Source organism: Rhamphochromis sp. 'chilingali' (assembly GCF_963969265.1).
Source record: "Rhamphochromis sp. 'chilingali' genome assembly, chromosome: 20".
Classification (NCBI taxonomy): Eukaryota; Metazoa; Chordata; class Actinopteri; order Cichliformes; family Cichlidae; genus Rhamphochromis; species Rhamphochromis sp. 'chilingali'.
The window spans coordinates 26,316,611-26,383,875 of NC_137947.1; the positions used below are offsets into that span (position 1 = coordinate 26,316,611).

Genomic DNA, 67,265 nt, shown 5'->3' on the forward strand with positions numbered 1-67,265 from the left:
TGCTAGCTAATTTATGCAAAATGTGGCTTTTTGGTGTGCGTGCTGTGATGCACTGCTTGATAGCATAAAATAGAGTGATGGTTAGTCTGAGTACATAACTCACATATTAACTAAGTTGGTTGTTAGGTACTAAATCTACACATGTTTTTATGAACTAAGCCTAACAAGCAAGTAGAAGCGAAAGAAACACCAAGAGAGTAAAAAGAATCCAAGTGCAAAACACTAAGATGCCAACAGGAAGTAAACCAGATGTCCTGGGTAATGACCTTGGAAGTGTGCCATCGTTACCACACCTCCAGCCTCACAAAGACTTTGCATGTGTGTTAAACGTAGACATTATACAAGAGTATTCCAACAAAGAGTACAGACACAGTAAAGAGTTCCAGATCAGTGACTCAGATCAGACCGGATGACGTCCACTGACACTGGCTGTGTTGTAGAGTTGGTATGAAAAGAAAAACTATCCTCAGAGGCCAAGGCCAAAGCTAGTTCTTTTTTGTTTTGTTTTGGTAATAGTATGCAAATGTGCGTTTTTGGGCTATTTTAATTAGAGCTAGCACGATACCACTTTTTTATGTCCAATACCGATATCATAAATTTGGATATCTATCGATACCAATATGAATCCGATATAGTGTATTTTTTAATCAGTAAAACTTTTTTTTTAATATCTTGCTGCATTTTGTATAAGTTCATACTAAAGTTTAAAAACAAAACAAAACACTAAAGCTATTCTGTTATATTTGTATACAAAAAAATACACTGCACCCAAAATATTTCATAGTTCAGCAATACTGATCAATCTAATAAACTTAAACCTACACCATCCTCCCTATTTTGGTGTTTTAAAGAGTACTTAGCGGAAATATTAAGCAACCTAACTAATAGGGTTGTCAACTACCAGCAGAAAAAAATAGATAACCACCCCCCACCCTCTGCCTCGTGATGCTTAATCGAGGTAATCAACTTTAATTTAATGCACGTGTAAAAGAAATGCACAGAAATCAATTATTTTTCCATAATAATTAAATAGATTCAACATCTTTCTTCAACAGAATTGCAGACAGCACAGATGGTACCTTCCCCAAAGGAAAAAGTACTATAGCTTACTAGGGTACATTAGACGTAATAGTTACTATATACAGTAATGGACTTATATACATTTTACATCAGATTAAAACTTTGGGTGTAAGATTCAGATAATTATTTAATAAAAGCTACACATTTTAAATGAGAATAAGAAGGAAAAGTATTTCTTTGTATCCCCCCTTTTCCCTGTTAATGCCCTATCGGCCCCCCTTGCATAACTTTGCTAGATCCGCCCCTGCACAGTTACCAGCTGTCAGCTAAGTAGAAAAGGATCCTGGTGTAGAAAGTAATATTAAATACATTCTAACAACAGCTTATCAAGCTTAAACGTGCTGCTGTTGTTCAGCCGCTGGTTTCCTCTTTCTGGTGCAAAGTGGGCCAAAAACAAACAAGAGAGACCTGAGTCGACAGAAAAGCCGATCAGCTGATCATTGATCAGTTTCATGATTGAAGTAGCAGCAGGAGAGGGAGGGAGAGAGAAGAAGCAGTCGCTCCATATATGGGTTGTTAAGATTAACGTGGGAATGCTTTACAAACATTCAGAGATGAACTGAATGCTTTACTTCTCTCTGGAATAACTTTCTCAGAGAAGAAATGCCGGTTTGGTAGCGAAGCTCCAAATGCTCAACCAGACTGCCGACAGGTCTCGCTTGCCACAGCGCAAGGCAAGCATAGGCTACTGCTCCGACGTGCTAAGGTTATGAGCTGAGTTACGCCATGTCGCAAGTTTTGTGAGTTGCTTTCGTGATATTTAATGGATCGATTACATTTTTTATTTCTCTCCGATATCCGATCCAGTAATTTAGGTCAGTATCAGACCGATACCGATAGGTAATATCGGATCGGTCCCTCTCTAATTTTAATACTGGCGAATGTGGAGATTTACTGGCTTTTGGAGTGAGCCTTAAGTGGCATCCACAAGAACTGCAGTTTTTTGCGCTTTAATGTTGGATTAACTTTTAGCCTCTTGAATCATAATGACCTTAACTGAGTGTAACCTAAGTGACAGGAAAAACAAAGTCCACTTAACTGCCCTTGTGATTTTTGAAAAAATGTTACCCCCCCCCTCTTTTTTTGATCCAGCATCCCTCAGTCATCCATTCTCTTTTGCTTCTCCAGTTTTGAGCTGAGCCTGTCAATATCAATAAAATCAACAAGAAAACAGATACCAGAAATTTTTTATCCCCAGTCATTGTGTTCTGTACTCCTTACTGTATTTGGTGTACCGTGTTTAGAAGTTTTATCCCAGATGAATACAAATAAAGTACCTCTTGGTGGCTGACTCATAGCTTAATGAATCTGTCTTGTATCTGCTGTTGTATAGTGGAAGCTTTGAACAATAGGCAGATTTGCATATTTAATCACACTGACAAAAGGAAAAAGAGTCTGTATTTTTAGTGCTGAACTAGTCCCGCAGTTTTGAGACAACTGCCAGAAAAGCTTCGCTAAAACATGTGGATTAACCGGTCATAGTTTGCTATGGTTGTTGTTTGAGATCTGTCGTGCAGTTTTTACAAGATTTGTGAGGAAATTTGGAATTAATATTTCAGGACCCTGAAAGCCAGAGGGATAAGGCCTTGAAGAGGTCAGACCTTCTCTCTGATATTTTGTATTGTCTTGTTGCTCATTATATTGCTAACCCTAACCCTAGCCCATAACTCCCAACAGAGCATCTGTATACTCAAAAGTTCTTCCCAGCTGCTTTTCTGGTTCTTCAAGTGTCTCATTTGCATAATATGTAACGACACTATACCTCACCTCCAGCCAAATGTTAGCTATGATAGACTATAGCCACACAAGTGGTTATGGATAGATAGGCATCAATTATGCTACATAGTTGTATAATAAGCAGCCAAAATTATGTAGAACTTCAAACATTACACCCACACACTACTGCGTACCACATGGGAAAAGGAATTTTTATCTATTTTTTTAAATCTCAACTTGAAAAAATATTATACATCCCTTGTTTGTTCACATAAGATTTCAAGAGGAAAAAAGACTTTGTGACTTTTCACCTTATTTTAAACATTGTAGCCATTTATTTCTGAATCTCCCATTTAGACTGCAATCAGGCTCCCACTGCATGCATGGGCTTCACAGCACAGTGAGTTGTTTCAGGAAGTTAATGAGCAGGGCTTGTTGTTGAGAGGGTGGAGTGTTCCTCTCAAACACAAACAAGCCGTAAAGTGCTGCAGGGGAGAGGGAAGTGGGAGGTTAGCATAGCAGACAAGAGAAACACTCCAGTCCTGAGTGTCGCTCCACGTCAGTGTTTGTTCCCGTAGAGGACTTAAATTGCTCTGTCTGTACTCATGAGGATTTACGGTGTACTGGCATCACGAGTGAGTGTTTGCACCTCTGTAATCACATGTAAATTTTTGCTCCAGCTGTGAGGGGTTGGGGGACATATTTCAGGCAAGGGCGTGGATTTCTTTGGAAACACAAACCTCATTGAGATAGGTTGCGGTTGTGCTGCTTCTCTATGAAAGCTTTGGCTGGTGGTCTTTACCGTAAATGTGTGCACAGAAAAAAAGAAAAGGGAAACTCCCAAGAGGCCTTGTTTTGGATTTGGAAATGGTTCAGAAAGTATTTTTGAATGAAAATGGCTAGTGTGATCATAATTTTTTCTGTATTTGGGACTCAAGATTTATAAAACAAACAAGTAGGGCCTTATTTTTAAGCTTCAGTATCGTCAGAGGCATGATAGGTGCTGTAACTATGGCAGCTGTTTGAAAAAGGAAAATGAAAAGAACATCTAGATAATTCAGAAAACGTTGAAAAAGACTGGTAAACCCACACATACAAGGTTTACTTTTTCCTGCACAGAGGAATTTTGAACAGCTAAGAGGTTTATTCAGATCCAGAAGAAAATGACAAGCATTAGAATGATTTTTTAATGCATTTATGTTTACCAGAGTTTTGTTTATCAAATGCTTAACTTGTGACAGACTACAGACTGCACCAGAAGTGAAAGTGAAACTTTGTAAGAGGTAGTGATGAATGGCTTCAGAGCCAGTGGCACTGATAAAACGGCAGGAGGCCGAGCTCAAGATGTCCATATATTAATCGAGAGTGAGAGTGACCAGGATGAACAAGGTCAAAAATGAGTACATCAGAGGGATAGCTCAACTTGAGCAAGGGTCGAGGCTGCGATGGTTTGGACATGTGCACTTTATTAGATACACTTTGCTAGTAGCAGTTTGGACGTCTTTTTTGATCCATATTGACACGATAGCATCATGCAGCTGCTGCAGATTTGCTGGCTGCTAGATGCAGGGATGTTTTACCAATATTCTATTGTCCAGTTTTGGTGAACTGTAGCCTCAGTTTCCTGTTCTTAGTTGTCAAGAACAGCACTTCGAGTGATATTCTGCTTCAAGATTTGAAGTGTTGAGAATTCAGAGATGCTCTTCTACATATTTTGGTTGTAATAAACAGACCACCCAGACCAGCCCACCTGACACCAACAGTCATGTTTTGATCAAAGTCACTTAACTCACCTCTCTTATGTCTTCTCTTCTTTATGAGTTCAGTCACAAAGAAAAGAAAGCGTTAACTGTGTAAAAACATGGGTACAAATGGGGGTGGAGGGTTATAAGATTAAAAAAAATGCTGGTGTTGACAAAAAAAATAATCCAACATTTGCTAAAACCTTACACTAGCTATATTCATTTTACTAAAGTTTATTCTTTAGTGTGTTCTTGCAGACAAATTTGTGAAATTATGACAAAGAATCTTTTTTCAAAGAAGTCATAATGTGGTTAAACCTTTGCATCATTTCAGAAGTGCTACAAAATGTAATCCTGGGAGAACTGCCTGATGTCAGGTGTTTCAGTAAACCATGCAGAGTAGGATTGTGGCACAGCCACTCTGCTCTGTGTGACGGAGGAGAGAGCCAAGCTTGTGATGACTGTTTACTCAGCCCCACTCTGAGTGAACACTGCCACTATTCATCCCATGCCAGCACTGGAAAAATCAGACACACACATACATATACACACATCTACAGCAGGCGTACAAAAATGCTCCATTATGTGAGAAATCTGTGAATTTTCACAACTTTGTTACAGGAAAAACAGAAACTTATTTAAGTAATAAGGCGTAATATGGTTTTTTGTTAGTTCTGAATGCTTTAATGGATTAACTTTGCTTTTACACATCTGCTTAGGTCAGGTGAGCAGCAGCTTTTGGTGCTGGCATCTCATTGGAGATTTCAGGTTATCTCCAATTTAAAGCCCATCTTTCCTGGATGATATTAATCACACCTATTAATCTTCAGCGCTCTTTATTCTTTTTCTTTTTTAATGCTGTAACTTGTGTCTGACGTTGTGCAGCACACCGGTCAGTGTTTGTCATGCCAAAATCTGGTACACAAATAAACAGTCTTGATTATGTGCCACTGGCGCCGGTGAGGTCGGCTGCCGTCACGACTGCTCCGACCACTTTTTCTTTGTTTTTTAAGTTAGTTTTCAGCGTTTCTAAATCGGCAAAATCATCACCATTGGGTACATTAGGTATGACAGTGACACTCTTGTTTCTATTGGTACACAATGTACTCACAATTCGAAGTTTTTAACTCCGGATCCGAGCTGGCCGAGTGAGATCTCGAGGGAGAACAAAGGGAAGCGGCGGCGGCCTAGAGGGAAGCGAGCCGGCGTCAGGAACAGGCTGAGAGCTCGTGCACACCGCACACCTCTGCCTAGCATCCTGCTCGCCAACGTCCAGTCACTGGAGAACAAGCTTGACGACCTCAGGGCCAGGATAAAGTTCCAGAGAGACATTCGGGACTGCAATCTCCTCTGCTTCACCGAGACATGGCTGAACCCAGCGGTGCCGGACCACGCCATCCAGCCGGCCGAGTTCTTCTCGGTTCACCGCATGGACAGGACACGGGACTCGGGGAAGTCAAGGGGAGGCGGCGTGTGTTTAATGGTGAACAACAACTGGTGCAACAGTGCGAACGTTGTTCCTCTCACACGCTCCTGCACACCAAATCTGGAACTACTGTCCATCATGTGTCGTCCTTTTTATCTACCTCGGGAATTTACATCGGTCATTGTAAGTGCCGTTTATATTCCACCACAAGCGGACACGGTCACCGCCTTATGCGAGCTGCATGAGGCACTCACACAGCACCAGACACAACACCGGGACGCTGCGCTTATTGTGACGGGGGACTTTAATAGCGCCAACCTCAAACGCGCAGCGCCGAACTTTTATCAACACATCACCTGCCCCACCAGGGGTGAAAGGACACTGGACCACTGCTACACTACGGTCAAGGACGGCTACAAGGCACAATCCCGCCCTCCGTTTGGCAAATCTGATCACGCCGCCATCTTCCTCATGCCAAAATATAAACAAAGGCTGAAACAGGAAGTTCCGGTTCAGAGGAAGGTCGCGCGCTGGACGGATCAATCGGTGGCCGCGTTACAGGACGCACTCGATGACGCAGACTGGGGCATGTTCAGAAACAGCTCCGACGATGACGTCAACGTGTTTACGGAAGCGGTTGTGGGATTCATCGGGAAACTAGCGGATGATACCGTGGAGACAAAGACTATCACAACGTTTCCCAACCAGAAGCCGTGGGTGGATAAAACCATCCGCGACGCTCTGAGATCCCGCACCGCTGCCTACAACACGGGACTCATGACGGGGGACATGGACCCGTACAAAGCCGCGTCATATAACGTGCGGAGGGCGGTGAAAGAGGCGAAGCAGCGCTACGGGAGGAAACTAGAGTCACAACTCCAACAGAGTGACTCTAGGAGCCTGTGGCGGGGACTAAGGACAATAACGGACTATAAAGCACCAACAACCGGTATGACGAACGCGGCCGTGACTCTGGCAGACGAGCTGAACACTTTCTATGCTCGCTTCGAGGCAGCAGCTAAGGTCTCCAACAATGCTAGTGTTAGCGGCGCTAACGGCTGCAGACAGGAAGATACTGCCAGCACCGGAAACGTGCTCGTCATCTCCGAGCATGAAGTAAGGAGAGCCTTCAAGAGAGTGAACACCAGGAAAGCAGCAGGACCAGACGGCATCCCAGGTCGTATCCTAAGAGACTGCGCATACCAGCTAGCTCCTGTGTTCACTGAGATATTCAACATCTCTTTATCTCAGTCGGTGATCCCCACATGCTTCAAAGAGTCCATCATTGTTCCTGTCCCGAAGAAACCCCACCCTGCTTCTCTCAATGACTATCGCCCTGTAGCCCTCACCTCAGTAGTGATGAAGTGCTTTGAACGCCTGGTCAGAGACTTCATCATTTCTTCACTACCAGACACACTGGACCCACTACAGTTTGCTTACCGTCCAAATCGTTCCACAGACGATGCCATCTCTCATCTCCTCCACACATCACTCACTCACTTGGACACTAGAAGGGGGAATTATGTTAAAATGCTCTTCATAGACTACAGCTCTGCATTTAACACCATAATTCCCTCCACACTCACCACCAAGCTGGAGCATCTGGGACTCAGCTCATCTATGTGTCAGTGGATCTCCAACTTCCTAACTGGCAGACCACAGGCAGTAAGGATGGGCGGACATGTCTCAGCCTCCACCACTCTCAGCACTGGAGCCCCCCAGGGGTGTGTTCTGAGCCCCCTGCTGTACTCTTTGTACACATATGACTGTGTGGCCACTACCAGCTCCACCACCATCATCAAGTTTGCTGACGACACCGTCGTGGCGGGCCTGATCTCTGATAACAACGAGACGGCCTACCTGAAGGAGATTAGGAATCTGGAAAACTGGTGCCAGAGGAACAACCTCCTTCTAAACGTCAGTAAGACAAAGGAGCTGATAGTGGACTTCAGCACTAAGCAGGAGAGGAACTACCAGACCCCCGTCATCAACGAGTGCCCAGTGGAGAGAGTGGACAGCTTCAAATACCTCGGAGTTCACATCACGCAGGACCTGTCATGGTCCTGTCACATCAACACCGTGGTGAAAAAGGCCCGACAGCGTCTCTACCACCTCAGACGCTTGAGAGACTTCCAACTGCCCTCCAAGGTGCTCAGGAACTTTTACTCGTGCACCATAGAGAGCATCCTGGCGGGAAACATCTTAACCTGGTTCGGGAACAGCACCATGCAGGACAGACGAGCTCTACAGAGGGTTGTGCGGTCAGCTGAGCGCACCATCCGCTCCGAGCTCCCTGACCTGCACTCAATCTACAGCAGGCGGTGCCGGACCAAGGCCAGGAAGATCGTGAAGGACCTCAGCCATCCCAACAACAGACTGTTCTCTCTGTTGAGGTCAGGAAAGCGATTCCGCTCCCTGAAGACCAACACAGAGAGACTGAGGAGGAGCTTCTTCCCGCAGGCGATACGGTCTCTCAATCACACCACCACACAGTACTGACCCACACATACAGTTCTTACACACACACTGGACTTTCTGGACTTTGGTTTTGCACAACACTGGTCACTATATTCTTCATTTCCGGTTAATACTTGTACAGCTGCTGTTATTGTGTATATATTTATTTATATTTAGATTTCTTCATACATTCTTATATAGTTCTATATTGTGTATTGTGTATTTTGTTGTACAGTTATTTTATTTTCAACTTTAATTTATATATTTATCTTTATCTTATTCTTCCCAGTTAAATTTACCCTTCATTCTAATTTGTGTTGTACAGTTATTTCATTTTTAACCTTAATTTATATTCTATTCCTTCCTAGTTAAATTTACCCTTTTTAATTTTTCATATTTATTTCCTATCTTATTCATAGCCTTTTCCTTTTTTGTTTTCTTTAGGTCACGAGTAGTTGTCCAAGCATTTCACTACATATCGTACTGTGTATGACTGTGTACGTGACAAATAAAATTTGAATTTGAATTTGAATTTGACTCACCTTCCTCTCTCACACAAAGGACAGTTTGTACCTTGAGAGCATTCACAGGAAAACTCGTGGTACACCTTTGAGGGCAAACTTTTCCAAGAACTCCGCGAGGGAACAAAAAACAAAATGTAAGACTAGTAAGCACAATGTGAGGGTAAAATAAAAATAATGGAAAAAAAAGAAAATGGAAAAGTGGCAGTAAAAATACCAAATCACCACAAATATGTTCTGTATTTCAGTTCAAAAACATGTTTTTGTTTTAGTAAAAACGGCTCAGTTATAAAACGTCATTTCATGTCACGTGTACGACTATGGAAACAAAAGTAAAAAGTGCAACACCGCCACCTCGTGGACAAATGACATCAGTGCAGCTTCTTTGTCTTTGTCTCTCACAGACTTTGATGTAAGGCACAGGTGTTGAATTCCAGGCCTCGAGGGCCGGTGTCCTGCAGGTTTTAGATGTGTCCTTGATCCATCACAGCTGATTTAAAAGGCCAAATTACCTCCTCAACATGTCTTGAAGTTCTCCAGAGGCTGGTAATGAACTAATCACTTGATTCAGGTGTGTTGACCCAGGGTGATATCTAAAACTTGCCGGACACCGGCCCTCGAGGCCTGGAGTTTGGCACTTGTGATGTAAAGTTTCCTTTGCTTCTAAAATATTTACACTCAGTCCACTTTGTTAGGTACGTTCGTTCAACTCATTTCTAATGAGACACATGGCGGAAACTCCCCCTAATGGTGAGGAAAGGTGATTTAAGAGACTTTGAAGCAGTGAGAATAATCTGAAAAATAGAATAGAATAGAATTCAACTTTATTGTCATTGCACATGCACAGGTACAGGGCAACGAAATGCAGTTTGCATCCATCCAGAAGTGCTTTAGTGATATAGATATATTACAATAAATATTAGCAATAATATAGATATGTAAATATATTACAGAAATGGGTCTATTATGGAATGTTATAATGTACACGGTATGAAGTATGTTGTGAATATTCTATAACTATAGGTATGTACAGGCTGTAGTGAGTACAAGCTATGTACAGGATATGAACAGGATGTAAATATGAAAAACTATACAGAATATGAAATAAATAACTTTACAGAAATCTGAGATATACAGCTATACAGAAATGTGAACTGTGCAAGTTATAAACAGTTGTAGGATTAAAAATTATCGTATGTACAGAATGATTATTACAGAGCAGTAATACAGTAGTGCAGTTAAGATAAGTGAGATATGTGGATAATTCTACAGAGGCTATATAAAGTGCTAGTGGTTGTGAGTGGTGGTTCAGTCCATGTTATTATTGTGTGTTTGAGGGTACAGTTGTCCATTGTGGGTGTGTGTGTAGGTGGTTGTGGGTGTGTGTATGTTCAGTCCATGTTTTAACGTGGGTCAGATGTCAGGAGGCAGAGTTCAGAACATACCCAGTGAGCAGCAGAAAATGGCTTGTAGATGTCAGAGGTCAGATTGTTGGCTACATTGTTTCGATAGGAAGGCAACAGTAATGCAAATAACCACTTGTTATGACCAATGAATGCTGAAATGCATCTCTGAATGTACAATCCTTGAAGCAGAATATCTACAGCAACAGACCACACCAGCTGCCACTCCTGTCAGCTACAAACAGGAAACTGAGGCTGCAGTTCGCACAAAATTGGAAAACAGAATATTGGAAAATTGTTACCGGATGAGTCTTTATTTCTGCCACAATATCTAGATGGTAGGATCAGAATTTGGAATAAACAACATGGCCCAGTTCTCCTGGATCCATCCTGGGGAGCGTTATTGCAGCTACCCACCCTCGATTTCAAGTACATTTTTCTATCTCTCTCTCACTGACACACACACACACACACACACACACACACACACACACACACACACACACACACACACACACACACAACAAGAAGATTGTTGACTTATGTACCTTTGCATTTTTGAAATTTTGTGTTTCAGGTGCTGTATGTTTGATTTCTTACAGGCTTTGGAAATACACTGTGCATTTCTATATACATATACTCACCATTTGTAATATAATAACTGAAATAACACAAATTTATATGAAGAAATGAACAGATAAACTGTCACAATATGCACAACGCATGGAAAGAATGAGGTGGGCCCAAATGCAGACAACTGAGAGATGGAGGTAAAAGTTTAACAAAAAGCGAGCCTTTATTCTTGGCTGCACAAAATACTACAAAACAAAAGGCAAGGGTGACTGAGATAACTAACAAAAACCTAAACTGGGATAAATTAAAAATTACAGACTACTTAAACTAGGAACCTGGAAACACGTGAGGAACAAAGAAAAACACACACAACATATACACAGAGGGTAACAAGGGAGGGAGGGAGACACAGCTGAACCTAATATGACATGACGAAACAAAGGGGAAGCAAAACTCAAAACAGTAAAGTAAAACAGACTGTCGAAGTAAAACAGGAACCAAGAGTCATTCACAAAGATACAGACTTGACACTGATATGAGGAACAGAGGGAGCAGAAACAGATGAATAAACATGAAGACAGAATGAAACCTACACTGGAGACATGACACACTAAACATGGGAGGCACAGGAACAAAACCTAAGAACTACAAATCACTGTATATAACCATTAACTAACTAAAATGAAGCATATTAATAATAAAAAAACCAAAACAAAACACGGAGCCACTAGACTCTGGGCCATGACATAAACTCTGATAAAGAGGAGACTAGATTTTAGAGGTAATCCTGGAAAAGCAGGTGCAACAGCACATTCAGATCACAAGTCTGATTGCACGAGCTGGCTGCAGGTTCCCTCAACCTTATAAACCTTTATAAGGGTGGGGAAACAGGCAGTTGGATGAGTGACGAAACGTATCTCCCACTGAAAACGCTGCGTCCAGATGAACAGAATCAACCTTTTGGGGGCAACGGAATAATGAAATACAATATTCAGTGTGTGATGAAATAAAAGCATGTGTACTTATCAGAGGCAGTATATATTTAAGATGGGAAAAGTTCCACAGATGATTAAAAAAAAAGACTGCTTATCAAAACTGAATGCCTGCTCAAAAGTTACAGCCTGATTTTTCACATTTGGGAGAACTGAAGATGAAGATGCTCAATTAGCGTGGGAACCAAACTCTCAGATCCAGACCCAAACAATCCAGAGCTGATCCAGCGATGCCCACCCAAGATACCATGATCAATGGTGTCAAAAGCAGCAGAAAGAGCCAACAGTACATGACCAGAATAATCATTTGACATTTAATAACTCTCTATGCTGGCCATTTGTGGTCACTTCACTTTCTTTTCTTTGATCATTTTTGCTGTGTTAATGCATATGGAATGAAACTTCCCAAGGGTCTCAATTTGTTTTCAGATTTTTAAATTTTTTAACCTCAGCTCCTTAAATATATCAGTAATATACTCTATACATCCAGTTGTTCCTCTTGGCCACTTTTGGCCAATTGAAACCGTTTAAATGCCTTTGCCCTGTGGAAACCACTTCACAGGAGTGGGAATCTTCTATTCTTGTTGTCTTCTTGTTGTCTTCCAACAAGTACATTGTACAAACAAACTGGTGTTTTAATGCTTAAAAATATAAAAAATTTATGACTATTTTACATTTAAGAAAAGAACTGATGTTAGTTAAAAACATCATACAGAAAAAATAGAAAGAAAACTTCAAAACAATAAAAATTACAGACCTAATCTGTTGGTGGACACTTTTGGCCATGAACAGGCTGAAAGGATAGTGATTTTAAACAAACAAACGCAGGGTTTAAAAAATAATGATAATAATTTAAAAAAATATTTTTTGGTAAAGTGCTTCTGGAAAGTTATCTAAGAAATTATGAGCAGATAGGACCTTTGTAATTTGGCTGGCACCTATGTTTTATCCCACCATATTATTGAAGAGCTGTCTTGGATGACTGATATTGAGTCACGATGGAGGGAGTAAGATAGATGACTAAGAATCTGGAGCTTTGTGCATTTCCACAAACTCTTCACTTTCTGGTAGCTTAGCTTGAAGCTGTGAATGCTGTTGTTCAGAAAAACGAGTGAGAGAGAGTAGTAAATTTGTTCACCTTTAGTAATCTTCAGTAAGTACTTTAGTAATCTGCTGTTCAAATGAAGAGATATTTTCTTATATTACATTTGATACTCTGTGCTCACCCATTAGCACATGACGCTATCATGTCCCAACAGCAACAGGAGCTGAAAAATGTAAAATCCTTACGAAGCACTTCAGTGAGGGATCCAAATAGCTGCTATAGTCACTGGATCTCACTCCAACATAGAGCACATTTAGGATGGATGTGCAGCTGATAGGTCTGCAGGAACTGTGTGATGTCATTATGGACCAAAATCTCAGATGACTGCTTCCAGCACCTTCTTAAATCTATGCCATGAAGAAATCTATGCCATGAAGAATTGAGGAAGTTCTAAATGTAAAAGGATCCAACTTGGTACTACCAAGGTTAACACTTAATTAAGTGGCCAGTGAAATGCAAGAAATGCAACATCATAGTGCCCAGTTTCCTAATAATTCCCACCAAATAGTGAATCTAATATTTTCCATGACAAAATGAGAGATTCGTTTAAAAAACACAAAAACTAATTGCCAAACTCATAACCCCAAAGTTTTACTTTAAACTCAGCTTAGCAAAAAACCAGATCTAAATTGAGTCTTCATGCACTTTGTTACAAGCAGCCTGTTGCAAAAAGCACCCACAATTTGTTCACATTTCTTTAGTTGGCAAAAGAAGAAGTGGGTGTTCTTAAGATAGAGAATCAAAAGAAAGCCTCATGTGATGTGGCATATGGAGTTGATTTGTATGCCAGATTACACAAAAACTGCACTGAAAGTCAAAGGCAACAAATGTTGTGGAAAGAAAGAAATTATGTTTTTCTTTGTTAAAACACTGGAAACTGTTTCTCTAAAGAGAGTGTGTGTAGGGCGAGGAAGGAGAGTTTGCTGATTTTAAGACATGATAAGAAAAAAAACAGGTTGGAAACAATTGCCCTAAACTGTCTATTAAATATAGACTTTCACGACATGACTATCATCATGTGGTTTTCATCACATCTCTGCTCCGTCTGTGGTTCTTAGGTAAACAAACAGAGGAAGAAATGGAAAGAGACAGGCGACAGATGGGGAGAGTTTTTGTAGCACGAGGTGAAGTCCTGTAACGACAGCGCTGAGAAACCTGAGTAAACGGATTACCACAGTTGGCTGCGGTAGGTGTCCTTCCCCTCCAGCTTCACCTGTCAAATCCTGAAAGTCTGAACCGAATCAAAGTCAACCTTCACCTTACTTGTCCCAAACCAGTAGATATTAGACTCTGAGTTTCTGTATGTGGTATTTGAGGTGAAAATAATTTTTCTCAGATTCACTAACCAAGATTAATTCCACATTTTCTGTGCTAGACCTCTCCATGGTCTCATCCACAAGCTGCCACAGGATAATAAAGGAGTTCATAGTTTACACCCTTTGAATCATTATGGAGTATTAGTCACATTTCAAGCTGTGTTAACTTTTGTATCTCTGAATAATAGTCTATGCTTTGCTGCACTGTAGATAAGCAACAGTTAACAGCAAGGAACTGGTTTTTCCTGTAGGGGTGAGATGCTTTATATTTAACGTGAGATGAACTGTAGCTAAAGAAATATGATACTCAACCTTAGCCTTCATGCCTCATGTGAGGGGTAAGTTGATCCACCTGACACACTCAAAAAACCCCGATTCTTTGTCCTCAACAAACACGAAGCACTAATTTTGAGTAGAATGCTACTGAGATAGATAAAATCAAATGTTTATTTAGCCAGATAATGACAGCCAGATTCATTCACTGAATTCCACCTTCAGACCAACTGTATAATCTGTAGTATAAAGACAGTCTAGGGCCTAGACTGCCTAGACAGGATACTGCCTAGACTCTAGGCAGTATCCTGTCACGGACGATAATCAGCCAGGACAACTCATGAAACATCTGCTTGCATGTTGTTGAAATCAGCTGTGTACATTCACAAAGAGCATCAAACCTATTCTGTATTTAAAATATTAAAAATAATATTCATTGTTATGGTGCAATATGAATTTTAGGATCACATATTTGTCTAAGCTTCTCTCTAAACTTTATGCTCATTTTACTCCACAGCCACTAGTTTGGGAAAAGAAAGTGCTTCTGACAAACAAGAGCAACGTTTTTACCAAAGTTGTGACGTAAATGCGATAAACAGGCAACAAACAAAGCTGATTTATAGATTAGTGGAGAAAATAGAAAGAAATATATCTACTCCAAAAATAAAACTAAATGCTTTTGTAATTATGACAACAGTATTTACTGTGTGACACTGTAGGTACATCCCAACCCCAGTCACCAGTAAATATATATAATAATATAATAATAATATATATATATATATATACAGCTGATCATCAACAATTCAACAAGTCTGCTCCTGCAGACTTGTTGCACACTACAACAGATGGAGCACTTGTGCTGTATTTAAGAAAGCTAATCTGTAAATCAGATTGGGAGCGTCCACATCAATCGGACTTCGATGAATCATGTGTTCAAGTGAAAAGCCACTGGACCATCTGGGCCATCTGAACCATCTGGCCATGAAGCCGTGATTCCTCCTGATGGTAAGAAGATAAGGCTCTCAGTCTGTGTTCGTCTGTTAGAACGAGGCGGTAACAATGTGTTAATCTTCCTACTCGAAGTAAAACTATTTTCCTAGGAGGTCAGTGTGCTGAGTGAGGTGACAGAGGACGTGCAGAAGGTTTGCTTCTGGCTGTGACTTTGGGATAAAATAAGGAAAAGGATGGCAGCTATGTACCGATCACCCTCTCTGGGAAACAAAGAATTAGTGGCTCTGTACGGAGGGGAAAGAGATCATTATTTTGACAAGGATGAGGACTGTATCAGTGAGGTAAGGAAGCTAAAGGTTTAAAGATAATAAAGTCTGTTTAAATCTGTTTTCAATATGTGTATGTATATGTACATTCAAAGTTAGATAGAATTATGAATTACGAAGTTGTGCACTTAGTTGTGCACTTATGTGAACAGAAGGAAATCCCCTGACTAGTTCCCACATCCTTCCTCAACGTTGCACTGAAAATCTTTTATTTGAGGCATTGCATGCAGAGCATAAAACATTAGTATAAAATACACTACTTCAGCGGTTTCACAGCTAGATGAAAGAAGTCTGAGTGCAACAGACAGTTGCTATTGTTTCTGATAACAACTACATAAGGTGTCTAAAAATGAAAAATGGAAATACCCTTATGAAGTTAATTTTTTATGCACACTCTAACCCCATGAATGCAAGATCTTTGCAGTTCAGCCACAGGTAGATGAAGGTTGTATACATGCATTGCATACTAAACCTGCTTTTGGTGCTGCAATGACTTGTTAATGGCTTGTGTAATGTTCCTCTTAATAGAAGCCAATATAGAAAAGGTTGAAAAAATAATGTGCAATCACTCAAAGCACTCAAAGTAAATCTATTGCACTGAATTCATTCGCAATGTTTCATAATCTTGGCAACTTCTAACCTGTCAGGAATGTGACCTGGACTCGGAGTGCAGTGAGGAAGGAAAAGACGGGAGAGGCATTCGCAGCTCTCTGTCACTGGAAATCATTGGTCTGCAGAGGGAGCAGCATGTTTACTTCTCCAACCAGGAGTACTACAGGAGGCTGGAGGAGCTGAAGAGCAATCACCTGAGGAACATGGCTGAGTTGGAGAGGATGTACATCAGCCAAGGCAAGGAAAGGCATGGAGGGGGCGATGACGCATGTCTGGGAAGAAACAAAGAGGCCAGGCAGCTCCTCAGGTTGGATACGCTCTATGACTCACACTTAAACCTTGACATAATAGAGAAATGGAAACATAAAGACCCCAATAACTATTGCTTAAATAATTGTATGGTTTAGTTTTTTTTTTATAAAGTCAACAGCCATCAGGTGTTAAATCAAATCTGCCTTATATTAGATTAGATTAGATTAGATTAGATTAGATTAGATTAGATTAGATTAGATGAAACTTTATCAATTCCTCGGATGGTTTCCTCCGGAAAATTCAGTTTCCAGTAGCACAGCACCGACAGAAGTTGCATGTTACAGATACAATAAGGGGAATGAGAGTAAGGATATAAGCATAAATACACCATATACACACATGTATAAATACAGAATATACAACATGGATAAATAGGATTGCACATTTGAGGGACAGCACAGTTCCCTGTGGTGCTCCTGTGCTGCTGACCACAGTATCAGACGTGATGTCCTTCAGCCTGACGTACGGTAGTCGGAGATCCAAGCAATCAGGCAGGGGTCCACCTGCATCCTGTTTAGTTTCTCCAGGAGCAGACAGGATTGCATTGAAGGCACTGGAAAATTCAAGAAACAGGATCCTGACCGTGCCTTTTCCCTTGTCCAGGTGTGATTGGGCTCTGTGTAGGATGTCATCCTCCATCCCAACATCCCTCTTGTAAGCGAACTGTAGTGGGTCCTGGGCCACTACAGTAAGAACAAAGATGAGTGCCTAGCGTGCTCTCATTTACATGTTGTTTCCAAAAGAATTCGATAACTATTCAAAAGCAACATTTATTACAAAACAACAACAATAATAATATCTCTGAAGGATGATACAGACATTATTCAAATAATTAAGGCTTAGTGGACTAAATCAGAAACTCACACACGTAATCCGTTTTCTCATTTTTCCTGTTTCCTGTTGAGTCAGGAACCTTTTGAAAGGAAATTCAAACAGAATTTTGACGCAGTAGCAAGAACTCTGTTTCCAAACTTTAAATGTCAAAAGTCACACATTTTTGAACTGTGACCTTTAAAGTGAAAAATTTTTTTTCCCTTAATTGGAGATCCCTAAAAAAGACATCCACCTTGGTCCCTAATGGACATAAATGTCCATTCCCCAAAAAGTGCAATAAAAATATTATATATTAATATTTTTTTCCACTTTAAATTGGTCAGTCTTTTAAAACTACTTCTCCCTGAAATATTCATATAAAGTTTTAATTATATTTTCGTTGTTTTAACCCTTTAAATCCCAGTTTTACTTCATGAGCGCCCTGTTTTTTTAGCCCCCAAAAACAAAAAAACTCAATATTTAAAAAAAAAAAAACATTTGAAGTAATATTTGATTGTTATTATAATTAGGCCTTTAGATGGGTCAAAGATTGGCACCAAAATTCATTTTGACCTGCCATTATTTTTTTTGCAGGAGCACATTAAAAAATGCATGCCTAAGGACAATTCCCGAAAAAGTGCAATAAAAATATTAAATATTAATTTTTTTTTCACTTTAAATTGGTCAGTCTTTTAAAACTACTTCTCCCTGAAATATTCATATAAAGTTTTAATTATATTTTCGTTGTTTTAACCCTTTAAATTACAAAAAAACTAAAAAAAAAACTAAAAAACTAAATATTTTCCCAAAAAAACATTTGAAGTAATATTTGATTGTTATTATAATTAGGCCTTTAGATGGAATAAAGATTGGCACCAACAGTCATTTCGATCGCCTTTTATTTTTTTTTCAGGACCAGAAAATGGTCTCCAGGCGGCAAATGCTCCTCCTCTAGGCGGAAATAAGTGCATGTTGCCGGGGTAAGTCGCGACGATCACCGGGGCACGATCACCGGGGACTGCTTTTTCCAGCCCACACGTCCGATACCACGTGACAACAAATACGTCATTTCCTGTTGACTAAAAAAAAAAAATGCACCCTCTCATGGTCCTAGGGACCAAAAAATGGTCCCGCACGAGGCGAAGCCGCTGCTGCACGCCGGAAATGAGGCTTCATTTCCGGCAGGTCTGTCCAAGCAGCCCGCTGTTTTCCAGCAGAGGTCAAATGTGAAGCAAGGGCGCCACCCGGTGGACAAATAAAAAAATTACAACTCTAAGGCCTGTAGTCCAAAACGAAACCTAAGCTGGAAACCTGACGATCCCTTTGACCGTAATTTTTCTGGCGTGAAAAATAGCGTTTATAATGGGTTTCAATGTGGACATTTTTGTCCAAAGGGACTAAGGTGGATGGATTTCTGTAACTTAGCCATTTTAGGCTGATTTAATGAATTGACACCACAATTAAAAAAAATAAGTAAAAAAAACATTCTTTGACAAATTTGGCTATATTCCACTCAACACAGTGAAGATGGTTTAAAACTAAAAATGCAAAAGACAATAAATGTCCCTAAGGACATCTAAAGGTTTTAAAGGATGTTTAATGGATAGGAAATTGTTTGTTTTTCTTACTGGGAGTTGTGCTTTGTGTTGTGCTACAAATATTTAATAATGTAAGAGCTTTATTTTTTAGAGAATATATGAAAAATTGGAATTTATTTAATTCTCAGGAGTGGGACCACATGCCCAAACACTGCCTTCCTGTCCTTGCATTTGCTCACCTGTAACCTGTTTGCTTTTGTTTCTTACACCCCATCACCGTTATTTCTCTTCCCAAATGCTGCCACTGACCCACCACTTTACTTCTCATTCTTCTGAAATCTTCACTGACAGTTTACAAGTGTTTGGCATATACATTCATTGTTAATTTGACTGAGAATGTTAATGTCTGACCTAGTGGCCCTGCCAGGAGACTCCAGAGGATCAACTCCCAGGAGGAGCTGGACTTCCAGGAGTCATCAAGTGGCTCGGACCAGTCGGAGCTCTGTGGAGAGGACAGCATTGGGGAGCTGGACTGGACTCCCAGCCAGGAGCAAATTTTTGAGAGGTTGGTAATGAAGTATTAATTCACAGCACTGCTGAGTCTTCATTGGATACTGGAAGAGAGTGGAAAAAGATACAGGGAAACTCTGAGCATCATGTGTAATTCTTAGCTTTAGGGCCAGTCAATGCTATTAGTTCCTTCATCCCCTAGGAACTGCCTGTATACTCTTGTCACATTAGGCTGGGCATTGTTGGGCTCGACTGTGCTGAGCAGTGAGCACAGGGCCCAAAAGAGGACATCATGCCCTCAGGCCACCCTCATGAAGCCTAGAATAGTATAGCTGCTTTATTGTTGTTCAGAATATACACCTGTTAGTGCAGATCAGCATGAAATTTCAGTGCATGTACTCGCCATCTGACTGTACAATATAAATGATAAATAAATCCAAAGGTATGAAAATAATCTCAGATTTGTACACGTATGTGAATACAGGAGGAATTTGTCTATATTCATTATTAGAAAACGGGAGAAAACCTGTAAAGAATATTAGGAAAAACTGCCCTAAATATACAGTCACATTGTGCATATATGTTTGGGGGTTGGAGGGTAGGGGTACAGCATAGAGGAGTAGCTATGAGTTCCAGAGTCTGATGGCATTGGGAGTGAACCTGTTGCAGAATCTGACTGTCCTAGACCTGATGCTGCAATATACCTCTTGCCAGAGGGGAGCAAGGATGGGGTGATGGGCGCGGACGGAGTCTTTGATGATGTTACAGGTTCTGCTGAGACAGCGTCTGTGCACGACATCCTGGATAGATGGAAGAAATGTCCCAATGATCTTCTCAGCAGTCCTCACCACTCTCTACAACGATTTCTTCACTGTGGGGAATGACTGGGCTGTTCCAAATGAGCTGTTGAATGCGGTGGAAAGATTCGACACATTCACAGGGCTTCATCTCACCATCACTACCAGGGAATCACAGACTAAGCTCTAACGAGGGACCATGGGACACAGCACATACAGTTTGAGAGAGATGAAGGAACTGGCCACCAGTGGGAATACAGCTGATACTAATCACAGACAAATGAGACAAGGAAAGCAAAACAGTTTTCCCTTAAGCTACCAAAATAGAAGAGGAAGTAACAGAACACTGGAACTGAATCACAGGCTTGACTTTGAGACAGAAAGGTAAAGAAACAAAGAGAGACAGACCAAGACATGAGAACTGACAGGGACAGGAGATAAAAATGGAGGCATGATTGACACTGAGACCCAGACAAAGATACTCAAGCTACACACAGACAGAAGACAAAACAGAGACAAGACTTGGATGGACCGGACACAGAAAGGAATTATCATCTGAAGAGAAACCAAAAACTGGAAGGCAAGATGACAAATGCAGAAGCGCCAATAATACAATACACAGGACACAAAATAGACAGGCTTGACCACAATTACCATCACAAATCCAAAAGAATACACCGTGAATACATAAAAGTCAAAACCCTGGGTCAATGACTCGGAGACCATGATACTAGTGCACCTGTTGTTAATTTCATTAAAGCCAAATCACATAAAACCTGCTGCTTATGTGACCAAATCACAGAGGTTTAATTGAGTTGATGCTATACACTAATTAAAAAATATTCATACAAATAAAAGAATAAAGAGGGAAAGAAAAACCCACAAACAATAAAAAAGCACAAGGAAATTTAAAATAGTCATAATCATAATAAATTTACATATGGGCTTAAGCATTAGAGATAGTTTGTGCTATCTGATCTGATCTGAGTGATCTCAGATATTTGTGTTCTCACTTATATCCTCACCATGCAACATCTACACAAGTTCAGTGGTTAAATCAACATATTACTGATGAACAGATCTCACTATCACATTTTATTCTCCTGTATTTTCCCTCAGAGACGTGCTGCTGAGCCCAGAGAGGATGACGAGCCAGAACCGGTTTCGCTTCCAGCCCAATACCTCCTGTCCGAAACCGCAGGCAAGAGTGTCCGATCAAGCTGGTGCCAGAATTCTGCCCAACTCCAAAGTCACTGTTCCCAAACCTTTCCAGATGATGCTAAGAGAAGAGGAGAGGAAGAAGCACAAAGTGCGCACACGTTCAGAGATTGAGCTGGAGAACACGCTGCTGAGGCAGGAGTTGGAAGAGCTCCGAGAATGCCAGAAAAAGTTCCGGGCGTCACCTGCTCCGGCACACATACACCTGCCTCTCTATGAAATTATCAGCCGTCGCAATAGTCAACGGTCAAACCAAAGCAGAAGCAACACCAACAATAACAGGAACATGGATGCTACAAGCACCCAGACCTCTACTGCACTCTCACCACAGCCTTTTCAGTTTTTGGAGAGAGAAAGGAGGAAGAAGGAGGCCAGGATTGTGGCAGAGCTTGGAAAGTTTGGTGAGAGAATTGAGCGACATAACTTCAAGGCAAAGCCAATGCCCACATCTATTTATGGCACCAGACACAGAGAGGGCACCATGACTACAAGCCATGATCCCTACACTCAAATCTTCTACAAAATGGAAAGAGAAGCTAATGAGAGCCAAAGTGATCAAAGCTCAGACCTGGAGCTTGATATGCACCAATCCGACTCCTCTCTCGACTCCTGCAGGTCCCAAAGAAGTCCTTCTTCCAAGCCAATGAAGAAGCAAATACAGCTGTCCATTGAGATGGTGAAGGAGAGAGAGACCCCTATCACTGACCCCAGCGGCTGCAACATCTGCTTGTCTCAACAGCTGGGTGGCCCAGAGCTTCTGCTCAGTAACAAAGGTGTTCTCAGTGTGTGACAAAGTGTTTAAAACTCACAGCAAAAAGGGAGACGAGGAGCAGTTACATCTACACTGTTTTTGAGTTAGTTTTACAATGCAGGCAAGTCAACATGGTTTCTAGTTGCTCTTGATCAAACAATAAAACACGGTTAAAGAAATGCATGTGCAAGGATGTGTTGTTTTTGTTTTTGTTTTTGTGGAATATTTTGCAATCAAAAATACATTGATTGTTTTCTGTCATAATTTATTGTTTGTTTCAGGTTGTTTCATTTTTTTCAGTTTATATATTTAGAACCACCACAGTCGCATCAAGGCACTTTTTATTGTAAGGTAAAGACTTTAACAGTAATACAGAGAAAACCCCACAATCAAATTCCCCCTCTGAGTCCTCCTTTAAGCAAACACTGGTGACAATGGGAAGGAAAAACTCCCACTTAACTTTTGCATTTGCTGTAACCAGTTAGGTGTGATGGAGACAGGACAAAAGACACAGTGTGAAAAAGAGCCAGAGATTAATAATGACTAATTATTCAATGAAAAGTGTATTAATACACAGTCAGTGAAAAAGGTAAGTGAAGAAGAAACATGCAGCACATCATGGGAAAGCTCTAGTAGCCTAGGACTATCGCAGTATATCTAGGCAGGAGTCAAAAATCCCCTGATCCAGCCACAACTATAAGCTTTCTCAACAAGGAAAGCTTTGAACCTGGTCTAATAGCACGCTGCCTCCTGATCCTGAATCAAAACTGGGAGCTTTTGATTCAGGATCAATTTTCGCCACTCACTAACTTCGGCTATTTTTCCCATCTCTGTGTTTATGAACTGTTCGGTAAAATGTTGCTCAAACAGGTTAAAACTAATCATGTACCCGTTTCTGCAGTTCAGGGAACAAAATACCGGTCTGGGCACATATTCAACCAATGACTGACCATTCTCAGTGAAATGCCGTAAATAGCGGGGTGTTGGTATGTGTACCAAAATCGCGTTGGTGCCAGATGATCACACCGCTCACGGAAGTCACTCCTCCACGCGCGTAGCCAGCTGCAGCTGAGAAGAGGGCGTGTAGCCCATTACAGTGCTGCAAGACGTCTTTAGAGATAAAAGCTTAGGTGTCAGTCACAGCACAGGAGACGAAAGGGCTGGACGCCTGTGAAACGTTAAGCCTTTTAAGCGGAATCCTGAAAATAACCAACGCTGGAGTTCATCGGAATTCTCAGGATTATGGAAACTCTGCGCATTCTGAGTCTGGGTAAGTGCACTTTATTTAAGCCTTTACTGAATAACTGAAGTCAAATAGCTAAAGTGTTTTTGCATTCGCTTGCAGGGGTGATTTGCATCAATATGATCTAACTTTAGCCTCCTGTAGTCTTAGTTGTTCGCCACAAAGCAGGTGTTATCAATAAAGCGCGGTTTGCGCTTCTGTTTGGAGAGTGGTGATTTCTTAAGACATTTAAGCTCGTGTTTATTTGAGGGGGACGAGGAGGTTTGTCCAGTCACCAAGTTAGACTTGAAGTCAGTAAATGCACGTGGCGCCCCCCCGCCTCCCCACGCACTTTGCTGGCTATCTGAGTTTGTCAAACTCAGTCTCTCACTCAGCGCAGTCGATCTCCATCCTCCGCCCACTCCACTGCTGGAGCAGAGTGTGTTCTCTTTCCTCCTTGCTTCTTCATTGTACCGTGTGTTTGTGCCACTCCCTTCTTTTTCTGGACAGATATTAAACTTGACCTTGCAGTAGCATAACAGATCCGACCACTGCTGACATTAAAGAGAAACAAAGTTATAAGTTATAAATATGTTATTTTTGACAAACTATCCCATTACATTTTTTTCCAAGTTATCTGCCCCATCAATGTTTAAACAAATACTGGCTACATTGCTTTTAAACACAATACACGACTTTGCATTTTGGCACCCAATGTCAAATCATGTTTCTGGTCTCTTTCCCCCCAGCTGTGTTCGTGAATCTTTGCTATCCACAGGAGGTCCCATGTAATGTCAGTCATAGCCCTCAAGGGATCATTTATAGAGTCCCAGAGTTCCAGGCACAGGCGTGTGACTATCACTGGGATAATGCAAGCGTAAGTTCAACACCTGCTTAGTTTGGGAAGGAAATTTTATTTCCTGATGTATCCTGTGCCTCTGTGTTTTTTTTTGTTGTTTTTTTTTTAAGCATAAATCTATTATATACAGGTGTTTCTCATGACAGATAAAGCAGAAAAAAGTGCTAAAAAGAATGAATTTAATGTTTGATTGTCTGATCGGCACATGGCCATGTGGCTTTATATGATTAATGAGATTGTTATGATAGCTCCAGAGCCACTATTTTAACCCTGTTACGACTGTGACAAACCCTCTTACTGAATGAATTTGTAAAACTGCTCTGATTTTCTCATCTGTTGCCTTCAGGGTCATGTCCTCGCAAACCAGAAGGGTAAAATGGATAAACTGGTACTGAAAAGCAGTAACAGGAGTATTATGATTACCAGCTGTTTGAGCCACCTCAACTATACTCGGGACTGCATCTCTGAGGTGTTACACTCCTCACCTTTTAACTGCACACCGAGTAACACATGATAATTTAAAGCAGAGAGACATAATTAATGACATTAATTTAATTAATGTAATTTCATCTGCCTATCTTAGGGAATACAGCGCAGAGCAAGTTGTGACAGTGAGTATCTGCTTGCTTTATTTTTAAAGGATATTTGATGATACGTTTTTTTCCACTGAGGTAATTATAGATAATGTTTTTGATTTCTTCTTTTTACAGCTGACTGCAGTACTCCTGGAGGAGGTAGGAAACAGCAAAGCAGGAAATTATACTGATGTTAAGTTTTTATTATATTAGACAATTAAATCTTAATAATAAATTTTCTATGTAAAATTAGAAATGAATGACCTCTTCAAACAGGTATGGAAAATTGAGATTCTCATCTCAAAAAAGAGATGAGCATCTGAGTCATAAAAACTGAATGGCAGTAAAGGAAGTCTAAAAGGGTTGTTGTCACACGCCTCCACTTCCTGTTGATGAATGAGCTGCTGAGGAAGTAGGTTTTTCAGTTTTCATTCATAAACAAGTAATCACTGTGTGATATTTAAAAATGTTAAATCACACTTGACCCAGTGCAAGAATTTAAATAGAATTCTGCTGCACTCAGTGCAAATTAGTATCTGGGACGTCAAGTCACTCATCAGCTCAGTTATGTAAATAAACTGCAATATCAATCTGTGGATTGATAATATATAATTTCACAGTGAGTCAATTATTGTTGATATTGTCACGCAGTGTTGTCGGGTGTTCATACAGAGAGGAAGTTTGGAACCTTATGGCTAATCATTGTTGAAATGTGAGTTAGTGTAAAGAAAAAAACTGATTTGCTTCTGAGACGTCTGAAAATAGAAGTTTTGATGTTGCAAAAATATTATAGTTTTGTAGTACATATCACAGCTAGTCCAGAACTAGTTCATGAACATATAATGATGCTAAAAGGGAACTGTACAAAACTGTGTCAGTTACTAACATGCAGGAGCTTGATAGACTGTTGTCATCCAATAGATGAATGCCTGGATGGATGAAAAATCACTTATAGCTCAAAAGTGGCATCAGTCATGTCACAGACAACCCAACAAGAATATTTTCTAAATCACTGGAAGTCAAATCCATGAGGGATACGCAGCTGCCTGTCAGTTTAAATAATGCAAAAATTGTACTTTGGAGATCTCAGGCAAAGTAAAATGTTCAGCAGACTAATTGTCAAACTCTCTTTGCTCTTGTAGGGATACCTCAACATTACTGGTATATGATTACCAGTTTCTCCATCACGGCACTGCTGGTTCTACTGGTCTGCATTTGCAGGTATTTCAAGTCAAGTCAAGTCAAGTCAAGTCGGCTTTATTGTCACTTCAACCATCAGCTTCAATGCTGAACTCAAAAGTAACAAACTTCAAAATACAAAGAATAAACTCAGGCAGGCAGACAGAACACACAGCATGAATGAGGGTCGATCGTGACACAGACAAAGGAAAACACAGGGCTTAAATACACAGAGGGGGCCATCAGGGAATGGGAAACACCCAACCAGTCACTGGTTGGGTGTGAAGGGAGGAAGAGAGAACAAAAGAGATGCTGTGGAGGGGAGCCCGAGATTATTAATAGTTAATAATTGCAGAGAGGTGTATTAACACATAGTGAGTAAAAAAAGGTTACCAAAGAAGAAACACCTGTGCATCTTGGGAATCCCCCAGCAGCTTAGACCTATTGCAGTGACACTACTGGGAAGATTCAGGCTCACCTTATCCAGCCCTAACTATAAGCTTTATCAAAATGGAAAGTTTTTTTTGCCTACTCCTAAAAGTAGAGCGAGCGTCTCTGTCTCCCAAATCCAAACTGGGAGCTGGTTCCACAGAAGAGGAAAACTGAAGGCTCTCCCTCCCATTCTACTTTTAAATACTCTAGTAACAACAAGCAAGCCTGCAGTCTGAGAGCGAAGTGCTCTAATGGGGTGATACGGTACTATGAGGTCATTAAGATAAGATTGGGCCTGATTATTGAAGCTTTTGCATGTGAGGAGCAGGATTTTAAAATTAGATTCTGGATTGAAGAGAAGCCAACATATAAGAAATCTGCTCTCTCCTAATCCCTGTCAGTACTCGCAGAGTTTTGGATCAACTGAAGGCTTTTCAGGGAGTTTTAAGAACATCCTGATAATAATGAATTACAGCAGTCCAGCCTGGAAATAGTACATGCATGGACAGGTTTTTCAGTATCACTCTGACACAGGTTGTTTCTAATTTTGGAGATATTATGCAAATGGTAGAAAACAGTTCTACTGTACATATGTTTAATTTGTGCTCCGTAGGACACATCTTGGTCAAAAAGATTCCTCACAGTGTTACTGGAGGCCAAGTTAATGCCATCCAGAATGAAGCATCTGGTTAAATACAGTATTTGTAGGATTTAGTATGTTCTGATATTCATAAGATCAGAACAATATCCATCCCTCCCTGTGACAGGCATTTGGTCCTTTCAGACACTGAGGCATGTGTCTGATTTCCCTTATATATCAATAGCAATTTGTTCTTCCAACCAAGCACAGTCAGTGTTTAATTAGTTTCAGTCTTTGCATTCACATTCACAGTCACCAGTGTCATGTAATTATTTGGTTCAGAGTGGAGTCCTGAGGTTGTGGAAACCTCAAACCAAAAGCCAGCAGCAACATAGCAGCTTAACCTGGTCCGGTCAAAAAACCAGCGTCTCTTTTCAAAGTTGAAGCTGTCAGAAATGTTTGTGCCATAATGAAGCACGAGAACTTTCACTTCCTACTGCCTATAGCATTACAAAAACCCCTTTTGTGTAGATTTTAAACTTTAATCTTTTTGTTAACCCTGTGTTGAACCATGTCTTTGTTAAACATGCATAGCATTAAGAAAAATATTTCTATCTACAAATATGAATTAAAATAATTTATATACTTTTTTAATACATACAAAGTTCTCTCCAGTAGCTTTCCAACAGTAGAGTGAAACTGATTTTTTTGCATTTAAGTCTGAGATCAACACACACAGCAGAGTGACTTGATGCTCTTTATAAACAAAGTGCATTTATTTATTTATATATATATATATATATATATATATATATATATATATATATATATATATATATATATATATGGAAACATTGACAGTTTATATATATTTCTAAAGATATGTTAACATCACAGTAAAATTGCAGTGAAATGAAACTATAAAACATTAATACCACTCTAGTGTTGGCACTTGTTTCTGGAGAAACCTTTGTTTAAATGTAAATCATACCGTACCTGGTGTACAGTACTAGTACTTCTGTTTTATTAAAGATAAGCTATATAAACATGTCTTATACAAACTATGACTGAATCTGTTAATCCTGCCTGCTTCATTACAGTTGTATGTTTAACGTCACTGTATCTTAATTTTGCCTTTTCAATGTATTTTCTTATTAAAACAGTAACATTTATATCTAAAGAGACTTCTGTTTTCTTTTTTACAGCAAAACCTATGTGTGCTCTGTTATCTCATGATTTTAACAAATGGAGAGAAAAAAATGAGATGGTAAGATAGGGTATTTTGTAAGGTGAAGAATCTTGTGATAGGAAGTGAGTCATAGAGATCTTTGTGTCTATGATGGGAAGAATCGCTGTACTGCTTTGAGGGCAGGGATTTTTTTTCTCACTCTTCAAAAATTACCACCAGCTGTAGCACAAAGGTTTCACTGCTTTCATATCTTTCTACACACACCGTTACTGGACATGCTGGGAGCTGTTTTACAAAAAACCCCCCACAACCTTAAATGAAAATTGCACCTATTTTATACAGTGTTGCTCACTTAAGTTTAAACTTAAAAGTTATGTTATTTTTTTTTAGTAAATAAACTGATGGGATTTACTGGGAGAAGAGGAAGCTGGAAAATATAAATATCGAGTGGTTGGCAGTTGGTGGAATCACAAGTTCTGGTGTACGGAAACCACTTATTTAAAAAAAAAAAAAGATTAGAAAGAAGTTGTTCTAATTTCTGCTGTAGATTTGGGTTTTTTTTTTAATGTTTTTTGAGGACAGGAAATGACCAACAGACCTGGTGTTACACCCCGGCCTAGGCAACCGGAGTGCAACACGAAAAAAAAGTAAAAATAAATATAAAAAAAAGAAAAAAAACCCCACTAAAGCTCACCACCAAAATCCCAAAACGAAAGTATCGACAAATCTATTTTACAGCTATTTACAACAAAATATTTATTTACAACAAAACACCAAACTATTTACAACACGGGGGAGATCGCGACCATGACACACTGAAACACAGGGTTTAAATACATAGAGGGAGCAATCAGGAAATGGACCACAGGAGGGAAACACAGCTGGGGCAAATTAGAACTGACGAGACAGGGAAAATGGAAACTGAACACACTAAGATAACACAGACTTTCAAAGTAAAGCAGGAAATACATAAGTCATGCAAAAACAAAACACTGACACACCGAAACGTAACATTTCCCCCTACCCAAAAATCAAACATGTAACCCCAAGTGAAAAGTTTGATGCAGACAAACGAAGGCTGAAACGAAGGCAGACGAAGCTGATGGAGGCTGGAGCGGTCCCACTGACCCTCCAGCAGACGACGAAGGCTGGAGCGGTCCCACGGACCCTCCAGCGAAGGCGGATGAAGGCTGGAGCGGTCCCACGGACCCTCCAGCGAAGGCGGATGAAGGCTGGAGCGGTCCCACGGACCCTCCAGCGAAGGCGGATGAAGGCTGGAGCGGTCCCACGGACCCTCCAGCGAAGGCGGATGAAGGCTGGAGCGGTCCCACGGACCCTCCAGCGACGACAAAGGCTGGGGCGGTCCCACGGACCCTCCAGCGACGACAAAGGCTGGGGCGGTCCCACGGACCCTCCAGCGACGACAAAGGCTGGGGCGGTCCCACGGACCCTCCAGCGACGACAAAGGCTGGGGCGGTCCCACGGACCCTCCCCCCAGCGAAGGCGGATGAAGGCAGACGAAGCTGATGGAGGCTGGAGCGGTCCCACGGATCCTCCAGCGAAGACAGACGAAAGGCTGGAGCGGTCCCACGGGTCCTCCAGCGAAGACAGACGAGCAGCTCACTAGCTGCAAAAACAGACACGCAGCCCACCAGCTGCAGAAGGCTGGAGCGGTCCCTCGGATCCTCCAGCGAAGACAAACGAAGGCTGGAGCGGTCCCTCGGATCCTCCAGCGAAGACAAACGAAGGCTGGAGCGGTCCCTCGGATCCTCCAGCGAAGACAAACGAGCAGCTCACTAGCCGCAAACACGGACACGCAGCCCACCAGCTGCAAACACGGACACGCAGCCCACCAGCTGCAAACACGGACACGCAGCCCACCAGCTGCAAACACGGACACGCAGCCCACCAGCTGCAGAAGGCTGGGGCGGTCCCTCGGACCCTCCAGCGAAGGCGGATGAAGGCTGGACCGGCCCTCGGACCCTCCAGCGAAGACAGACGGCTGAAGCGGTCCCTCCCTCGGACCCTCCAGCGACGGCGGACGGCTGAAGCGGTCCTCGGACCCCTCAGCGATCCCGGACGAGCCCCCATAATGGGGGCTCGTCCGGGATCTATTTTACAGCTATTTACAACAAAATATTTATTTACAACAAAACACCAAACTATTTACAACACGGGGGAGATCGCGACCATGACACACTGAAACACAGGGTTTAAATACATAGAGGGAGCAATCAGGAAATGGACCACAGGAGGGAAACACAGCTGGGGCAAATTAGAACTGACGAGACAGGGAAAATGGAAACTGAACACACTAAGATAACACAGACTTTCAAAGTAAAGCAGGAAATACATAAGTCATGCAAAAACAAAACACTGACACACCGAAACGTAACACCTGGGCAGCTGCTGCAGCCGAGATTTACTGCTTATTGTGCAATACATAAACAAATGTTGCATAGGGTTTCCTCTCCTATCCTCTCTTTCTTACAACTTTCCCATCTCCATTGCCAAACTACATTGGCAAGCTCTCCACCCTTGATGAGTGTATAACTCCCATAAATAAGTGGATGTCTTCAAATTTCCTCCCTCTTAACCCTGGCCAAACTGAGGTTCTTGTGTTTGCTGAGGAAGTCAATCATTGCTTTGATTCTTTCTGCAACAATATAAAATGATATGTGTTTGAAAAGGCACAAATAAAGTCATTATTATCACTCAGAGGAAAGTTATCGCACATCAACTGTAGCTTTCGCTAGCGGACCAGTTGGGTGCCAGATTGCACAGAAACAGCTTGTGTGTTTGATGATCAAGGATTGATAGTCAGGTCCTTGCAGTTCTGGGATTAAGACATTTTCAGCAAACATGAAGATTTCTTAAACTCTTAATCTTACTGGCTGCTCCACAAACATACCACGAGACATTCCCACTGAGCATTTGTGCCACCCCTTCCATGCACCACTGCTAATTAGGACATGCTGAACAAGTAATATAGTTTCCCCTCACCAAAACTAAAGTGAAAATATGTATACCCTCTGTATCACACAGCAGATCTCATTATTTGTCTGATATGGCCAAATCATTAAAAATGTTTCAAAAGGCATCAGCGTGTTGCAATCTATGTAAAAAAAAGAAACCAAAAAACTGAGGTTACAATATTTCCCACATGGCAGTTTTATCCAAATCACAAGGAATATATCTTTGCACTAAATTAGAAACTCACAAACTTAATTCATTTGTTAGTTTTTCTATCGAGGCTGGGGATTTTCAAGTAAAGTGCTTTCAAAAAGCATTTTTGACATACTGTCAGTAACTGTGTTTCCAAACTTCCGAAATTTAAATGTCAAAAGTCATTGTAATTTGACTCACTCTGTCTGATCAGACATATCAGTCCTGCTAGGAGATTCCAGAGGATCAATTCACAGGAAAAGCTGGACTTGCAGAGTCATGATGTGGCTCTGACCAGGAGCTGGCCTTGTTGATTATGTCATAAGTCATGCCCAGGTTTTTCTGTGGATCTTCTAACAAAATGCTTCTGTATTAGGTGATTCTCAGCTCAAGGTTAGCAAACTTTGAAAGGACAGAAGGAACTGGAGCACACAGCACTACAGTGGCTTTGCTCGAAACGCTAAAAAAAGGAACAGGGAAACCAGTTTGACCAAAACAAAACTCTACACAGCATCCTGTGCAATTCTCAGATTGACTGTAAATTTAATCAAATATATTAACGCACACTGAATCCTCTTACAATTCCCCCCATTTCACTAATTGAACAGACTTTCAGAAATCTTGAATACTGAATCTAAGGGTAGGAGTTCTGAGCATGGGAACTAAACCACCTCTGAATTATCAAGATAAAACTACATGCAGGTACCTGTTTATCAGTGTCCAAGAAGTAACTCATGCAAGCTCTTTTCCTCATGCAGCACACAACAGGAAATGTCTGTCAGATTTATCTTACTAATGGAAATGCTAGGCAGCTTGCAGGAGCTGGCACACCATCGGACATCACACATCTGATCTGAGTGACTTTGGACATTTGTGTTCTCACTTATAGCTCCACCATGTAACATCTAGGCAAGTAGAGACTATGCACCCACTAAACTCACTAAACACTACCCACTAATCACTCTTGCAGACTTTTCTCAGAGGTTTTCAGTCTTGACTTCCATGTCTTGGACTATTGCACAAGAAGTAGACACCCTCAGATTCATGACAGCTCACTGACATCCACTGGCCTATCTCTTCCCCTGCAGATGAGTCACGAATCACACTCCACTGCCACAAATGGATTTTAAATTTGGTAACAATTCAACTAGTAACAATGCATTTTATGTTCCAGGATTTCAGTCTAAAATTAACTAATTGTGAGGCTGGGCTGTACTGTGTCACAGTACTGTGTGACAGCAGCAGCCTCACTTTTAGCAGTGCACTCTGCTAAACCACAAAAATTCCGGACTAAAAATTTTAGGGAAATGAAAAAGAACAAAAGGCTTTGATCTGGCATAGAAGATTCCCTTATAAGTAAATTGCAAAAAACACTACAGGGATAAAGTTAATGGTTTGCGTGGTCTTTTACGTCACAATCTATACTTGTCACTAAGTTGCTTTTAATAAATACAATCAAAAGAAACGTGTAAATAAAGGAGGCTTGACCTGCCTTACCCTCCCCTGAGGAGAGGTATGACATACGATCATATGGCATGTGTCTCGCAGTGCTGAGACTTCCGGCGGTTTACCTGCTGCGTTAAGCGGGATTGGTGCAAGACGCATTTCAACAATAAAGAAGAGATTACAGTCAAGAGGAAAAGACCGCACATCTTTCCCTTTTAAACTTTCATCTGAGTGGAATCGTGACAATACAATACAAACTGCGATGTGCCGCAAATCATGTGTTCTCTAACAGGACGTTCTTGATCATGCGTTTAGAAAGAAGCCTTATTAAAAAATATCCTCTGCTGTGCGAGACACTTTAGCGTGCACCTTTATGAAACCTTTAATCATGTTTAATCATGTGGGAAGAGAAGGATAACAGTACATGCACGTGACGTATACAGGGCAGGATTTCACACCTCCTCAGACGCTGTGTCAGACACTTGTGGCGCTCCGTCTCTCGCTCTTAGGTGCTCTTCTCCCAGCATGATCAGATCATTTTAATCATACCATTTTAATTATTTTGTTTTCAGTTACTACTGATTTTATCTACTGTTCTGATTTTATCTGTTTTGATTTTATATACTGTTGTTTGTTTGTTTGTTTGTTTGTTTGTTTGTTAATTAGTTAGTTAGTTTATTTGCTTGTTTTATTCAATTTTAAATCATGCTTTTTATTTGTTCTTGTTTCTAATGTCTCTGTAAAGCACTTTGAATCACCTTGTTGTTGAATTGTGCTATACAAATAAACTTGCCTTGCCTTGCCTTGCCTTGCCTTTGTTGTTGACACTCTTTCCACACTTGATCTGTGGAATGACTGCAAGAAGAAAGGAGGTGGGGTGGGTGTGTTTGTGAACTGCAAGTGGTGTAACCTGCTACATGTATCTGTTAAGGAGATTTTGCAACCGCGACGTCAAGCTACTTGTCATCAGAATTCGCCTGTATTATCTGCTGAGGGAGTTTACAAGCGTGATCGCTATTACTGTCTACATCCCTCCATCTGGCAAGGCTGATGTAGTCATCAGCTCTGTGACTGCGCCTCTCCAAACAAAACATTTGGGTGCCTTCATCCTCATCACAAGAGACAATAGAAAACTGGACCTATTTTATACTAATGTCAGAGACACCTACACCTTCACTACCCTCTCTCCACTGGGCAGGTCAGATCACAACCTGCTGTCCTGTTCACACCAGCATACAAATGACTGCTACCCAAATAACAAACCTTGGGTTACAAACAACTTGAAGGGCATACTCAATGAACTGAGACTGCAGTGCTTTGTGTCAGAGAGACTGAACAGCAACACAGTTCACCCAGGGAATTGTGCTGTCCCCTTTCCTCTTCACCAGCTATACGACTGACTTCACATACATCATATAAACGTATCTCCTTCAGAAATACTCTGATGACATGGCCATTACTGGAAGTGTGGAGATGGAATGGGAAGAGGAGTAAAGAAGACTGATTCATCGCTTTGTGAGGTGTTGTGATGTAAATTGTCTGCTGCTGAATGTGGCCAGAACAAAGGAGCTGGTGGTGGACTTCAGTAGAAGCAGATCCCAACCCTTCCCTGTCTGCAATGGTGGGACTGATGTCGAAATATTCACATCCTATAAGTATTTGGGAGTCCAACTGGATCGCAAGCTGGAGTGGTCTGGCAACATGGATGCTGTCTACAAAAAGGGTTTGACTTTCTACGAAGGCTCAGATTCTCCAATGTATGCAGCGGGCTGCTTTATATGTTTTATCAGTCTGTTGTTGTGAGCACCATTTTCTTTGCTGTGGCATGCTGGGGTGCAGGCATCAAAGCAGACTGAACAAAGTCTGTTGTTGGCATTAAGCTCGCCACCCTGGAGATGGGGATCAGACAGAATGCTGGCAAGACTGCGAGAAATCATGGACAATGACTCCCACCCCCTCCATAACACACAGGACAATCTGAAGAGCAGTTTAAGAACATGTTCCTTCAAACTCGCTGTCTGAGGGAACATTACAGGAAGTCGTTCCTTCCTGCTGCTATGAGATGCTTTAATTCATCTGGTTGGGTCAAAATTAATCAAACCTCAGTGCATCCTATCACTTTTGTACACCATAATATATATTTGCACATATACTTGTCCTTTATTTTAATATTTATCTATCAATATCTCCGTTTCTACACTTTATAGGAGTGTTTTATGTTTGTTTTACATTTGCTCCTATGACAACTCAATTTCCCCCTGGCATTAATAAAGTCTCTCTGGTATGGAGAAGCTGAGGCCAAGAGAGAGATAACCCAGACATGGATGGGGCTTCTATATGGAATACAAATAACAGATTTATTGTTACCGTCTGTGATCTCACCTGTCACAGGCTGGGTCTCCGACCCAGCACTCTGAGTTTTCTTTGTATTTTTTGATATGTTATTAGTTTGTGTTATTTCCTATTTGCCTTTAGTTTAGGCAGTTATTGTTCCTGGGTTTTCTATGTTTTGGGGTTTTCTATTTATTTCATCACGTATTAGGTCTGTTAAGTTGTGTTGTCATTTCCTGTTTTATTCTGACAATGTCATGTGTTCTTTGTTCATTGTATTTAGCTTTCCTCTCCTGGTCCTGTCATTAGGTTTATGTCTGTCAGCTGTTTTCCCCCATGTGTCGCCACTTCCCCTGATCACCTCATGTCTGTATTTAAGCCTTTTGTTTTCTTCATGCCATTGTCAGTTCGTCTGTTTATTCTCACCAGAGTCATAGTCATAGCCTGTTTATTTTTCCACCTCGGTCATAGTTATAGTTTTTGGTCTTAGTACCTTTAGTGTTTTGTTTCTTAGTGTTTTGTCAGTTCAGTGTTTTGTTTCTTAGTGTTTTGCCTGTTTGCTTTGGTCTCTTGGTTCATTTCCTGCCGTCATCGCAATAAAGGTTCACTTTTCTGTTAATCATTACTATTCCTCGTCATCATCTGCTTTTGGGTCCTGTTTCCGCACACATCGGCGCACCCCGCTGTGACATCACCTGCTAGTTTTGGGGCTTTTCCTTTTGGGAAATGAACATACATGGATGAGGGCGTGGAGTACTATATTATCAGATAACATCTTGGCACATATACTAGCTATTTAAAAAAATACCACAAGGCCAACAGCAAAACTTGAGCACTGACTTTATGTAGAGCTTGTTGGCCCTTTGAACAGCACAGTGAATCATAATGCGTCAGATAATTGTGTAAAAAGTTCTCTAAAGGTCACAAACAGAATCAGGAGGTTCCTTTTAATAACTCATATCAAACAGAGGGGAAGTCGGGAAGAAGAGCTGCCAGAGACCTACCACACACTCTGTCAGGAATATATGTCATAGAGTTCCCAGCAGTGGACTGTAACTACCGTTGGTATAATGCAAGCGTAAGTTCAGCATGTTTATGTCCTGAAATAACCTGTGCCTCTGTGTTAAAAAAGCACAGCACTATGACATACAGATGTTTCTCACACATATTGTTTTGATGTCTCCATTGTCACTATTTTAATCCTCTGACTGAATGAATGTGTAAAACTATTGGGATTATGCCATATGTTACCTTCAGGGTCACGTGATGGCAAACCAGAAGGAACAAATAAATGACCCGATATTGAAAAGCAGTGACAGGAGTGTTACAAACAGCAGATGTTTGAGCCAGCTCAACTATACTCGAGACTGCATCTCTGAGGTGTTACACTGCTCACTTTTTAACTGCATACTGACTAACACATGAATAGTTTAATGGAAAGACACTTTAAAAGCCAGATTAGATACATGTAACTGGAATAATATAAACTGTAACCACTTTACACCTGACATTTCAGCCGCACTTTTATAACTATGACATTAAATTGAAAATGTCTTTATTCTGAACTTGGGGATACAGCGCACAGCATATTGTGTCAGTGAGTATCCTTCTGCTTTATTTTATAGGGATATTTGATGATATGTTTATTTCCATTTAGAGGAGTTTGCATAATGTTTGTGATGTCTTCTTTTTACAGCTGACTGCCGGACTCCCCAAAACTACTGGAGTAACATTATCAGTTTCTCTTTCACAGCATTGCTGGTAATGGTGGTACTTCTGTGCTGCATTTGCAGGTGTTTCATTGATGTTTATTATTAACAACACTTTGTTCATGTCAGGGTTATCAACTCCTAAGCTTCTGGCATTTGACATGTATTTTAAAATTCATTTCACTTCCCTCACTGCACTAATAAATCTCAACAAGGGAGTCTCAGATCACCACTGACAGTAATTGTAGCGTCGAGCCAAAGATGGGAAACAGAATGACTTCTGGGTTATAAAAATTAGTGCACTTTGTAAGTGCCTTAAACCTGCAGCAAGACGTCAATGAGATTGAAGTCTTGGGGAAAAAGGGCTTTCTTTCTTCACCTCTCTAAACACTTTGCACATGAGTTCATGGTCTAAATAAAAACATAAATCTATTCTGTAATTCTCAGTCATACCACGTTTCAAAAAGGAGGACAAGTCATAGCATTCTTTACTTGTTCATTGGCTAATGACTGTCAATTACAAATAATCTGCCACTGAGCAAGTTGTTTGACAATCAGACCCACCACTTGTCACAATCAGTCTCTTGCAACCCAGATGGCGACATCTTAAAGTTTCAGAATGGAAGTTTACGACACGCTAGCTACGTTCATCTTTACACTGTCACTTTTTAGTGAGTGCCTGCAGTAGAGATTTACAAGTGTGGCATAACAGCAGCGACAGCACTTACTCAAAACAATCAATTATTCCTGACACAGTCAGGATTATTCTGAACCAAAAAGGAAATGACAATCTGCCCACACCTTAACCACATTTGCTATTATGTGTTTGTTGTGTTTAACTTTAGTTTTTACATTTTATGTACTTTATAACCACTAAAAAAGAACAATGTTTGAAGTGAAGGCCCTTCTTTTATAGGTTGATAAGCCTATAAATAGGTAAATGTTAGTAATAAGGAAGGTAGACTGAAGTATTTTCAGAAATCATTATTTATTTCTCAAAACTGGCATCAGTCACCTCACATACTTCTTAACACAGCTGATTACCATAAAGATTATGAGCTCTCTAATAATAAATAGCAAGCACAGACAGAGGAACAGGTGGTCTAACAATGAAAACATATCTGATCGTACCATAAGTTATCATTACAATGATGTCAGCAACAGTCTCCAACTCATCTGGCATCTGATCTGTTATTGATCTTTTACAGTGCTGATAACAGTGTGAAGAATCAGCACAGATAATGTGGAGTTAGATACAGCGAAGTTACATTTCATCAAACATTCTCCTCTATCAAGTCCTGTAAACATGCCACTGTTGCAGGAAAAGGTTCAGTGAAAACACCTTTTTATGTTTACTCTCATATGTTATTTATTGCTTTACTCATTTTTCAGATGTTCTCTGAGTGCAATTATTTGAGGAGAATCATGTGTATTGGTGTGATTTGAGGAAGCTCATCAGCTCTGTTTGACCTGCTTCATGGAAGTTTTTGTTTTTATTTGTTTTTATTTAACTTCAGTCTTTTCAATCACAGTTGTCTGGTATTTGAAAAATGAAGATGCGTTTTCCTGATTCTAAGAATAAAAACAATATTTAAAAATTCTTTTTTTTTTAATCAAGTTGATTTTTTTCAGCTTCAGTCAGTACTTGGAGTAGTGTTTATTGTATAGACTGAACTTTAAGTGAGACTTTGGAAATCAGAAAACTATAAAACTAAAGACATTTTGTCAGTTGCTGAAATTTTACATCTCCAGCCTCATCAGGGACATTTTAGATTATAATTCTGTTACAGTGCTAACAAGGATCATGGAGTCAAAGGGTGACTAGAAAAAAGACATGTTCATAAAAGGTGCCACAGTTTTAGTCATAAAATAATTATATGCTGCTTTTTATTGAATAACCATTTCTAACCTTCTTACTTTGTTTCATTGAGGTTACAACATGTTTTTAACACAGCTAATTACTTTTTGGTTTTATCATCTCATACTGCTCTCCAGTATTGACTCCTGTAAACTGCTGCAGAGAAAGATTCTGGGTTTCCCCTATTTGATACTTACATTCTCATATTTCATTTAACCCTCTCAAGGCAGGCGTTGCAGATTTGCAACAGTTAAACACTAACAACCTGATTACCCCACATACATATTTTATGAGTTTTTTTTACTCAGAAGTACCACTGCAGGACTTGGTTGTGCATTAGCAACTAAAACTTAATTTGAGCCTGAGAGGGTTAATGCATTGGCTGTTTTTCCAGATGTTCTTTCTGATTTTAATCACTTCAGGAAAATTGTGTATTAACCTGATTTGTGAAAGCATGTATTTTATTATTATGAAGTGCACAGTTAAATTCAGACTCATTGTCAATAGCTGGACGAAAGATTTCACCAACTTGTAGAATATTTAGTGTCCTTCAAGGAGGAGTCAGGCCCCAGTCACACAAGCTTAGTGAGTGGCTGGTGACTGGATGCTGTTTATTCCTGCCCGTCAATGTGGAAAATTCTGGGCAAAACTGTTCGCCGAGAGGCCAATTTTTCCACCATGGTAAAACCATAGTTGCATGGTAAATGCTGACTTGTCTGCAAAAACTTGCAAACTACTTGCCAAGTGGCAGCAAAACTGTGAAAAGTGCGGGCTTTTGGAAATGTTTCGGTCACAGCTCTAAGGCACCTCTTTCGGAGTCGAAAAGGTGAAGATTCTCTGTTTTTATCGCAGTTTTAAAGCTAATTTACAGCAGCCAAAGCTAACAAACCACAAGGAGGTTTCTGGTAAGGCACATTCTTTCTGAAGGATTTCCCCTCGTCACAGCCAGCAACCATTTACCAACCAATCGAGGAATGCACATTTTTGTCTCCCTAGCAACAGCACTAGCTGATGGCAGTGGCATTACTGAGCAGGGCAGTGCAAACTGCAAAAAGCTGCTCAGGAATCTCTAATGTAACATGAATCAGCAAAACTTGTTGATTAGCCTCCAGACTTCCTGGATTCCATTCTAGCAGTCACCGTTTTACAAGTGGTCTAGGTCCTAATAATCCACTGTCAGAAGATTCATCAGAAATGCCATGTTGACAAGTCCTGGACAGATGCTTCCTGCACCTAGCAGGTGAGGTATCTTAGGTATGCCCAATAAAGAGGAGATCCTAGAGCAGACAGTGATGTCACTGAGCTTGGGATTTCCTGGGTATCCCCCATGTGATGGCTCTAGGAATATTTCCTAGTGGCTTGGCCTGCTTTTTGTGATCTCATTTTCAGGTCCTAATTAATAGCTCCTCCTCTCCAGTAAAGGAAATCTCCTGCTTGGGAGCCTCAGTAAGCTACAATTTCCTTCAAATATGGCTCTCTCTCTCTCTCCCTGAAAGCAGTCTGCTGCTGTTTTCATTTGCTTTGATTGTGTTGTAGTTAGCCTACTTTAAGCCACGTGTAGTTTATAGGGTAAAACCTAATTTTCTTCTTGTTCTTTTTTCTTTCTGCAAGGGGCGATCGTGGTAGCCCCGGCTCGGACAGTCTCGGTCGTTGTGTCCTTGGGCAAGACACTTCACCTGTTGCCTACTGGTGGTGGTCAGAGGGCCCAGTGGCGCCAGTGTCCGGCTGCCTCGTCTCTGTCAGTGCGCCCCAGGGTGTCTGTGGCTACAATGTAGCTTGCCATCACCAGTGTGTGAATGGATGCATGACTGGATGTGTAAAGCGCTTTGGGGTCCTTAGGGACGAGTAAAGCGCTATACAAATACAGGCCATTTAGCCTACCTTTTCTTTTTTTTTTTTTTTTTTTCAAATTTTGCCTTATCTCGAATTATCATTAATTAATTTTCTCAGTGAAATTGTTACTGTGTGGCTTTCCCTTCGTTGTTACATCTTTAAAGAGCTGGACAATGTGGAAAAGATGAAAGCAGTTAAACATTTGCATTAGTAAATAACTAAAACAGCCTCACGCATTTTACTACAAGAAGGGAAATGGTAATCGCTGAAAAGTTATGTGGGACTTTTCCGTGAGTCACGTGACCACCCGTTCATTCGCTCTTCTCCTCCTGCCTTCACTGCGTGTTGATAGCGGAGGCAGGTCAGGTCAGTAGTCTTAAGGAATCCCCTTTAGTGACACAGTGGAGAACTGCGCGCTGTGACTGTCCGGGAGAAATTGGAATCAACTAGACTCGCTACGAAGACGATGTGGACTCTGGCTCTGTGGATTATTCGTAAGTAGATTAATATAACATTTCATTGGACAACTAAAGCCAAATAGTCTGCAGCTCTCACATTGTTACCTTCAGTCTGTCAGCAACTGCAGTCAAGTGAAGTGAGCCCTCATCGCAGGGAATTTGCATCAATGTGATGCGTTTGTTATTTTTTTTTTTATCACCTTTATCAACTTAATCACCACTAAACAGTAGTCTGTTTACTCAGTGAGTCAAAGGAAAGTATTCTTAGATGCAACAACTGAGCATATTCATTTGTATTTTATTATATTAATTTATTATTATTATTATTATTATTATTACATTTATTTATTTATTTTCTTTTTTCTTTGGGGGGGGGGGGGGGGGGGGGGGGCATGTAGTTGCCGTAAAACACGTGATATTTTTTGCCAGCTCTGACGGAGCAGGCAACCCTTACGCACTGCGCAAAGCGGAAGCTTTGACTGGACAGCAGCGGGAAATACCACGAAAATAGCTTTGAGGCAACACTATCTGTTTTTTTCTTTTCACTGTAGGACTTGCATTGCGTGAGAGGTGTGGCTCCCTGCAATACCAGATTTACTGATTAGAGTGTGCATCTCATCGCAGGGATTACAGGGATAGAAAAAAGTTTTATGGTCTTTTTGGGCTCTCACAATTGATCCACTGTCTCAGATGACCACACGAATACCACAAGCCATTATGACAGAACCACTAACATTAATCCAATAATGTTAGTGGTTCTGTCATAAATTAACCCCCCCCCCCAAAAACATGTAGCTTGTGGTCTTCTCCTGTTGGGCACAGAGAGAAAACATATGGCCTGGTCATGATAACGTAAAGAAGTCAAGTTTCCAGAAGTGACGGTGCATAAAGTCATGCTCAAATAAAGATCACTACATCTGGTCTTCTTGTCTTTTCTCCCCAGCTTACCTCAGTCTTTGCTGTGCACAGCACCTTGCGTGCAATGCCACTCAGCTTCCTCAGGGGACTTTTTACAGCGTCTCAAAGATGAAGGCAACTGAGTGTCCCTACTCCTGGATGAACAGCACTGTAAGTTCAACAGCTGCTCTGCCAGCAAACCTCTGCTTCTATGTTAAAAAAATCGAAGCATGAAAAGCACAGGTGCAAATAATAATATTAAAACAAATTGTGTGATTGGTCTTTGGCCACGTTAGCGCTGTAAGCTACACCTGTGTTTGACATGCAAAATATACATGGAAAGAGGAGTTTCTAAATTATAAGCACCTCATGAGCTTGATTTATTGTCGACACTGTCATTATTATTGAAACCTTTAGACTGACTTTGTACAGGTGGTGATTTTGCCATGCGTTTCCCTTCAGGGGCACGTGCTGGCAAACCAGAAGGACAAAATGGGTGACCTGGTGTTTAACAGCAGTATTGGGACTCTTTTTACCCGCACATGCTTCTCACAGCTCAACTACACTCGGGACTGCGTCTCTGAGGTGTCACACTGCTGACATTTGACCTGCTTACTGAGTAACACATGAACAATTTAAAGCAGAGATACTGTATAAACCATATTGGTTATGTGCGACTAGAAGATTACAAGTTAAAGTTCTTCAATTATCCATTTATCGACATTAACTTAAAAACATAGTCATTCTCATGAGCTCAGTACACGTATGAGACTTACCCAATTTCTCTTTCTATTTTTGTACTTAGGGGATACAACAAACGGCTTATTGCTTCAGTGAGTATTTGTCTCCTTAACATTTAAAGATTATTTGATGTTTTTATCCATTGATACAAATGTAGATATTGTTTTTCATTTTTACAGTTGACTGCATAATTCAGGCGCCTCTGGAGGAAAAAGGTAGGGAACAGCAAAGTAGAAAACTATATTGTAGTTAAGATTTGTATTAAAAATGAGTTTCATGTTAAAACAGGTATGAAAGTTTTTCTCTTTTATTAAAAAATGAGATGAGGATCTGAAACAACCACTGATAAATGACTGCAGGAAGTGTAGGGTGTGACTTTAGATGGTGTTGTTGTTTTTTATTACATCACCTTTCTCCACTTCCTGTTGATGAATGAGTCACCTAAGAGTGTCTTGCCTCACTTCTCATTCATAAATAAGTAACTATTGTGTAGTAATGTAACATTTAAAACTCACTTTCCCAGTTCAAGAATGTAGTTTGAATTCTCCTATAGCTGTGTATTCGTCACCCTGCCTTTGTTAAAACTAATCGCTTTCCATAGAGTCTATAGAAAGTTCATAATTACAACACACGAGACAGCAACAGACTCCCAGCCTGACTTTCTCAGTTATTAATTTGTAAATGACTTGTAAAACAAATCTATGGACTGTAAGACATTGCTCGCTGATTTCACAGTGAGCTAAGTGAGTTAGGATTTGTCCCTTGTAAAGGGAAATTTAGAACCTATGTGGTTAGTCTCTGAGAGGTGTGAATTTAGGTGATGACAGTTAAAGACCAGTTGAATTGTCTTGAGGTTTCAGTAGAAAGAGCTTTTGTCTTTAGCAAACTAAATAAAAAAGCGACAATTCGGGACAGATAAAAGACAAGGAGTGTCGAAAAATGTCTATTACTAAACTTTCCACCTTTCAAAGACGCCAATTTAGGAGGGATACAGGACTGTCTTATAGATTTTGATTAGAATCATGTATAATGGAGATTTCAGCAGATGAACCGTTAAACTCTTTGCTCTTGCAGGGATTTCTCGACAGTACTGGAGCAATATTGCCAGCGTGTCGTTCTTGGTGCTGGTGTTGCTGCTGGGACTTTTGAGGTATTTTAAATATAAATATTTAGACTTATAACCAGGCTTCGTTCATTTCTGTTCACTTTTGCACACACTTTAACCTCATGCTCATCTTGCATATTATGTATAAAAATCTGTTATTGCTCCGTTACAGTTGTGTCCTGAGGAGGAACCGGTAAAAATGTGAAGGCCCAGCACATCTAGAAAGCATCGGAAATTCATTTGTCTGCCCGTTAAGTAATTAAAATTCTGGTTCTTTTTATTCATCGTCAACACCGGCTGATGATACATCCTTTATTCTTTATCACGAATGCCTTCAAACATATATGCTCAAAACAGTTTTTAAGCTTTTTACAGTACTGCCTCTACATTTTGAGTAGCAGTGTTCCTATATTACAGAAATATACCTGCTTTGCCCCACTTTCATGTTGGAGTTGAAATTATCCTCCGCTAAGTAAGGTAACATAATCTCTAATATTGAATTCTATAAACATGCCACCGCTTGCCAGGTTCTGGGAAAATATGATTGTATATTTCCTCTTCCATGTGTCATTTACTCATTTTTTTTGTTTTGAGTTCAATCATTTCAGGAGAATCAGTGTATTGATGTGATTTGAGGAAGCATGTATTGTCTACTGTATTGCATATTATGAGGTGTATAGTTTGATTAGTTTAGGTGTAGTGTGACAGAACTTCAGCTACAGTATGTCTTCCTCCTATAAGCTTCTCTTTATAACTTTCTTTTTCTTTTGTAATCAGGCTAAAACCAAAAGCTTCCACTTTGGAAACTAGCCCTCAATGTAGCCACCCAGCTCTGATGATGATGATAGCGAAAGGATTTGCCAAACTAAAAATGCAAAGCAATGGCGTCCATTTTTAATCAATTATTAATGAATTAGCAACCCAAATCAAGCCTGTTCTCAGTAGGTGGACAAATGTTCAGATTTTCTTGTGAAATATCAGCATCACCGAGAATACCAATAAGGTAATGATAAATATTGATAGCTGATTTTTAAAATCAGAACAATATCCATCCCTCTCTGTGATAGGTTATATATCAGTGGTAAATTTGGCTTGCAAACAAGCACAATTAGTGTTTAATTAGTTTCAGCCTTTATAATCACTGCACAGCCACCAGTGTCATGTCATTAACTGGTTCAGTGTGGAATATTCCTGAGGTTGTGGAAACCTCAAACCAAAATCCAGCAGCAACATAGCTTAACCAGGTCTTGCCACAAAACCAGCGTTTCTTTTCAAGGTCAAGCTGTGAAAGTGTTTATCCCGTACTTCTTACTGTCTGTAACCCCTTTAATATAGATTGTAATCTTTTTGCTAAGCTTGTAGAGAAAATCATTTTTCCTTAAATGTCTTTATTAAAGCTAAAAATATATTTTTTGCATATAAGAAGGCAGATATATGTCCATGTCAATGTTTAAATGCCAGATTATTTTACTGTATATATTTAAAATATACTATTATGAAATGTCTATATAGATATGAATTAAGATACTTACTATTAAAATACCAAATTCATTCCATTAATATTCTAAGCACAGGCATTTAACACACAGCTACAAACAAACAAGGTGTGTTTGGATGTGTGTGTGGAAATGCAGAGTTGGTACGTTTTTGGAGGATCTTTTATATACATATAATTTGTACCTGGTGTACAGTACTAGATTTTATTAAAGAATATGGTCTTGAGGCATTTTTATACTGCATGACATAATGAAAATCTTCTAACCCAGCTTCATGGAAGTTGTATTTCCATTTAACTTCACTGTATCTGAAGACTGCTCTGCCACTGTATTTTATTATTGGAACATTAAAAGTTTATATTTAGAGAAACCTGAGAGTGCTCATTTTGATTTTTGTCCTTCTTTGCTCTGTCCTATAATTTTTCCTAGCCAATGAAAAAACTGGAAAGTTGTGGTGCTTTGTTCCCTGCACGTTCCCTTCAGTAGTACTGGATGAAAACTTATGATAGAATAGATTAAAATAGCCCTTTGTTTTCACTGTACATGTACAATGAAATTATGGAAGTGTGTTATAGAGATCTTACTGTCTATGACAGGAATGCAAACAGCTAACAAATGGCCATTATAATTTGTAATACATTGAGAATACGGGACAGATAAACAATACACGTCTTCCACTTAATGGCCAGTTAATATTGTGCTGAACACAGGCCAAAAGATTCAATAAGCCACATCAGTGTCTACTGTCTGTCTACTGTTTACGTTCATAGCCAAGTGGCTAACGAACGTAAACAGAAGTTTTCACTATCCTAATGTTATCTTGTTTCAGGATACATGTCATAATAGCTGCCATTATCCAATGTCACATCTGCTTACTTGTATCTTTTGCTCGTTTCTCCTCCTCTTTTCTCTTTTTTCTAAACTGAGCACCTGATGGATTTGAACTTTTCTTGTCCATCTTCCATTGGTGTTAATTTTGCACTCAATATCAGCATCCATCCCCCAACCAGAGAATCATCACAACATAACCTATTAGTCCTACACCTTAGTGCACAGATTCAGTTTGTATAGGACTGTTTCCCCCTAATATTTCACACAACCCAGGAAAAAATAATTAACTTAATGGGCTTGGATTGATAACATTGTGAATGAAATGTGCTCTGTTTTGAAGCAGCTCGCTCTCCTCTCCTTTCGGTTGTGTGTGAGACTTCAGGACAGCACAGCAGCTCAGCAGCAAGCAGGCGCACAGAGGGCTCTCTGGCTCACTTTTTGTGTATATGTGTGTTATAGAATTTAGAAAACAGGTCGGTGCACATTATAAGTCTGTATCACAAGGTCTTGTGTTTTTGTGTTTGGTTTATTTTTATTTTGCTTTATTTTGCGAGCTGGTTATTAGATGCCGTTAGAGCCAGCCAGAGAATCTCTCCTCCCTGTGCGGCAAGCAGCAGGCGCACCTCGCAGGGAGGGTGCACTTACTCCCCGCAAAGTGGAAAAAAGTAAAAAACAAAACAAAAAGTGTTTATCAGTTTCATTTGTGTCTGTATTAGATGGCATATCCTTTGACGTTTAAAAAAAACCCAAAACGTGCATGCATACTCAGTAATTCGCGTCAAAGTGAGTTCTATCTAGCCGACCTGGTCCACCACCCCCTCTCCCACCACGAGGAGTTGCGCTTTCATTTTCACAGGAGAAGGAGAAGCACTTCTTCACTGAGCGGGCAGAGCACTTGGATACATTAGAGGCTAAACCAGCATATTAAATCGGATTTGGGGAAAGGACTTGCGAGTATCACCGCAAGAATGAGGCACAGCGAAGTTTATCTGCTTGTCACTGGTAAGTAGATTAATATATTGCCTAACAGCGAAACGGTCCAGGGTTCGAATCCTCCATCTGGCCGGGACCTTTCTTTGTGGAGTCCGCATGTTTTTCTGTGTTATTAGAGACTCTCTAAGGTACAATATAAAGCGACTGTTGTTGCCATTTTTGGTGCTATATAAATAAAATTGCATTAGAATAGAATAGAATAGAATAGAATTCAACTTTATTGTCATTGCACATGCACAGGTACAGGGCAACGAAATGCAGTTTGCATCCATCCAGAAGTGCTTTAGTGATATAGATATATTACAATATGTATTAGCAATAATATAGATATTCGAGTATATTACAGAAATGGGTCTATTATGGTATGTTATAATGTACACGGTATGAAGTATGTTGTGAATATTCTATAACTATAAGTATGTACAGGCTGTAGTGAGTACAAGCTATGTACAGGCTATGAACAGGATATAAATATGAAAAACTATACAGAATATGAAATAAATAACTTTACAGAATCTGAGATATACAGCTATACAGAAATGGGAACCAGAAACGGCTCTAACCAATCTGGCGCCCTAGGCAAGATTTTAGGTGGCGCCCCCCTACATCAGCAGTGTAGTGTAATGTTGTAACAAATAATATTTCTATTAAATAAGCTTTACTTTGCATTTTAATTAACGTGGGATTATTTTTTGTATTTAGAAATAATAGTACCAACTTCTTCTTCTTTTTTTTTTTTTTTTCAACATTTGTGGCACTGGCACCCCCTGATGGACGGCGCCCTTAGCATTTGCCTATACGGCCTATGCCACGGGCCGGCCCTGATGGGAACTATGCAAGTTGTAAACAGTTGTAGGATTAAAGATTATCGAATGTACAGAATGGTTATTTACACAGAGCTATACAGTAGTGCAGTTAAGATAAGTGAGGGTGTGGATAATTTCTACAGAGGCTATATAAAGTGCTGGTGGTTGTGAGTGGTGGTTCAGTCCATGTTATTATTGTGTTTGAGGGTACAGTTGTCCATTGTGGGTGTGTGTATGTTCAGTCCATGAGTTTAACGTGGGTCAGATGTCAGGAGGCAGAGTTCAGGAGTCTGACAGCTGTGGGGAAGAAGCTGTTCCGGTACCTGGTGGTCTTAGTCCGGAGGCTCCTGTGGCGCCTCCCAGAGGGCAGGAATCCCAAATTAATTAATTAATCCCAAAAGCAGTGTCAGTGGGAGAAACGTTTTGTCACAATGATGAGTCACACAGTGGTTTTCTGTGTTAGTCCTGGGACCTGCTAATGATGTGTTCAGGCTGTGTCTGCCCCAGCTGGGATAGGTTCCAGAGCAGGGGTAGGCAACTCCAGGCCTCGAGTGCCGGTGTCCTGCAGGTTTTAGATCCCACCCTGGGTTAACACACCTGAATCAAATGATTAGTTCATTACCAGACCTCTGGAGAACTTCAAGAAATGCTGAGGAGTCATTTAGCACTTTAAATCAGCTGTGATGGATCATGGACACATCTAAAACCTCCAGGACACCGGCACTCTAGGCCTGGAGTTGCCTACCCCTGCTCCAGAGGATGGATGGTAAACTGCAGAAATGTGTGATGTGCTTATCTGATGTTTGTTATTGTTAAGTACTGTGGACAAAGGTTGAACAGGAACTGACTTGAAGTTTCAGTGGGTGAAGTTTCAGTGACCTGAAGTTTCAGTGGCTGGCGAAGGACATGATGCCAGTCTGTGCTGTTACCTGGAATAAGAGCTTTTGTCCTAGCTCAGGGGTGTCGGACTCCAGGCCTCGAGGCCTGGAGTCCGACACATGTGTTCAACACATAGCTGGATAAAAGACCACCCCTGCACAGAAACGAGCCATCACTTCCCCAAGCACCACCTTACAGATATGATGCTATCCAAAGTTATGTAACTGAGTTTCTTAGTCTTAGTCCAAGTGTTCTCCACCCATCCACCCCCAGCAAGAAAATTAACAACAGACTAAACAATTTTAACTCACAGGAATATAAAAAAGTTTTTTGACCATTAGTGAATCAAGAAAAATTAAGAAGATTAAGAAATATATTTTATTTAACTAAATTGGAGATAATTTATTTGAATTTCAGGATCGGGACAACGCCTCGTACACTTTCCCAAAAGCCTCAGTTAATCTTTATGCCATCTGCCATTATATTCTAGAAATGCTGTCAAATCGAAATGATGTCTTCCTAGCTCATGAAATGCTATAAAAATTTTCCCTGATGTGTATTTTTGATAAATTATTCCCAGCAGATGATTTTTTTAAGTTTGGTGGGCCCTTTGGGCTTCTCCATCATTCTTGTCCAAGAACTGTGATGATCAGCTGTAGGTAACATTGTTCTGTCACACAGGTGTGTGGGTGTGGAGGCATGCACACAGTTGTGTTTTTTCAAGGTATAACATTGCAGTGATGAGTGTTCCCATCTGCTTGTCTTTTCTTAGCAGCTGCATTGGTGGTGCTTTGCTGTGGATGGGACATCAGTTGCAGTGTTACTGAAGATGCTTATGGGACCCTTTACACTGTTCCAGATTTCCAGGCAACCAGATGTATCTACTCCTGGATGAATAGTACTGTAGGTTCAACATGCCAGAGTTTCTTTACCACTTTCACTTGTGCTACTGGGATTCTACCTCTGTTAAAAAGCCATAACATAAAACATGCAGGTGTTGGTCATTACAGACACAATAGGAAAAGAAAAGAAGCAACTAATGTTATTATTAATATTTAATCAGTGTTGTGATTTTGTCATATGTTGCTTTCAGGGTCATGTGCTGGTGAATAATAACGAGACGGTGACTGGCCTGGTGACGAACAGCAGTATCAGGACTCTTCTCACCCGTGCATGTTTGAAGCAGGTCAACTACAGCCGTGACTGCGTCTCTGAGGTGTTACACTTTCAGCATTTGTACTGCATGCTGAGAAACACATGGAAGAATTTAATGCAGACGTGGCATTTTAATACAATTTCTGAAACTAAAAGCTATGAATTTAATTTATGAATCTAATTTTATTTAATTCTAGACAACTAAAAGCTTACTCAATTTCTCTTTCTGTTTTTCTGCTTAGGGGATACAACACACAACCAGTTGTTTCAGTGAGTATCTCTCTACCTGATTTTCTAGACATATAAATGTTTATTACCATTGATATAAAATGTTTTCTAACGCAAGAATATCTTGTGTTTACAGCAGGCTGCAGTGGAACTACTAACCCTCAGAAAAGTGAAGGTAAAACCACTACTTGTATGAAATTAGATTGCAGTTAGGTTTCGAGTTGTATCTTTAAACAGGTGTGAAAAGTTTACAAGAGATCCATCCATCCTCTTCCACTTATTCAATTCAGGGTCAGAAGTTGGCTGACAGCTTTTCACACTCATGTTCAGACCCATATGAGATAAAAACTGCTTTTAATGAAATTTCACACCTTCCTGCACATTCAGAGTCCCTGTTATTGTATGGTTATGCACAGTGTCCCCATGAGTCTCTGGCTCTCTTTTCATTCATAACTATCTGTTTAAAAGGTTAAAACATACTCACCAAGGTGACTAATTTCAGCTCAGCATTATGTGTTCTACATCCTGTCTTTGTTAGCATAAACTCTTGTCTCTAGTTACAGTGCAGTTTATAGTATCAACATCTGGGACTCTCTGCCAGATCAGCTCAGCTATTCATGTGTAAATAAACATAAAGGTGTAAATTAACAGTGTATGATTTCACTTTTAGTAAACCTGCCTCCTGGATATTGTTTATTGCCACTACTCTTAACGTGTGACGTGTGTCAGTGGTAAAATGAGTGTCAGTGAAACAAGAAGCAGATGGGTGGATTCAGGTGACAGCATGTCACAACAGGTTGAAGGTGTCTGACATTTAAACAGAAAGAAATCTGACATTTTAGTTTAGGTGTATGATCTTATAAAGATGAAGGATGGTAGAAAACTGTGTGTTAAGAACATGCAGCACCTTGAGGGAAATCTTCACCACCTTAAGATATCAAATACATAAAATTACCCTTTTTGTTTAGAGGTAGATGAAAAGTTTGGCTAGGAGGTATCAATCAGTTCACAATAGTGAATATGTGTATTTCCTAAAATGTTACAAGGCTAATTTGAGTGAAAAACACGATTTACTTTAGATTTAAATGATGCATGAATTGCACATCTTGGATCTTAGGGAAAGCAATTAACTGTCAAATTTATGTTAAATTAACATAAAATTAATAACAAACTCATTTTCTTTGCTTTTGCAGGTACACCTTCTCACCGCTGGAATACATTTATCACGGTCTTTATCATGGTTTTACAACTTCAGTGTTTGTCTGCAACCAGCTAGAAGATGGTTCCTCCAGTTTACCAGCTTTAACCCACATGGCAGCACGATCTGAAACTCCTGTCTTGCTGTTGTTCATACATCATTTGTTCCAGAAGAGAGTTTTATATAAAAAAAATAGGAATTTTTTTTTTGTTTGTTTCCCCTCAACATTTCAAAGCTAGGAGATCACAAATTGATTGGTCAGTTCCCACAGTATAGGGTTCACTTGGAAGAATTGAAGACGATTGATTAAGATATAGAAATTAATGTTTTTGGCGATTAGATGATCCATCAGGGCAGAACAGAATCCCAGCGGGATAGGATTTAGGTCAGGACCCCCCAGAGTCCAGACGCTGGTGGTGGTTAAGAGGAAGACTGGGGCTTGCATCAGCTCAGCTCAGCTGAGGTGGAAATGACGAGGGTGGGTGTTAGATTTGTATTGTTCATTGTCATTTATGCTTAGAAGTATATAATCATTTGTAGATTGAAAGAATGTCTCATCCTAGGAGGTCTGTAACAATTCTGTGTAGCATGAAGAGGGGGGTGCTTTCACTCCTCTACAGAGTGTTCTGGCATAGATCACACACCTCCTAGGAGAGGTCGTATCTTCTCTTGCTGATATATGGTATAGCAAACACACGTATATCTGTTTGAGTGTAAGAGCCTTTTGTTTAGAGGGACCGCTAGACTCCTGGCACCAGCTTTGGGGAGCCTTCATGGGGTCACACTCTGACCCCACACATACTTGCACAACGCACAGGCAAGGTACTCTTTGTGTGTGTATGAAACATCATATGTTAATGAACCTATGCATATTCATGTAACCACAATAAAACGAGTGCTATGGGGAACCTGGCTGAGAGTCTGACGGAGGTCAAGTGGGTGGAACGACACTTGGCTCCAGGCAGGTCTCCCTCATGCATGAGTAACACAAAGAACTTTGCCTACTAGTGTCTTACTTTTTGCTGTGTAGTAAATTGTCTTGAACGTTCCAGCGAATAGGTTTATGCTATGAACCTATCAGCGGGTTGCACGAAAAAGAGTCTGAAAGGGAGAATGACAGAGAGCACAGATTGAAACCATCTGAAGCAGAGGTTGAGGTTGACTAGAGTAATAATATCAGTATTGAACATTATGTTTTATACAGAAAAACAGAACACCCAGGAAAGTAGGCATATGAGAGATTACTGACCGTGCTTATTGAACTTAGACATAAGTGTCATTATGATGATGCAGGAAGAACACCAACACGGGGCTATTAGACCAACCATGAACAAAAATGGCATTTTCCATAAAACCTGCAAGACCCTGTTTTTGACAAGGGCCTACTATATGGTGCAGCCTAAAGGCAGAGTTGGGTTGCCGAGGCCAGAATGATTATCGGCCTTCTGCTCACAGGGTGGTGGGTGTTGGAGGACAACTGCTGATCCCAGTTAAAGCAATCAACATGTAAAGAGTACCTGACTTGTGGCATAACTGGCTCTGGCCTTGGAATGTATGTTTTATCCATGTTGCAAGTGGTACACTGGACTGTTTTGTCCTTCATTCTTTTATGATTGTACTAATAAAATATATTTTACAATTATTTTGGTTGTCATCTTTTGCCTACAGCTGAGATGGTTGCTCATACCTAGAATCTGTATAGTAAACAAGCAGAAACAAAAAAACAAAACAACATTAGGGGACGTTCAAGTTCATATGCATGTGAAGGCAGACAGCCCCATGAGAGTCTAGTTTAAGAGGCATTCTCAAAGACACATCACACATTATCACATGGCAGCTTCAGGAAATGATAAACACTGCTGAATAAAAATACATGAACTCACTGAGTGATTATTTGAGATCAGTTCATTTTTTGGCAACTTTTCAAATGGAAGCGCTGCAATTTCAGATCCATTTCTATGTTATAAATGACCTCAGTCTAATTTTCAGTGAGGGTATGGTGTCATATGGTCATGCCACTGTACTCTTCCTCTTCATGTTCACATCAGTTCTCCAAAATGCTCCAATAACACTAAATTACCTTGTCAGCAGCATGTTACGGACAGCTGCCACGTCCTCGAACGTCAAAACAAATAAGCTGAAAAGGAAGTTTTGCAAAATTGCTCAAAACAACTGCATTAAATGTGTCACATTTAAAATGACTTATGCTCCTGACTTCACAAAAAATACATGACAGTTGACTTCCCTGGAAAAAGCCTGGTGACTCAGCATTTAGCTCAGGTTGAGTTTATGTGTAGTTCGGAAGTAAAAGTAAGGACTGGCAGCATAACAATCAATACCTCTGAGAGTCTTAGACAAGCCCTTTGAAGTCAGTGGGTTTGCAAAAGGATTAGAATAATCAGTCTGTTAAAGTGACAGGTTTCAGACACGGGTCACTTTTTGGTGTACTCCATTTTTGGACATTTTATTATACCTAAAGGGAGCATGGCTCCAGATTCATTTTTAAATTAGACTTCAAACTTCAAGTCTTGCTGCATGAGCTGACCCCAAAATCATCCCTTTTGTATGTTGCTTGAGCTCGGGCTGCTGTGAGACCTGGTCTGCACTGGTGGGGACACTAAAAAGGTAGCTATGCAGGGACAGTGCTTCCAAAATGAATGAAACAGGCATGACAGAGGAAAAATAACTACACCCAACTTTCATCAAAATGGTCATTCTTTTTTTTTTTCAACCTATTCAGAATGAAAACATTGCAGTTAACTTTAAAGTTGCTAAGATGTTCAGTAAGATGACATGCAGCAGCAGCAGCTTACAACTGTAGTGAATTTATGACATGAAAGTTTGGCTGGAGCTCAACAAGGGAGCCAGATTACCCTTACCAGTGGAGAGCTGCGCCGCTGCATGATATTACCATTTTTTTTGACAAAGGGAAGCAATTAATCCTTTCTAAGTGAACAAATCACAAAAGTGCTTTTCCTGGGAAAAGCTCTCTGAGTTCCAGGGAACAGGATCGTCAGGGAGACGACACAAAGACATTGTGTCTGTTTCACTTCCCATTTTTATGAGGTATCTTAGAGGTTTTAGTTAAATTGTATTGTAATGGTGTCATGATCCAGGTGAGCACCTGGTGTTTTTCCACTGCCCTCCTGTGCTCTCCTGTGTCTGCCTTGTGGGCAGAGCCTTGATTCTTCACCTGTGCTGCTCACTTGATATCCATTGACGGCAATCAGCGAGGCTGTGCTTAAGACCTGCGCTGTCATCACTTCTCTGCCATTTTTTTTCTTCTTTCACTTCTGCTTATCATACCTTATGCTTTCTCACACTTCACATTGTGTTCTTGTTTCTGTTTGCTCATTTGTTTTTTTCTTTCCATTTAGGCCCTGAGGGCCAGTCACTGCAGATTTCCCACTGTTGTCAAATGCTTTCCTGTAGGGGATTCTCTATGACATTGCTGGGTTTTGAATTGGGATTATGCAGATAAAACTGAATTAAAACAGGACTAAGCCACACTTACACTGATCTTAGATTTCAACAAGATATATAAACAAACTAAGAGTTATAACATGATATTGAGCCTGATTTAAGTTACTATAAACTCTTTGGTCCTTTACTGGTTCACAACTCTTTATTGAAAAGCCCAGTCATTAGTTAAAGCATACTGTACATGTGACAAAAAATGTTACGCATGAGCAGAAAGAAAGAAGCCATGACTCATGAGGGTAAAAAGATGTTACTCACAAAAACAGTCAAAGACATTCTTAAATAATAATGGCTGCAACTTCCTTTCACATACTGTACATTTCTCCAAAAGACAACCATAATTTTAATAAGGAAAACAACTTGAGCGGCTGTTTAAATTGACACTAAACTGTAGGAAGGTTTTTCAGATTCACTTATGTTGGGTACATCTCTAGTGCAGTTTAGTTCCTTGAGTCTTTTTCTTCCTTTCTTCCTTATTGCCTCCTTTGTTGTGTTGTCTTCAAGGGTGTGTCTCCCCTCGGGTCCATGCAGGACTCCACACCCTGAACGGGAGAGAAAATATATTCCAATCACTTCTTCTAAATGCTCCACTTACAGTTACTGACTTTATGTCACTAGCATTTTTTTTAAAAGTGTTGCCATGACATCAGACAAGAAGCGAAGTTGCGTAAACAAACTGCATGAATGGTTCATATGACCTTTAGGTAAATTCCATTTTGATTGTCTTAAAAATAGAAGGAGGTTGTATAAGGGTGTGAAGTAAACACCTTTTTTTTTGATTATGTGTTTGCAAACTGGAAGTTTGCTTCTTTTGAATCCTTTTGCCTTGGGAATTGATACTGTTATATAAAAATATAAGAGAAGCTTCCAGGACCTTGTTGAATCTATGCCATGAAGAATTAAGACAGAAAAAGGGGATCTATTAGGTTTATTAGCAAGATAAACCTAAACTGAATTTGATGTTAGCAAATCACAGCCAGCAATGATTTACTTTAGAGAGATAACTCCTGCTCCCTCTCACATACTGCATTGACATGTACTGTAGTACAGCCTTTCACAAAACAGCCACAACCATAGTGTATTTTTTTCTTTTTAAAAAAGAAAATTAAAGAATATATGTGTTTAAATATGTGTTTATTAGATGACCTGTGTAAGAAACACAATATTTTCTGAAATATCTGAAACTTTTTCTGAAATGGAACATTAATTGAAAATGGGCTGAATGTTATGTTTTTGAGAAATATGTAGGACTGCTTTCTTCCATTTGCGCAACATCTCTAAAATTAGAAATATCCTGTCTCAGAGTGACGCTGACAAACTAGTTCGTACATTTATTACTTCCAGGTTGGACTACTGTAATTCATTATTATCAGGAAGTCCTAAAACTTGCTGAAAAGCCTTCAGCTAATCCAAAATGCTGCAGCAAGAGTACTGACAGGGACTAGAAAGAGAGAGCAGATTTCTCCAGTATTGGCTTCCTTCCATTGTCTCCCTGTCAAATCCAGAATTGAATTCAAAATTCAAAGGTCTTAAATAATCAGGCCCCATCTTATCTTAATGACCTTGTAGTACCACATCACCCTATTAGAGCACTTCACTCTCGCCCTGCAGGCCTACTTGTTGTTCCTAGAGTATTTAAAAGTAGAATGGGAGGGAGAGCCTTCAGTTTTCAGGCCCCTCTTCTGCAGTTCCAGCTTCCAGTTTGGATTCGGGAAACAGACACTATCTCTACTTTCAAGATTAGGCTTAAAACATTACTTTTTGCTAAAGCATATAGTTAGGACTGGACCAGGTTACCCTGAATCCTCCCTTAGTTATGCTGCAATAGGTGTAGGCTGCCGGGGATTCCCATGATGCATTGAGTTTTTCCTTTTCAGTCACCTTTCTCACTCACTGTATGTTAATAGACCTCTCTGCATTGAATCGTACTTGTTATTAATCTCTTTCTCTCTTCCACAGCATGTCTTCCATCCTGTTTTCCTTCTCTCACCCCAACTGGTCGCAGCAGATGGCCCCGGCCCTCCCTGATGCTGGTTCTGCTGGAGGTTTCTTCCTGTTAAAAGGGAGTTTTTCCTTCCCACTGTCGCCAAAGTGCTTGCTCATAGGGGGTCATTTGATTGTTGGGTTTTTCTCTGTATCTATTATTATAGGGTCTATCTTATAATATAAACCGCCTTGAGGTGACTGTTGTTGTGATTTGGTGCTATAAAAATTGAATTGAATTGAACTGAGGGGGTGATGACTCATGATGTGGTGGTTTTGTTTTCAATGGGAATTGTAAAGCTTAGTTTGGAGACTCAAATGAAATACTGACATATAAGTAACATCAGTGGCCTCTCAGTCAAATTGGAATGTCAAAATGGTTTCTGTAGGGTGTCAAGCTACACATCAAAAGTGACATAAATGAGAACAACAGCTGTGAACAATAAATTGATTTAGATAAAAAGAAACAGAAAATAATCTCATGTTGCTAAACTGTCATAAACTGTTGTCATGGCATCAGATAAACAAACAGACATGTAATGCCTGGGTGACTCATCATTCACCTTATAGTTTGTGTATACTTTGAAGCTTCAAAGTGTGTTTGGAGTCATCTTTGTGTTATGCTGTATTGAACAAATATCTTCTTTCTAAACCTACATAAATGAATAGAATGATTTAAGCTGTTATCACGTCTAAGCAAGTCTGATGTAAACAGACTGTTCTTATAAAGCGCTTTTCTACTTTATCTGAGCACTCAAAGTGCTTCAGACAACCATTCACACACATTCACATTGCTTCCTATTTAACATTCACATGCATTCATACTCCAGTGGATGCATTGGATTAGTAACCATGGGGTTAATATCTTGTCCAAGCATATTTGGCATAAATACAGACCGGAGCAGACAGAAGTTGGTGAACTGCTCAACCACCTGAGCTACAGCCACCTTGATGTCAGACTTAACCAGTCCAGCAAGTTTTTAGATTTGTCCCCCATAACTCAGGCATGCCTCTTGTCTTTGGGTAACCACACCCAAAACCACAACATAATCCTAAATTAGCGCACTCTTTCTATCTCTTTGTCTCAGGTGCTCAGTTCAAATTGTCCAAATCTTAACAAAAGGATTAGAAATAGTTGCTCTTGGCTTTTAGCACTAAGTAACTTTAGAAAGTGTAGAAGTGCATCTTATGCGGGTCCTTATCATTGGTTTAACACTAAAGTGACTGTTCAGTGGTTTAAAAACAGTACTTTCCTGTTGTGCAATGTAGCAACACACTTCAAAGTACTTTGTATCTATTGTTTTTAAAGACCAGGGTTTTGCATTTTATGTTGTTCTAAATTCAACTGTACAATAGTGTAAAAAAGGCTGAAACAAACCTTTTTTTTTGTTATAAGGATTTGTGGTTTTTTTAAACAAGCTTAAATATTGCAACTAGCTTTGCTTTGCTGGAACTTGAAGTCAACTTGATGCTGATGCTGATGTGACGCAGTTACTGGAAAACTTCAGACTTCTGGGAAAAAGAGAACCAAATTGCTACAGTTGCTGAATCAGTGTTTGTTTGCTTTTTTGTGTGTGTGCATGCTAATGTCTCTCTAAAGCACTTTGAATCACCTTGTTGTTGAATTGTGCTATACAAATAAACTTGCCTTGCCTTGTCTAAGCTATATGTTAATTATTACTGCACGATTGCAAGAATGAGCAATTGTCTGAGTCACCTTTAAACACGTAAGTCCTTATCATTACAAGGGTAGTGATTAAATGTATATTATTATGTATGATAAAAATCTTATAGGTGTGTGTGTGTGTGTGTGTGTGTTTGTGTGTGTGAGTGTGTGTGGGCGCGCCAACACGTGCCAACAATAACTACTTACTCAGGTGTTGTTAGGAAAACTGCACGGATGGATTTAGTGGCAGAAACACACACGGGCACAAGAGAGTTGTGATGCAAGTTTATCTACAATGATGGGGAATATTTACAAGGGAGGGGGCTATATACAGTGACAAATAAAAATGTGCAAGGAGAGCAAAGCCGAAGAGATGAGACAGAGCCAAGGTATGTGGGTGGGCAGATGACGCACCGGAGCTACCTGAAAACGAGGGACAAACAGAGTTTACGGAGTAACGTCGACAGCCGAGATTTAAACTAAAGTGGACGGAGAGAGTTGGAGAGCTTACTTGAAACACAAAACTACAGCTGTAGCAGTGATCACAGACTGGTGTAACGTAGCTCTCCGTCAGGGATCCACAGTAGCCAACACAAAGAAACTAGGCAGGCGAGCAGGCAGCGGAACAGGCTAAAACAAAGTAGAAGCAGGCAGAAGATGGATCCTAAAAACATGCAGCTCAATAGCGTGGAATCAGCAGATTCAGCTTGCACAAACACGTTACCACTTGTGACAGCGACAATACTCCGACACCAGACGTCCGTGACTCAGCTCCATAAAAGCGCTCACTGATGACGTCCGATGCGCCGCAGGTGTGCCGGAATGCCATCAAGCCCCGCCTCACCTACCTATGCCAAAAAGGAAAACAAAAACCAAACAACAACAATACACCTACCCACCACCTCCTAACAGGTGTGAGTTAATTGATTATGTTAAAGTGTCATACCTGCAGCAGGGTTTAATGAGACAATTAAAAGATGTGTAGGCAGATGAGTAAATAGAATGAAGAATATGCACTATATGTCTCCCATGGATCCCTTAAACATTGTAACCAACATATGTAATCATCTGGAAACAAAAATCTCATTGACAATAGATGTTTTTATGCAAACCTGTTTGCAAAGTCTGCCTGAAGTTACCACCACTTCACTTCGTGGTTTTTGTAATATCGACTGAAATACCAGCTTCTTTGAAATTGAATGCCTTTCCCCCAATCCCTTCTAATTTACGGGAAATGTGATAAGACACGAAAGCTGCAAACAGATATTCTGACTTATTGAGCAAGCAGAACTTGTGTAAAAGTTTCAGTGGTTTCTGTGAACCACAGAACCCATATCTCTATGATCATTTTTTCTCTCAGTGTGTCCTCACACAAAAAAACATATCACTGAGTCAAGTGCCTTATGCTCTTTCACAGACCAGTATGTCACTTCTAGGTCGTTATCATGCAAACCACTTCACTGAAATGTTTCATTTACAATAAATTGCCACAATTCTTGTCAGGTCACTTGTGGTAAAAGGTGGCTCTAGAGAGCACAGCCAGGGTTAAACCTGCAGTAAACGGGAAACCACATGACATGTAATTTAATACCCCTCCAAAAGTCTGTTTAGCTTCCTTGGAAGAGGAAATACAAAAAAAAAAAAAAAAAAAAGTTTGATGTTGTTCTGAGGTGCTTTATCGTGAGTCTTCAATGACTTTCCACAAAGTAAATCTTCTAAATCCTCTGAAGTTCAAGACTTTTTCAGGCATTGGATTGAATCTGCTAAAATGAATGGATTTAAATATTGTTTTTTTATAGGTATTATTTATAGAATGAATGTAGAATGGCTGAACTAAAAGAATAAACCTTGTCTTAATGTTTTAAGGGGTGGAAATTCCCCTAAAGGGAGCACTGTGCTTTTGAAAGTTCTAAAAGTTAAGTTTTTCTAAAAAGCTCCAGGTTCTGTACTGATTATCAGATGTTGGACTATGCTTATTGTCTCACCATCTGTGAGTGAACTGGTGGTTGCAAACCAGTTTTGTGTGTGCGAGGGGTGGTGAAAGAGCATAACGTTGGTTTTATGCATCGGTTCCTGCAAGCCAAATGAGGTTTTTCATTTCAGAGGCAAGAAAAGCAACTGTGACTTTACCACAGATTGTTTATGTATGAGTCATTTATGCATCATCTATTGTGAAAGGAAAAGTTGGTGAACTAATTTAATGATCCTAAAATTTGGGGGAAGAGTTTATCCATAAACTCAGCAGGTTTCCAAGGTGTCCAGCTGGTCACATGAAAAGGAAGGTCAACGAGTTGGATCCATAGCCTCAGTGTAAGGTTCACTAGGAGTTAGTTTGTACTTTCTTTTTTTCTTTTTTTTTTTCTTTGTTTCTGTTGGGTATTTTTTAGCCTCTGGGGTGTATTTTATTAAGATATTTGGCTAGTGTGCTCACAGATTTTTGGTAGACCAGTCTAACTGGAAGGCTGACTAAAAGATAAAAATTACACAACTCCCCATGTGTGATTTATGCCACTTCGGTAACAGTCAGTCACGTCTGCTTTGACTGAAGCCACAGCGCAACAACAAGCAGGTAAACATGGTTCATTGTTTGTGATTTGTTTGTTATGAGAGCATACAGCACTGTGATACAGCACTGAGGAATCTACTCAAGGAAATTATCCTGAGGTCAACGGAATAATTACAAGAAGAACACGGGCCCTGTTCCATAAATAGTAACAGTATTTGAGCTTTGGTACTGTTTTTCACTGCGATGATTGTATGCAAGTGGAGGTTTCCTTAATCCGTCTTGTACCGCTCTAAGATTGTATTGTTACTCTCTTTGCAAAGTTTCCCAAATTAGATACTGTCACTTAGCAAGGGATTTTCTCTTATTTGAAAGAAAAAAGCCTTGATTTATGGTAGTGTTGCTTAAAATATACTGTAAAACTGATTCCTGTGAACAGCAGTAACACATTGTAATGTGTGGTCATATTATGTGATACTTTTTTTTTGTCTTGTGTAAGTTTTTCATGTGTAACTTTGCTAAATAAGGGCCTTAATTTTCACATGCAGTCCATATAACTGACATACCAAGTGAAGTACAAATGTTGGGTGTGCCAATTCTGTTTGTCTTTTCTCTAAACTTTTGCATAGCATGCATCCTTTGCATAGAAGTAAGCTAACGAGTTCACACAGGCTGCTTTGAGTGCCTTCAAAATAACTGTCCACAGTTGTTATATTAATTCTCTTAGTTCTGCCATGTTTGTGCAGAGTTGTCCTGTCAACCTATGTGAAAAAAGAGTGTAACTATTACCTCCGAGCAACCGTAATGACATCGGTAACTTTAAAATGCATTTGGAACAATTGAATGTGTAAAAAAAAGGAGACTTTGCAGAAGTGAGATAGGAAAAAACATTACCTATTGTCTTTCAGGTTCTGCTGGCAGCCAGCTCAGTAGGGGCCTGTTACAACAGCATTGAGAAATTAGAGCGCTGATCTTATCTGCAAATTCCATCTATCACATGACATCTCTAAACATTTCATTTTATCATCAGCTTTGATGTGTTAAATTTAAATACATTTTAGATCACATTTTGGCTTTAGAACTTCATCAAATTTGTCTTTATGAAACCTATCAAAACCAGTGCACATGTGGTGTTCTTGGTCAATATAACCTCCTGTTATCATTGTAGGCAATGTTGGGCCAAAAGCATGACATCCCACAAGATGTCAGTAAAGCCTCAGATATCTTATCGGCTTCACCAGAAAGTGTGCTTTTCACAAGAAGTGAATAGTTCTGCTTCTTTGCTCTTTAATGCACTGGCTCATAAATATAAATAATTGATTCTACAGAATTCATCATCATAATGTCAATACAAATGAAACATAAATATGTGGAAGTGCTAGACTATGACGGTACAGAGAGTGAAAGCACATCAATATGTATTTACAATTGTTTGTGAAACCTCAACAGTTTCTAACAGAAAGCGATGATATTTCCTGGGTGTGTATGCCAACGTGTCCTTTTTTCTTTTGCTGCTGTTAAATTTTACGGTAAACAACAACTCATCACTTTTACTTTCAGTTTGAAGTAAGAGTACAGAAACGGGGATTTTGAACACACTAATTTGTGTTTGGTTTTGTGGTTAGTGCCTTGGTCTCATTTCATGGGTTGTAAAACTTGCATTTCATGCTCTGCTCAGTTTTACTAAACAGTGACTGCAGACGAGGTTAAACTGGCCATGTTTTTGTATCCAGTGCTGAAGTGTACACCGAATGCTACTAACAATTACACATCTCTGTTTGCATGCCAAACCCTTACCTTGCTGTGGAGTCTTAAACCTAAAACTGGCCTTTGAAGGGGTGTGAAGGAACTGTCATCGCTCTGATGGTCTAAAAGTGTTTCTCACAAAAACAGGTGGACATGTTTTGTTTCTAGTGGTTTCCTATGACAAACTCCAGCTCACTGTCTGCTCTTTCACGCTATATCAAACATATAGTGAGCTTATCCGTTTAGCTGTCATCTTCTCAAAAGTGTCATAAAAGCCATGACATCTGAGAAAATGGGTTACAAAGTAGATTAATGGGATGTGTGTTTTTCATTAAGTTCCATCTGTTTCCACTTTACAAAAAAGACATTGAATGGGATCACCCTGGAATTTTCCCAAGTACACACACAATTATTAGTTTTGTACACACTGTTAAATAGCTGCACATTGTACCATCATTCAGGACACATTTCTGACTCATTTTCCATCTGGACACAACACCCATCCTGCAGATGACTCTCCGAGCCGCAGAGCTGTCAATCACTTCCAGCTTTGGTTGTGGCTCCAGCTCTCTGGCCCTTTGCCGCGTCAGCTTACCATCACCTCCCCTCAGGCAGCAAAACCAATTAGTGCCTGATAGTAAAGCAGAGACCTTCTCTACAAACTTCTGAGCTCAGTTTTATTTTCTGTCTCTCTGTGGCCACAAAAACAATTTCCACCACTGACCCGAAGCATCAGAGGTCGAATGAAGAGATTTGCTAAGATATAATAATCTTTTCTTTGCTTCACTTTTTGTGGAAAAATAAGCTGTGGATGGTGGTTCTAAGAGACTCTGCTCGTATCCCTGTGTGCATTTTAAAGTTACTCTGCATGTCTTTAGAATCTGGGCGTGTTTGCATTGCAAAACTTTCCCCCCCCCAGTCTTCTTTATCAAGATGAAACCAAACAATAGCCCTTGTGAATCTGATGTCTTTATCAACATGCATTTGCATCTAAAAAGTGCTTTTTGTTTTCCTTGTGAATAATCATGGTGTGTTTTTTGCATTGGGCTGACAGGACAAGACTGTCTACTGCAAATGGTAACAAAAGGAAACATTGCCTTTTAATGTCTGTGGCTAGAGCATCTAATCATGAGTTCCCCACAACTCTTACTTAAACACTAAGCTGGTAATTAAGGCCAATCTATCACAGCACTTTGTAGAGTGATTTCAGTCACAAAAGGCTAAGAAGAGAGACAGGATTTTTTGATCATCTGCATTAATATTTGTATTTTTCCCATTTTGCGTCACTTTGTATTTCACTGAGAGGCTTCAGGATGAGGAAGATGGCCAGTGCTTACAGATAAGGAGCCCTGGAGGTTATTCGGAGTATCTGTATATACTACATGTCAGCTTGGACATCCACACATTTGTCATTTCGGCAGCTCTATGGTAGGGAAAGGTTCATAGTTATAGTTTGTAATAATGATGATAGCTTGAGAGAGGCCAAAGGTCAAATTTGTATATAGCAAATGGATCCTGCAGAATAAATATGTGGGCCAGGGATAACTAACATATACTGCCTGTAATAACCATCAGACGTGACGAAAGCTGTTTTGGTTGCTCCCTTGGATCTGCATGTTTTATTTGGCCCACACTCCTTCTGACACAGCCTTCCCACTTATTGAGGTCTGGGACCAGCACTAGGAGTACAATAGCTTGGTGAATGTGAATGTGTTAACCACTGCACCATGGAGCCACAAGGATATATCAGATACAGTGATTTTACAGGTCAGAAAGACACTTCCATTGATCAACACTATAATACAACTAACTTCAGCTGTTCACCTTATCACAGTGACAGGAGTTTAATTCTATTTATGCTATTAAATGCAACCTCAATGCACTGATCCAATCATCATCTTGTTGTGTTTGTATGACCACCCTAACCTCTCTCTCACGTCTCTGATATATTCTCAGTGCTGATTGATTGACGAAGGCTCACCGTATGAATACAAACCCGTAGACTGCAGAGCATTAAGATCGCAAGCTGGCTTCTTGGTCCCTCTCTTCTCCTCCCTTGCCTCCATCACCACTGACTTTATCTCTCTGTTGCTTTTAAATCTTTTGTTTATTGAGTATAGGATGAGTTGGGAGTTACCGGCAGTATTTTTGCCTTTGTTTTTCGAGTAGTCTAGTTTACCTGAGCTAGTTTAGGCGAGAAGCCTGAATCCAACAACCCAATGTGCGGTTGGTTCATGGTTTTGTTGAGCTTAGGTTCTTGGGTTTTCCTTGTATTTTGGCTTATTTCTGTGGTTTATCTTGTTTCTGTTTAGCTCTCCTGAAAATTCCCTGTTCTCCCTGTTGATGGGGTGTGTTTTTCGACTGTTACCTTGTGCCTTTTGTATGGACATAATTGATAAATTATTAAATATCTTTGATGGTACTTTCATTCCTCCAGCCAGCTTCATTTCACTGACTGATGGATGGAATCCAGTTTAAAAATTTTAGGTTTGTCATTTTGTTTGTCACCAGGGAGGGGTGGATTTGTCTGATAAGTCACTACTGTATGAATATAGAATAGGTTAATCCCCAGGTCTTTCACAACTCACCCAGCAGGTTTAGAGCACTTTGGCACTGCTTAAGCTTTCATAAACAGAAGCGACGTTCCATTTATAGAATTAGAAAGTCATTGTCCATATCCCTTTGAAATTACTCCAAATGAAGGCCACTAGGCATAAAAATTAGGATATGAGTATATTACTGAAATATAGAAAAAACAACAACAACGCCTACAAGGTCTCAGGAACATTAATTTGAGTAGACTGGATATATGTTGGTACATGAGTATATTTTAGCTGTCCTGGGGCAAGTAGGAGTCTGCGTGTTTTTACAGGTTGGCAGTGTGATACATTGCAAATATCCCATCTATGGACAATTTAGAATCAACATTAACTATGGGAGGAAGGGGAGTACCTGGAGAGAATCCATGCAAGCACGGGGAGAATTCTACACATAATTGCCCAAGCTGACCTGGCAAGTCCAATAAAATGAAGCATCTATAATAACCACTGCACCAATGTCTTAAGGTGAAAAGCAGAAGAAAATGGGCTGAATCATATGTGCAATTACAACTTGAATTTTATTGAAAGAAGGAAATCTGAAGGAAAAAGTATTCTAAAGAATGCACACACAGACAGGACAGAACAAACGGAGGATTGCAGCTTGATCTCAGCTGTAGAACAAAGGAAAGATAAATTAAAGTGAACCAAGAGGCTGAATCATCAATCTCTGCAGTGAAACAACAAGAAAGAGATTCAAGAGTACAGAGAAAAAGTGGCAGACAAAGGGTGACAGAGAAAGAAGGAGATGAGAGCTGTCGAGGTAGACAAAGACGGACCTTTACTGTCTGTCCCGTCCGTCTCATCACAGCTTCCTTTCTTAAGAAATCCTGAAAAAAGGGAATGCCAGCATGACTTTCACAGCTGTCAGAAACATATTCGGTAAAGTTTATGATTCATGTATGCGTCAGATGCACACAGAAGAGTCAGTGTTCATTAGCCTGTGGGTATAATGTCATTCTTTTAGACTTTGGTAAGACTTGCTTATAAAGTTTGGTTATTCGCCAAATGTCAGCGTTATTTGTCATCATTGTAACTGAAATACATTTGCCTTGCCATTTATGTTTTAAATATCTTTATTTTGTCTCTGAACAACACACTCAGCACAAGCATAATTATGACATAACCTTTACGATGAAAGAAATGTCTTGGTTGTCCAAATTCTCAGGTTATGCAGCTGAAAGTGTAATATTTTTGAGAAGATACGTTATCACCTTAGTGGCCAAAATAACCAGCAGGTGTTTAATGAGATCTGCCCGAGAGATCTGGTGACCATTGTCAAGGTATTTAGAAAATAAGGAACAAAATGAAAGTCCAAATGAGTCCAAAACACGGAAAAATAAAGTCAAAATGCACTTTTTAATGGTAGGAAAATGGTTCACACAAATGCCAAGATAACAGGGTCAAAAGACACAGCTGGGGAAACCAGACACAGGTAAAATAAATAAAGACAATGGCAGGAAATAAACCTAAATGCAAATGTAAGAGTGAAAATGAGTAACAGGAGAACTTGACACATGGGGTTAAAATGGGGCAACAGCTGCAGGATCAAATAAACTCTAATATAGCCAAAAACTAAAATTAACAAGTAAGATTTAAAATATTAATGGACGTACATGAAATTTTAACCTGTAAAGAGATTAAGAACCAAACAGAGAATACTAAATAAACGATGACAACCATTTTCACA

General features: G+C 40.1%; 3 protein-coding genes and 1 long non-coding RNA gene across 9 annotated transcripts; 3 read left to right on the plus strand and 1 right to left on the minus strand.

The window, feature by feature from the left end:
• The first annotated feature begins 3,325 nt into the window (after positions 1 to 3,325).
• LOC308388612 (protein FAM161A) lies at positions 3,326 to 22,595 on the plus strand. 4 transcript variants are annotated; one of them, XM_080869443.1, is made up of 8 exons: positions 3,326 to 3,431; positions 14,074 to 14,201; positions 14,583 to 14,669; positions 15,498 to 15,612; positions 15,691 to 15,899; positions 16,532 to 16,803; positions 19,575 to 19,724; positions 21,586 to 22,595. In XM_080869443.1, exons 5-8 carry the CDS (start codon positions 15,792 to 15,794, stop codon positions 22,472 to 22,474), a joined length of 1,419 nt encoding a protein of 472 aa, XP_080725569.1. In that variant the 5' UTR covers positions 3,326 to 3,431; positions 14,074 to 14,201; positions 14,583 to 14,669; positions 15,498 to 15,612; positions 15,691 to 15,791; the 3' UTR covers positions 22,475 to 22,595. The 4 variants fall into 4 exon arrangements, with proteins under 4 accessions (XP_080725569.1, XP_080725571.1, XP_080725570.1 ...); XM_080869445.1 differs by lacking the exons at positions 3,326 to 3,431; positions 14,074 to 14,201; positions 14,583 to 14,669 and having other exon boundaries at positions 14,831 to 15,612; XM_080869444.1 differs by lacking the exons at positions 3,326 to 3,431; positions 14,074 to 14,201; positions 14,583 to 14,669 and having other exon boundaries at positions 14,831 to 15,899.
• Positions 22,596 to 23,479: 884 nt separating this feature from the next.
• Positions 23,480 to 28,059, plus strand: LOC308388313 (uncharacterized protein). Of its 2 annotated transcripts, none has more exons than XR_013970079.1 (6): positions 23,480 to 23,705; positions 24,407 to 24,534; positions 24,863 to 24,985; positions 25,100 to 25,127; positions 25,227 to 26,139; positions 26,234 to 28,059. XR_013970079.1 is itself a non-coding variant. In XM_080868929.1 (6 exons), the coding sequence occupies exons 1-6, from the start codon at positions 23,678 to 23,680 to the stop codon at positions 26,380 to 26,382; spliced, it is 480 nt and encodes a 159-aa protein (XP_080725055.1). In that variant the 5' UTR covers positions 23,483 to 23,677; the 3' UTR covers positions 26,383 to 28,059. The 2 variants fall into 2 exon arrangements, 1 of the variants encoding a protein (XP_080725055.1); XM_080868929.1 differs by having other exon boundaries at positions 23,483 to 23,705; positions 25,227 to 25,250.
• A 13,110-nt stretch (positions 28,060 to 41,169) lies between these two features.
• On the plus strand, positions 41,170 to 45,843 carry LOC308388635 (uncharacterized protein). 2 transcript variants are annotated; one of them, XM_080869474.1, is made up of 7 exons: positions 41,170 to 41,307; positions 42,215 to 42,339; positions 42,631 to 42,753; positions 42,974 to 43,001; positions 43,089 to 43,124; positions 43,984 to 44,059; positions 44,187 to 45,843. In XM_080869474.1, exons 1-7 carry the CDS (start codon positions 41,280 to 41,282, stop codon positions 44,209 to 44,211), a joined length of 441 nt encoding a protein of 146 aa, XP_080725600.1. In that variant the 5' UTR covers positions 41,170 to 41,279; the 3' UTR covers positions 44,212 to 45,843. The 2 variants fall into 2 exon arrangements, with proteins under 2 accessions (XP_080725600.1, XP_080725601.1); XM_080869475.1 differs by lacking the exon at positions 42,631 to 42,753.
• Positions 45,844 to 55,229: 9,386 nt separating this feature from the next.
• LOC308387982 lies at positions 55,230 to 59,522 on the minus strand. Its single transcript, XR_013970022.1, has 3 exons — positions 59,241 to 59,522; positions 58,937 to 59,152; positions 55,230 to 55,622 (listed from the first exon to the last, which is right to left on the minus strand). It is a non-coding gene; the product is annotated as an uncharacterized lncRNA (long non-coding RNA).
• Between the last annotated feature and the right edge of the window lie 7,743 nt (positions 59,523 to 67,265).

Excerpts from the sequence above, each read along its gene's own strand:
- LOC308388635 (XM_080869474.1), top strand. The coding sequence starts at position 41,280 with ATGTGGACTCTGGCTCTGTGGATTATTC. Across the intron at positions 42,340-42,630 it reads ACTCCTGGATGAACAGCACT|GGGCACGTGCTGGCAAACCA; the intron begins GTAAGTTCAACA and ends GTTTCCCTTCAG. Across the intron at positions 43,125-43,983 it reads GGCGCCTCTGGAGGAAAAAG|GGATTTCTCGACAGTACTGG; the intron begins GTAGGGAACAGC and ends TTGCTCTTGCAG.
- LOC308388612 (XM_080869443.1), top strand. The coding sequence starts at position 15,792 with ATGGCAGCTATGTACCGATCACCCTCTCTGGGAAACAAAGAATTAGTG. Across the intron at positions 15,900-16,531 it reads ATGAGGACTGTATCAGTGAG|GAATGTGACCTGGACTCGGA; the intron begins GTAAGGAAGCTA and ends CTAACCTGTCAG. Across the intron at positions 19,725-21,585 it reads CAGGAGCAAATTTTTGAGAG|AGACGTGCTGCTGAGCCCAG; the intron begins GTTGGTAATGAA and ends ATTTTCCCTCAG.
- LOC308388313 (XM_080868929.1), top strand. The coding sequence starts at position 23,678 with ATGGAAACTCTGCGCATTCTGAGTCTGG. Across the intron at positions 24,535-24,862 it reads ATCACTGGGATAATGCAAGC|GGTCATGTCCTCGCAAACCA; the intron begins GTAAGTTCAACA and ends TGTTGCCTTCAG. Across the intron at positions 25,128-25,226 it reads GCGCAGAGCAAGTTGTGACA|CTGACTGCAGTACTCCTGGA; the intron begins GTGAGTATCTGC and ends TTCTTTTTACAG.